Source organism: Eretmochelys imbricata, chromosome 7, assembly GCF_965152235.1.
Source record: "Eretmochelys imbricata isolate rEreImb1 chromosome 7, rEreImb1.hap1, whole genome shotgun sequence".
NCBI lineage: Eukaryota > Metazoa > Chordata > Testudines > Cheloniidae > Eretmochelys > Eretmochelys imbricata.
Genome location: NC_135578.1, coordinates 97,806,817 through 97,878,905, shown reverse-complemented (window position 1 = coordinate 97,878,905; position 72,089 = coordinate 97,806,817). Strand labels below are relative to the sequence as shown.

The following is a 72,089-nucleotide window of genomic DNA, read 5'->3' as shown; positions in this document are numbered from 1 at the left end:
AGTGCTATATTGATTGGTTCTACTGGGTAACCTGCACAAACCATTGTGAGACAGAGAACTGAGTAGTAGCAGCTTGGGAGTACTCCTCTCTCACCTGCGTGTTCTGTAGGTTTTGGAGCTGCATGAGAAGGAGCACAGAAGCCATGTAAGGAATACACAGTAAGACTTTCTCTCCAATTATTCCTGGATACAGCACACTTTTGAAATGCCTACATGGTTTATTGTTTTTATTGTTATGCATTGTTCCATAGTCCACAAGACAGTGCTAAGACTCAGGGGTTCTCAAACTTCGTTGCACCACAACTCCCTTCTGACAACAAAAATTACTACACAAGCCCAGAAGGGGGGCTGAAGGCTGAGCCTGCCTGAGCCCCACTACCCCGGACTGTGGCGGGGGGGGGGAGCCCAAGCCCTACCGCCCAAGGTGTGGGGGGCCAAAGTCCAAGCACAAGGCTTCAGTCCCAGGCGGTGGGGCTTAGGCTTCAGCTTCAGCTCTGGCCCCGGGCCCCAGCAAGTCTACCGCTGGCCTTAGCTACCCCATTAAAATGGAGACCTGACCCACAGTTTGAGAACCGCTGTGCTATGGTCTACAAAACACTGAAGAAGTTTTAGGTCAAATTCTACTCTGTGTCACAGGAGTAAATCCAGAGTAACTCCATTGTCTTCAGCGGATTTGCTGATCCATTGAATATACAGCAGTGTAACTGAGAGAGGTGTCACTGTCCCAAAGAATTTGCAGTCTAAGACCTGGATTCTGCAAATGCTTATACACATGAATAGCTATGCTCATGCGTAAACCTAATGAGCCTGTGTTAGCCCTGAACTACCGGTTATCAGACATAGGGAGTGACTGGGATAGGGAAAGCAAGAGTTACAGTCAGGATCTGTGGATGCATTCCAGGGGTGTGTTGTTTTTGTTTTGTAGGAGATAGACCTCAATATTGATGCAAACATTGTTGTTCAAAGAATTTATTCTAATTTTAAGTTATTACAAAATTGCCTGCATCTTTACTGAATTTTAGGAGATACAATTATTTCCATACACCTGATGCTTGGAGAATATGATAACTCATGTGTTTAAAGGGTATTTGTTTTTGTCTGTTTTTTGTTAAAAGAAAATAAATGTTCATTCTAATTAAGAAAATTCCTAGGAAATCCTTGCTTTCTGTCAACCAATAACAGGTACCCAAAGTATCAGAGAAGATGACACCGCCTTAGCTGTAAAACCATATTTATTACCTCCAAGTGTGTTTACACTGATTCTAGGGAAACAGCTTTATACTATCTATTTTGCTTTAACATTCTGTATTATTTTCTTTTATGCTATGTTATGGAAGTTGTATATAATTGTTATTGTGATTCATTCTTTGTACAAAATATTGATAGATGTCTTTAATTGCAAGTTGTAAATATACTGCAAATGGTAGGTTGTAGATTTGTTTGCCTTTTGACCAAATGGTTTCCAATCAACAAGAATGTCTTCTCAAAGAACAGGATACTCCCCTCTTTGTACAAGACACCTGTTTTGGTTAGTTTTGTTTTACAGAAAATTATATATCTGAGAGCTCAGTTCTTGCTTTCACTCTCTTACTATTTCATGCTGTGGGGGAAAATGTCATTTTGGGGTTCAATCCATGTCTCATTTACTTGCCATTTTTCTCTTTCTCTCTCTGCTGCTTTTTAGGCAACCGGGACTTCAAATGTTCTTTGAATTGATTCCATGATTCCCAACCCTTTCTCTACCTCAGTGACCCTCACTTTCTTCTCAAAAACATGTTTAGAATGAAACTGTGATCATATTGCGAAAGCTGCTTCATTTTTTCCCCAACAACTTTGTTAGTTCTTTCTCCTGGAAGATTTAAGACTTTCTGCCACCTTCATCTAGCACGTTTTCAACAACCATTTTAATCTTACACTTCATTGCAAGACTAATGGGTGCTTTCAGTCTTACAAAGAAAAGCAAACCTTCTAGGCAAGAAGTAAGCAATGCTTGTAAGTTTGTTCAGTACCATTCAGAACTCTGGGGAACAATAAACCCTCATTAAAATTATATTATGGGCTCACTCCTGCTCTCAAGAAATCAGCTATACATATACACATATGATTCCAGCTCATACACACAGAGAGATTCAAAGAAAGCTATCAGCCTGTCATGCCAGAATTTCAACTCACAGGGGGTCTGATCTGACTCTTATTTAAGATAATGGGATTCTTTAAATGGAGCAGGATCAGATCCCGTATGTGTAAGATCTGTCAGCATATTTATAGAGGTTTTTCTTTCCGCAGAGTGAAATAGACATTGCTATTGTTACAAATTAGGACCTCAGTCCTACACTCTTTACTCAGCCAAAACATCCATGGATTTTCTAATGGGAGTTTTACTTGAACAAGGTATTCCAGGTTGGGTTCCAACCACTATTTTAATTGCTTTGATGCTTCCAGGAAAACAATTCAATCTCTTACCTGGAGTAAGATTATCCATGTTGTTGGAGGTGAGAGGGAGATTGTTTTTGTTTTTTCTTTAATTTTGATTTGGAACATGGCATTCTTCGCTCTTTGTACTCCTACCCCAGAAGTAGTGCTGTGCCATGGCAGTGCCATCTTTCAAATCAGATCATTGTCCTGAGGAATATGGTTATTAAAGATCTCATGGCACATTTTTATAAGAGTAGGAGGAAATGAGTTTAGAAGTGTTACTCCGGATTGACACTCATGCATCTGAGAGCAGAATTTGGCCCATTAACCTTGCCATATTCCAGCTTGATAAGCAAAACATAATTATCAAAATTCCTGCTGCAGTTTCAAATGGCAAAACAATATTCTGTGCTTCCTGCCCTAAACCAGCCCTGTCAACATTTGAGAGCGTTACTTGGAGAGTGGGGATGTGATTTTTTTTTTAATATATTGAGATATATTGGACTTAGACAGCAATTGGGAGGGATAGAGTAGAAAAATGTCAGATTCTGCTACAGTAACGGTACCACCTAAATAAAGCAGTTGACACACACTTTAAACTGTTCTGTAGTACTGCTGTTTGCTTCTAGCCACAAGTTCCACTTACAGGTGACTTCTACCACTAACAGGTGACTGCATTTCACTAGCAGGTGAAGTGATGCCTATGTACATGTAAAGCACTTTGGGATCAATAGTGTCATATAAAATCATAGTGACTCCCTCTGTGGTCTTGAGCAACTGTTAGACCCTGATTCTTATTAACGTCTTGTTTTAGACCAGTGTAGCTCTATTGACATCTGTGGAGTTACTCCTGATTTACCCCAGTATAAGTGAGAAGACAATCCAGCCCTCAATCTTTTGCCTCTGTTTTCTCACTTGTCAAACAGAGGATAGTGAGCTTGATTCTCCACTGTATACAGCTTGTGTGGTCATTTACACATGTGCAAAGTTGATGTGAAATGTGTCAATGCATTCTAATTTCTCTTTGGTTTTTGCAGCTTTGTGGCCACATATTGCTCACAGATCATATATGCAAATATGTCAATTAACTTCAGTGAGACCCGTGACATGAACCATGATCATATAGATCTTTGTTATCTTCATAGTGGAACAATATTCAGTCTTTGTTTCTATTTCTAAAAACTGCAGAAAGGTGCCTTTCCGATGTGCTGGACACTCATGCATAATACTAAAATTTACAACTAGTATAATAATGTAAATGAAACAGCTCAATTGTCCCTCAACTTAAATACCATAAATAACCATCATAGTACCAAAGGATAATAAATATATGAAAATGAGTATTATAGTGATTATAATAATCAGAATGGAAGTATGCCTAAAAGCTGCTTAGAATTCTGAGGTGACCTGCCTTCTGGTAGTCTGGTCTCCAGGAAAACTGGAATATACCTTGTTTTTGAAATATAGGAGTTTAAAAACCAGTTGGGAGGAGGGACTCAGGTCACCTTGAAGACAACTCTGAATATACTGCTCAGAGATGGGTGAGCTGTGCAGGCTTGGTGACTGAATGAAAAGTAGTAGGTTCTTGAAACCACTCTGAATTTCTTTCCTCCTCTCTGGTTTTATACAATTTATAAATACAATGAATGGAAAACAATATTAAAGAAAAAGTGGTATTTTTCTTTAAAAAAAAATGTTGATACCAGAAGCCTGTGGTACGTGTCTTGTTTATTTGTGAAACCGTGGGAATACAGTGTAAATAATACTCTAAAACTGAGAGTGATCTTCTGAAGTAAGAAAGAGGAAAGATGTATGAAGCTGCTTCTCTTTCTGGGTGAAGTGGAAAAAACCCTCAAAAACATAGGAATTACCATACTGGGTCATACTTGAGCTCCATCTAGTCTGGCGTCCTGTCTCGGATAGTGGCCAGTACCAGATGCCTCAGAGGAAGGTTTAAGAAGTGTGGGATAATTTGCTCAGCCCGCCCCACCCCCACATACACATTGACTCAACCTGGTCTCTAAGAGTTAGAGATTCGCTTAAGTCTAACTATATATTGTGTGAAAAAATATTCCTTTTAGTAGTTTTGAGGTAAGCATATTTTAATTTCATTGCATGTTCCCTTGTGTTTTTGTTATGAAACATGATCAGAAGTTCCCAATCTACCTTCTCCATAAAATGTCACTGATGGCATAAAATATTAGCAGATGTTAAAAGAACTTATAAGAGCCTTGCACATTAATGGGAGAGGAAATGATAAACTAACAGCATTTTTGTTTGAAATTCTGATTTTTGGTAGTGCTGTATGTTTAAAGTTGGCACTTTGAGATAAACACCTTCCATCTCTGCAAAACTGTATTTTCAGAATAGCACGTATGAGAGCCCAACAGAATAGAAATTATTTTTCAAGAGGAGGAGGTACAGCATTTCATAGGACTCTGTAACTGGGTCCTGGGGTGGCATGCACTCATCCATTATAGTCCTTTGGCCCTTAAAAGTGGGGTGGCTGGAAGTTGTGGTCTTTGGATAGGGCATATGATGGTGAGGGGTCACCTGACCAAGTGACATGTGACTGCCTGCAGGAGACTCTGTAAAAGAAGGTTTCTAGTTTAGACTTGGGAATATGAGGGCTGGGGAATGGTTGTGTGGGAAAGTTTTTTATAAGGTTATAGCAGAAGGCTTAGGGGACAAGCACAAAGAGTTACTTCGCTGGAAGTGTGTGTCCTTTTCCTTCCCAGCTTGCAAACAGTGCACTCCCTTACTTAATGTTTTATGATATTTTAAGACTCTTGCATCTTCTGTTTATTAATAAAACTGGCCCTGAGGAAAGGAGTGTGTAAATGAACTTGAGAGTCTGCACTTTACTTTGACTACCCCAGCTGGTGATTCTGCCTAGTGGTTTACAGGCGTAGCCACCCTGTAAAGTGAAGTGAAGTCTGTGTCACATACCAGCTTTCCATCTGTTTCATACCATCTAGGCTGTGTCTTGTCAAAACTCGTGGTGACACTGTATAGTCAAAGAGATGACTTCTCTAAGAGGCATGCCACATGTAACAAAATGCTGTGATCCCTACATCCAAATTCTGCAATATAAACTGGGCCATATAATCCCTGTGTATAATTCCACTGATTTAAACTAGGGAAGATTTTGTCTAATTACTCACGAAGGGCCTAGGCCTGCGAACTGCTGTTAATGAACCCTGCCCTCTCTACACTATTGCTTACACCATTTTTACCATTGATGGAGCTACACCAGTTGTTAATTACACATTTGACTTTTACTAGTATTGTACCTTGAAAAATAAATCTACCATCATGTTTAATTTAACCATCATGTTTAATTTTACCAGTTCTATAGTTTCCTGTACTGTGCAAGATTAGCTCACCCCTTTAACTTCTTGTTCTTTTCACCAGCCTTTTGCTCTCTTGTTTTTTCTTTTGTTTACATGTCTGTCAACTTTTTTTCTGCTTATAATTATCTATTTATATAGCTTGTTATCCAAATGTCTCATTAGGAAAGTGAAGACATATGTTATCAGTCTTTAGTCAGACTTATTCTTAAATCCTGCTCATTCATTTCATTCCTTTATTCATTTATATGGAAATCTGTATAAAGCTGGTTGGAGGTAGAGGAGTTTGATTTTTTTAGCTTAATTTAACTAACTTTGCTTTGGAAATTGGAGAAAAACAATCTTGCCCTATTTGTCCTAAACAAAGAGTTAATTTATTTTTCATAGGAAAGTAAAATTTCCTGGTGACCTAAGCCCTGTAAAACTAGACAGCTAGGCTGGGGCGTGGGAAAGGGAAGATTCTCTTTGAAGTTTGGCTGCCATTGCTTCTCAGATAGTTGGATAAATACCATTGGCCAGAAGATACAGTAGAGATCTATGAGAGGAATCTACTTTATGCAGATCTCTCCTGTCTTGTTTGTTGTGTCATCTGTCTCAGTCAACCACAATGTGCAGATGTGTCAGATATCTCTGCAGACATTATCTACAGCAGTGAAGAAAATGTAAGGAACACTTCCGACCGCTCTGAGGCACCCCAGAGAGACTCCTATAAGTCTGGTATAAGGAAAACTCTCACTGTTTTGAATGAAACCCCTCAAAACTAAAGTTTGATTCAGTCAAGACAGTTGAGTGCTGGAATCTCAGACCTGCACCCCTGTTCCACCAAGTACTGACTTACTGATGCACTTGGGGGTTCAGTGCTTGAAGTCAGTGATTGAGGCAGGAGGCACTTAGAGCCAGGAGCTCCCTGTTGCCTCTGTCAAAGCCTTTGACTCTGGACAGCTCTATGTTGAGGCTTCCAGTTTTACACCTCACACATTCATGTGCTAGAAGCAGAGAACAGGACAGTGATTCTAGGTATGCATATATGCTTAATAATCTGGCCTGATCTTCTACAGGACTGAGAGTCTGGCCTCAGCTCATTACTCAGAACCTCCTTCTGACAGCTTAGCTCCTGAGAAGATAGACATCTGTAGACACGGTGTCTCCAAACTTGTGGTTATATTCCAGCATCTAAGAACCATTTAGAAGGATTTATAATTCCAGGACCATTTTCTTGGCCTACAAAAGCTGCTTGATTACCTCCTTCACCTGTGAGTGTAATTTAAAGATTAACTCAATCCTGGTATGTTTGACAGTTATTTTGAGATATTATAAACTGGATTACTGTCTATTCAGCCTTTTTTTCAGGTTCCTTTGGGGCTTGAGGTTTTCAATACACCCACACACACACCCATTAAAATAGCCTTGTGTCAAGTGATGATAACATGGTCTTGACAAAGCTGATGAAATCTCTCTTTATACTATTAATTTCCTATAAGCTTAAGTTTCTTACTTGATAGCTCATTTTCCAAGTGGTTGTGACTTCAGCCCATAAAGTAAGTGAGCTTCAAGGCCTGGTAACTTGTTCAATTTAAATTCGATTTTATGAGGGTAAGGTGGTCTTCTAGATTCATCCGAAATTCCTCTTCAGTGTGGTGTGGCAGTTCTATCCTAATGATCATATTATCCTATTCTTCCCATATTTCCTATCCATTCTTCTTGTCCTTATCCGGGAGGCCCATCTTCATACGTCCAATGTCAAAATATCCTTGAAGTTTAGTTGGAAGCAAATTTAAGTCCTTAAAAATCCACCTAACTTCTTGCTTTTTTGACACCAGTTCTTTGGGCTATGCTGTACTAAGATCATGTCTAAATGGATGTCTGATTGCATTTTACATATGCCATGTCAAAGCTCACTTGATTATAGACAAGACTGTCATCACAGGCTGCTTCAGGGATATTTTCATCAAAGACATCTTCAAATAAACTGCATACTCTTCTCTCTACACGTTACCAAAACTCAATTGCTTGGATTTAGATTCCAGGAAGGAATCGCATGATTGGACTTTCCATGCTTGAGAACTTTTTTTTCCAAGTAGGAGAAGACAAACCCTCCTGGGTTATCCCTCTGGAGTATCTCTTATCTTCAGGTGGGCAATTTTTTTACGTGGAATTTTCCCTATTTGCTATCTCTTTCTGCAGACCTGAAAATTATTATTATTGTTTTTATGGTAGCATTTGCAATGTACTTGGTGCTTTCCAGACATTCAAAATGTCATGCTCCCTGGCTCAGGAACTTCACAGTCTAAGGATAGACAGGTAGACAGATAGATAAGGTGGGTGAGGTGATATCTTTTATTGGATCAACTTCTGTTGGTGAGAGACAAGCTTTCAAGCTTACACAGAGCTCTTCTTCAGGTCTGGGAAACATACTCAGAGTGTCAGAACTAAATACAAGGTGGAAGAGACTGTTTAACGTAAATAGTTAACTCACATTTCAAGGAACCATTCAAGGTGAAGTGGCCCATTACTACCCCTCCAGTCATAGAGGAGAAAGGGCAGATGGGGGCAGGGCATTGTTAGTGGGTTATTGATTGTTGTAATAGGTCATAAATCCAGTGTCTCTATTCAGTCCATGTTTTTAGTGTCTAGTAAAGTTAGGAATTTAAGTTCCCAGGCTCATCTTTTGAAGGTGTTGTGCAGGTTTCCTTTGAGGATGAGGACTGATAGGTCAGATATAGAATGCTTGTTTTGTGAAAAGTGTTCACCCACAGGTGATGGAATGTTTTTGTCTTTTATCATTTTCCCGTGTGAGTTCATTCAAGAGCATAGTGATTGTCTAGTTTCACCCACATAGTTGCTATTGGGGTATTTAGTGCACTGGATGAAGTATACCACATGTTGTGATAGACATGTTTAGGACCCATGGATTTTGAAAGGTGCGTTGTGAAGGGTGCTGATCACTGTAGCAGTGGAGATATGTCTGCAGGTTTTGCATTTGTTCTGGCAGCATCTGGTGCCACTTTGAGTTGGTGTGCTCTGGTCAATGGGGAGCTAGCTTCTGATGATGAGCTTGGAGAGATTAGGGGGCTGTTTTGAAAGCCAGAGAGGGTGTTCAAGAAAGATTTCTTTCAGGATGGGGTCTCCATCAAGTAAGGGTTGTAGTTGTTTGATGCCCCATAAGGGTTCCAGTGTGGGGTGGTAAGTTAACAAATTCTTTACAGAAAAGGTAAAATTTAAAAGAAGGTCAGCCACCGGCAGAGTGCAGTGACCAGCCGGATGTAGGAAGAGTTGTGGAGGGAAATATTAGACACACTTCATGCCTTTGCTGCTAAAGCCTGAAACATTGATTTGCTGAAAATAAAATCCAACTAGGAAGGGATATGTTTATTGCTTTTTCCTCTATTTTCCCTTCTTCCTTCCTCTCATTTACATAATAACCATCTAAATACTCATTATGTAAAAGAAACGATATTGTGACATCATGTCCATGTTTCACAGAGGATTTATGTCACTGAAAAGACCCAACTGGGTAATTAGAATATGGATTTGAACAATCAGCATGGAAAGTCATGTTGCTATAATAATTTAGAGTTATTAAAGGTTGTGGTTAAGTTAATTCAGAAAGCATTCAGGATTCATTTGATGTTCTTGAAATGCATATTGTTTTTATTAAAGCGGTCCTGTCAAGTAGTTTAGACTCCAAAACTATTTTCAGGGGAAGGGGGTTATTTTTTAACTCAATGTTAATAGAAATATGTTTAATGTTTTTTAAATTTAAATTAAAACAGCTGTTTGGGTACCTTACCATTTCTCTGTATGTAGTTCCTCTTGCATATGTCTTTATTCTCCTGCCTTCTTGTTTTATAAATTGTGTTTATCATTATAATTTAGTCATACAACTTGCTTAAAAATGGATATTAAGTGAAAAAGATTTTAAAATACTGCTAATCAGACCTACGATGTGTCTTACAATTAGCAATAACAGCCTAATTAGTACTATGTGTTTATATTTTTGAAGTAGAGAGGTCTTCAAACTGCTGGGCATTTGTTCTTCACCCTACTTAACCAAGATAAGGAGATTTTGTAGAGGCTTTCATCCCTGTAAGGCAATGAAAGTGAGAATTTGGGCCTATTTAGTCAGGGTTTGCACCCACTCCTCCCCTTTCACTGGATTTTTTTAACTCCCTATCATCTACACACACATTATGCCCACCCATGTGACTACAAGGGAAAGAGGTTTCCCTTCATAAGTTGAAGTTAGGAGTTTAGGGTCACGTTGAAAGCCATCTCCTCTCCGCAGAGACATCAGGCTTGACTTCTAACATGTCCTCAGCACTGATGCAAAGATAAAAAGTTTTGTAGTTTTTCCAAATCTATGTCTCTAACATATCACAAATAGCTATTAATCCTCTCAACCATACTTCTGGCACCAAATTAATAGTTCTTGAGAAATGAAGACATTAAAACTGCAACACTAAGGAAAAAATGAAGATTAAGGATATTACTTTAAGTAAAGATTTTTCTTTTCAATTTGATATTAGTATTCCGTGCTGAAGTGCTACTGTCCATTAACATTCCACTGAAATCGAAACATACCAAATTTCCAAAAATAGGACCTACTTGGTACAGATCATTCAGAAGGACAGCCAGTGTATTCTATCTGTGTGACAGGGATTTCCCTACATGTCCCCTGAATTTCCCCAACACTCCCCTCTCCCCCAGTTTTGTGAACTAATTATATGCAGTGTTGCCAATTTAGTGATTGTTTGGAAATCAGAATTGAAACTGAAACATTAATACACACTTTAAAAGCATATAAAGTGTATGATAAAATATGTGTATCTGAAAAAAGTATAATAGATTTGAAAAGTATAAACATAGACTAGCTTCCTTATACAGCTTATACAATGTCAGTGCATTCATTTCAGTGATGTTGGCCAACCTAATAATTTCAAATTATAATTTGTAAGCAAAGTCTAAATGAGCTCTCTCTGACAGCTAGTGATGAGCTAGGGGTGGGGGGGGATAGGCTTCAGGACCAGATTGTATTTACATTCACACCGAATCTACCTAAGTATCCAGCAAACAGAGCTGTGTTGCACAAATGATAGATTTTGGCTGGAGCTGGGTTACAAATCACTTGAATGCAGGGAGGGTAATGAAATGTTGTTATTCTTATTGTATGAGTAAAGGGCAGTAGAACTGTACTTAGCCTGTGCTGATTGAGAGCATCAAGAGAGAGGCTTGGGACAAGTGTTTTGCTTGATGGTCTGCCTGAGTCACAAGTGCTATTTGACTTGCCCCTCTCCACTGATTAAAGACAAGCTGATTAGGCTCCATAGATCAGGGGTGGGCAAACTACAGCCTGGAGGCTTCATCCAGCCCTTCAGACATTTTAATCTGGCCCTCAAGTTCCTGCCAGGGAGTGGGGTCGGGGGCTTGCTCTGCACAGCTCCCAGAAGCTCTGGCACATCCCCCTTCCAGCTCCTATGCATAGGGACAGCCGGGGGTGCTGCACGCTGCCCCCGCCACAAGCGCTGCCCTCACAGCTCCCATTGGCCAGCAAACGGGGCCAATGGGAAGTGCAGGGATGGTGCCTGCAGACGGGGCAGTGCACAGAGCCTCCTAGCTGCGCCTCCATGTAGGAGCCAGAGAAGGGACTTACCTCAAGCAGCTTCTGGGAGCTGCTTGAAGTAAGTGCCGCCCAGAGCCTGCACCCCTGACCCCCTCCCAACCCTCTGCCCTAGCCCTGATCCCTCTCCCACCCTCTGAACCCCTCAGTCCCACCCTCCTCCATCCCAGAGCCCTCACCCCACACCTGCATCCCAACCCCCTGCCCCAGCCCAGAGCCCCCTCCACATCCTGAACTCCAAATTTCTGGCCTCACCTCAGAGCCCGTACCCCCAGCCAGAGCCCTGACTCCCTCCCTCACCCCAACCCCCAATTTTGTGAGCATTCATGGCTCACCATACAATTTCCATACCCATATGTGGCCCTTGGGCCAAAAAGTTTGCCCACCCCTGCCATAGGTAGTCTTTTGTTTTGTTAGGTGACCACTACAGTTGAAATCACTGATAATCAGGTCTAAGTGCTTAGGCCTGCTGTGGGACAGTGTTTCTATGGAAGAGATGGCCCAGTCTGCACTAGCAGCAAGGTTCCCCCACTGAGAGCTCAGCTGAAATCATTGAGAGCTGGATGGAACCTCAAGAGACCAACTTGCAGAGGTCACAGTGGCAGCAGAAGGTGACGGTGCAGAGCCTTGGCAACAGAGCGATGAAGTGAATGGTGGCACAAAGAACGACAGTGGCCAGAACAAACAGTGAGCAGCTGGAGGAATGAGCAAGGTGCCTTCTTGCCCCACACCTGGGAGGTGAACTCATGTGAAAGCACCTCTAAACTCTGAGTCTCCACTGACCAAAGACAACACCGGTGAGTGTTAATGAGGCTGTAAAGAGTGCTGGAGACACAACACAGTTCATATGAACAAACATGGCTGTGGTATCATACTTCCTATTTAAGCAAGAGATACCACACACTACAAACTGGAGGCCAATGTTAAGTGCATTGTCACTTGTTCATCCCGAAGTTGAACACTGGTTCCGAACAAGACCAGCAAATGCTCACTATCTTCTGCAAGAAACTCAGCTGACTGGCTAGAAGCACGTGGTGCAACAGTGAAAGACTCAATACTTGAAAAAGTGAAGTACTCTTTGACCACATTTAAAAAACTTGCATACATGGCTGATGAATGCACCGATGCAAATGGGCATCAAGTATTAAGTCTTTATGTACTGTGACAAAGCTCTGTCCTTATCTTCGTGGGTCCTGCGTTTTCTGGTGGATTTCACTAGCCTCAGAGGCTCACTGTGACCCTCCACATAGCCCCTCTCTCTCTCTCTCTCTAGAGGCAAGGGTCACAACTTACTGAGCCATTTTCATCATAAGCCAGCAAGGGAGGTGAGGAGAAGCAACCCTCCCTTGCACAGTCTCTGTTGTCTCCCAGTCTCAGTGATTAATCAGGGAGAGAAGGGGAAGGGAAGGGAGGAGGGAGCCCAGGCCTTCCCTCTACTCCACGCTCCAGCCCAGGGACCCTAATATTAGCAGCTATGGTAGCTGACTTTTTGGAAATAGTACAATTCCCTGGGCCACTTCCCCACAGCAGCCCCCACTCAATAGCTCCTTCACTGTTACCTCAGGGCCTCCTTCCTTGTGCCTGATATGGATTTGTACTGCTTAGTTCCTCCAACCACACAGCTTACTCCTATAGATCCTAACACACACCTACCTGACTAACTGGGAGGCTTTTAACTAGTTTCAGCCAGCCCATGATTGGCTTCAGGTGTCCCAATCAACCTAGCTGTCTTCCCTGCCTTCTGGAAAGATCTTAATTGGCCCCAGGTGTCTTAATTGGGTGGGGAAATTGGAATCATGTTTGGCTAAGGGCAGGAATGGGAACAGGGACACAGGTGTAAGGCTCTGTGGTGTCAGAGCTGGGAAGGGGGACACTAAGGAAGGAAACTGGAATCATGCTTGCTGGAAGTTCACCCCAATAAACATTGAATTGTTTGCACCTTTGGACTTTGGGTATTGTTGCTCTCTGTTCATGTGAGAAGGACCAGGGAAGTAAGTGGGTGAAGGACCACTTGGGTCATTAAACAATGCCATCCAGGCATCTACTACAACAGTAGTAGATCTTTGATCCAAATGTAGCTTCTATTGCTGGACAATCAGAGAGCTATCCATTGAAAAAGTACTGGAAGAAGCAAAGACTTCAGTCCAGAAGTTGACTAATGAAGGCATTTATACCGAATCCTTTAGTGAAGAGGACAAGAAGTGTTTGTTAAGACAAAAAGAGTACACAGAATTGATTCTTAAAAATCTACAACAGCAACTTCTAGATACTACTCAACCTCTACGTAGCTTTTACAGATCCCTGTCCAATAAAATACCGACAGCTGAGCGGAGTGAGGCACTACCAGAAATGGGGCTGCAATGTACTCAGGACAGAAGAGAGAATTTGAACACAGAGTGGAATATCATACGACAAATGAATGAAGATTTTACTTCAACTTCTTTTTTATCACCACTAGTGGCTCGAACCGATCTTTGTGTTATGTTTCCTGGGATGAAAGAAGTAGGAATTCATCTCTTGCTACTCCCAGTCACAACAGCTAAAGTTGAGCATTCTTTTTCATCATTGAATAGAATTTTGTGTCCTGAAAGAAGTCACCTTCTGCCTGATCATGTGAATGAACTAATGAGCATATCAGTTGAAGGAATGGAAGTACTGGACACAAGAGAAGTCACCAAAGATGAACACATTGCATTCAAGAAGTTCATTAACAGAGTTGTGCAAAATTATAACAAGAAACCAAGAAAGATGTAGATGTAGTGCTTCACAGAAGGCTTGAGTAGCTAACTTTAATTTGTGTGATGATTTTAAAACCTGAGTCAAATCTAATAAAATAGTCATGAAATATTTTTCAGTTTTTACTGTGGTGCCATACAGTCCACTGTCACCCTCACAGTTTCACCCCTCATCATCCCTAACTTCCCTCCCGCCCGTAAATTCAAACACCCCCCTCCCCTAATTTCAATTCCTGGGAAAAACAGTGTCTGTGTATACCCGGAAACTTCAGTGCAATCAAATGGATAAAGAACTGATAATGCTTTGTGGAAAACTTTATAGAACATTCACTCTAGAAATAATTATTCCTGTGCACAATACATTTTCTGTCTTTCCTGTTTTTTATTACTGAAGATATCTGTAAGAAAACAGGACCCTTCTAAGAGCTCATCTACTCCTGCTGCTTATTCAGCATCTGAAGTCACAATTTTCTTTGAGTCATCACAATAATTTCCACAGCAACCAGTTGTGAACTTACAGACAGAGAAGTTTGACTTCAGTTGAGGAAAAAAATAGCAGTGATTCTAGCTCCTCTGAGGCAAAACTGCTATTAGAATGCAGAGGTCCTTGTGACTAAGAAAGGGAAAAGAGCACAGAACATGTGATGTGCAAGTGTAAGCAGATTTTTTTTTTACAGCTAAGTATATTAGCTTTCCCAACTTCATCATGAGGATGGGCAAATAAGTTTTATGCATGAGCTAGTAAACTATCAAAAACAGAGGTATATCTGCCTGATTATATGCATGTGCCACTTCCACTGGAGGCAATAGCAACTGCATCTGTATATATGAGGGAAGAATTCTGTCCCTAAGGCATAAATGAAGATAATAGCTTCCTTTGCAAAGTAAATATCAGATAAAATTATCCACAGTCCACTTTCCACAAAGTTATAATTCACACAAATGTGTGAGCTTTATGGTGACCCTATTCCACTGTGAAGAGCATGGGATAAAAATGCAGGTAAACAGTGGTCCGTTTTACAACTATGACTTCAGTGGGCTTTAATTCAGGCCCCAAATATCATGAATATTTTCAGACCAGTTTTTCATTTAGTTACCATGGCAGTCAAATGACTTCCAAGTCAATGTAAGTTCACAAGGTATGAGTAAACTGCTAATTCACTGCAACAAGCACTGTTGAAACAAAAACCCACTCTGTGTCATTATTCCTGGCATATTAGGAAAGATAATTTTTCCACAGATGTTCCAGAAGTGTCCAACATTTGTTTTTCTTTTTTGTCTCTCTACACTATTTTTTTTTCTTTCATACAGCTTTACATTTTTTTCTTTCTCTTCCCAATCCCCAAAGGTACTATATTTGCTTTCTGTTTTATATAAACTCTGCAAGGAAAGTCATAGCTTCTGCATTGTCTCTGTTCACAGTGGTGCCAGTAGAAGATATTGAAACACACACAACCATAGACATGGAGGGATGGAAGGAACTTCATGAGGTCATTTAGTCCAATCCCTTGCACTGAGGCAAAATTAAGTACACTCTAGATGACTAACCCTAACCCAAAGTGGGTTGTGAGCCCATTTTAATGGGGTTGCCAGGGCTGGCTTAGACTTGCTGGGTTCTGTGGCCAAAGCCCAAGCCCTACCACCCAGGGGTCAAGCTGCACCACCCAGGGCCAAAGCCAAAGCCCAAGGACATCAGCCCTGGATGATGGGGCTCAGGTGCCTGGGGCTGAAGCCCTTTGGCTTCGGTTTTGGCCCTGGAGCAGTGAGGCTTGGGCTTGGGCTTTGGCCCCCCCACCTGGGATGGTAGGGCTCTGGCAGACTTGGTCTCCCTTCCTGGGGTCGTGTAGTAATTTTTGCAGTCAGAAGGGAGTCATGGTGCAATGAAGTTTTAGAACCCCTGCTCTAGACCATCATAGACACGTAGCCCAAAGATGAATATTATTTGAAGATCTGAGTCAAGACCATTCAGCCATTTCTTAATTTAATATGTACATTTTTCCACTGGAAAATAGTTTCTTACAAATAACTCAAAGCAACTGAACTTTAAAACTTTTCACTTGTCTGCAATAAGGATTAGTCACTGCATATGTCGGATAAATAATAAGACCAGACATTATTATTAATTATATTAAAAATATTTGGGGAATGGCAAACGTATTAGGAAACATTGCTACATTTTACTTTGTGAAACGCTTTATGGCAGCATGGTGTTAGACAGTTCTGCTACCCCAGAGTGTTGCTGCTATGAGTCTAAGCACAGAAGAGGAATCCCTTCCATATAATTTTTCTCAATCCACACTGCAGCCTCCTCTTCCCAGTGGGCAAGTGGTTGCTCAACTTGCTTAATTCCTGGAGTCATCTTTGGAGACAGCTTAAAATGTAACCGTGCTGCAATTTGCCAAAAATGCAGCCACCCCCCTTCTTTAATCAAACCTAGTGTTTAGGGATATTGCGGGGGGGAGAAATAAATTCAAAATTCTTCATACTTTTTTAATATTCTGAGCAACACACACATAAAGTTGTTTAATTGTCTTGGAATCAAAGGTATGTATGCCATGGTTTTCTGAACATTTTTATTTTATTATTTGTTCTTCATTTGACTTTGATGTAGGTGACCATGAAATTCCAGACAAGGCAAAAATCTGCAAAAAATAACTGAGCAGAAGCCAAAATGGGTTGTAAAATCATAAACGTATGAAAGAATGGCTTGTAGGGGAAGGAAAACAAAATAAAATATGCATGGTACTGTTTCCACTTTTTGACTCAAGCTCTATAATAAAAAGGCCTGTGAATTCTAGATCTCTTAATTTAAGTGTAAATTCTTGATGCTGATATGAGGTATTGTACCCCAAGTGAGTGTATAATATAGATTACAAAGATTGTGCATCAGAAAGTTTTGCAAATAATTTGGCTTATGTACTATTACAAAATGTAAAAAGATAAACGTATTTTTGAAAGAAATATCTTCTGAAGAAATATTTTCTTTTTCTTGAGCCAGTTTGATACAGTGTTTGTCAGCAAAAAAAAATCATATGCATAATATTGTCAATTTCATTGTCCAGCTTTCAAAATTCTTCATACTTTCTGTACAGGTGGTACATATGAAATTATTGGGCAGGTTACAGGGCTCTAATATGTCTGGTTGCATTTCTAGAATTAAATTAGGTTTGTTATGTTGGGGCTTTTTTGCCTATTTATGGCCCCATGACAGATTTCTATCAATCCCTACAAATCCTCTTTAAAGTATATCTTTTATTTCAGATTGACACAATCCCTCACTAAATCTCCAGTGGAGTTATTCACTACAGTGTGATAGAAGAACTATAGGATATTGCTATCTAAACAAGGGCCTAATTGTAGCATAAAAGCAGGGAGCTAGAAAAAATTGTGTGTAGTTTTATATACAATATATCATGGTGAAATGACACTTCATTTTTGTGAGTTTAACTTTCCCACAGAGAGAAAACAATGACTAACATTAAGCCATTCCAAACTAATAAAAAATGTGCAAGATCTGACTTGCCTATCTGGAAAACTCTACCACCACTATGGGTCTAATCCTGAAAACATTTAAGTACATGCTTATCTTAATCATGCAAGTAGTTTCACTTAGATCAACAAAACTAAATATGAAGTAAAATGTTTGCAGGACTGGGACCCAGATCATTATTCTATAGCCTGGTGTGTGAAACTTTTCATGTAATGACTAATTGCATACAAATACTGATTTTTCTTTTAATAATTATTTACAAGTTTATCAAGGATAAAAACAAATCATTTTCATCAGTGACAGTGACTTATTTCATGGTGAAATTGTTAACTATATGCTCCAAAAATCCCAGTTAAAACATTCATTGGGAGTCTTCTGATCTGACTCTTGCACCTTGAAGGCTGAGTGGGATTAAAGAGGGGAAAGAGAGGTTAGAGAAGGAGAAGCTGGAAGTAGAACTGAGAGAGAGGACATGGGAGAGGAGAAGAAATAGAGGGGGAAGAACTAAAACAAACAATAGGAAGTTCTTCACACAATGCAGTCAACCTGTGGAACTCATTGCTAGGGGATGTTGTGAAGTCCAGAAGTATAACTGGGTTCAAAAAAGAATTAGATAAGTTAATGAAGAATAGCTCCAACAATTGCTATTCATCATGATGGTCAAGAATGCAACCCTATGCTCTGGGTGTCCCTAAATCTCTGACTGCCAAAAGCTGGGACTGGATGACAGCGGATGGATCATTCATTAATTGCCCTGTTCTGTTCATTCCCTCTGAAGCATCTGGCACTGGTCGCTGTCAGAAGACAGGATGCTGGGCTAGATTAACTATTGGTCTGATCCAGTATAGCTGTGCTTATAAGGCTGAAATTTGTAGGGCTCCGGGAGGGGAAGATGAAAGGTCTGTGGGGCAAAGACTGGGGGGTGGCTGTGGAGGGTCTGTATGGGGGGGAAGGGAGAATTAAAAGTCTGCAGAAAGGATTGGGGGTGGCTGTGCAGGGTCTGGGTGGGGGAGAGGGTTTGTGGGCACAGGGAAGGTTGGGGTGGCTGTGTGGGATCTGTAAAGGGGGGATTTGTGGGGCACAGGGAGAGTTGGAGTGGCTGGGTGGGGTCTGGGTGCAGATGGGATTTGTGGTATGTGGAGAGGATGGGGGCTGTGTGGAGTTTGGGCAGGGGAGAGGAGGGGTTTGTGGGATGCGAGGGGAGGGGTTGGCGGTGGCTGTGTGGGATTTGTGAGAGTGCAGTGAAGAAGGGGGCTGTGTGGGGTCTGGGTGGAGGGGGAATTTGTGGGATGCAGAGAGGATGGGGGCTATATGGGGTCTGAGGGGAGGGGGTATTTGTGGGGCACAGGGAGGGTTGGGGTGGATGTGTAGGACGCAGAGAGGATGGCGGATTTGTGGGGCACAGGGAAGGTTGGGGTGGCTGTGTGGGATGCAGAGGCGATGGGGGCTGTGTGGGGTGTGAGCAGGGGAGGTGGTTTGTGGGGCATGCGGGGCAGGGGTTTGGGGGGCACAGGGAGGGTTGGCGGTGGCTGTGTGGGATCTGTGAAGGGGGATATGTGAGAGTGCAGGGAGGAAGGGGGCTGTGTGGGGTCTGGGTGGAGGGGGGATTTGTGGGGCACAGGGAGGGTTGGGGTGGCTGTGTGGGATGCAGAGACGATGGGGGCTGTGTGGGGTGTGGGCAGAGGAGGTGGTTTGTGGGGCCCCGGGGCGGAGGTTTGGGGGTCACAGGGAGGTTTGGCGGTGGCTGTGTGGGATCTGTGAAGGGGGATTTGTGAGGGTGCGGGGAGGAAGGGGGCTGTGTGGGGTCTGGGTGGAGGGGGGATTTGTGGGATGCAGAGACGATGGGGGCTGTGTGGGGTTTGAGGGGAGGGGGTATTTGTGGGGCACAGAGAGGGTTGGGATGGCTGTGCGGGCTCTGGATAGGGAGGGTTGGGGTGCGGTGCGAGTCTCCATGGTGCGAGGGCCTCCGCCGGCCTGAGCCCAGCTCCGGGGCCCTGGGCCCGTGGTAGCCGCTTCCCCGCCGCTTGGCTGTTGCTATGGAGACTGCGGCGGCCGCCCGGGCCTGTTTGTTGCGCTTTGGTCCCGGCACAAAGAAGGAGCGGGGGAGCCGGCACCTCTCGCAGCCGCGGGGCGGCGGCAGGTAAGAGCTCCCCGGGATGGAATCGGGGGCGGGGACGCTCGGGGGAGAAGGGGACAGGAAGATGCCCTGCGGGGTGAGGGGAGCTGGCTGGAGCCTACTGGTGGGGAATCTGCCCCACTCCTCCGATGGGGAGCCTGCAGGCCCGTTTGGTGGTTTGCATCCCTGTTGCAGTCATGCCGGTAAGGTGTCTTCCTCCCCTGCCCTCCCCTCCATACTTCTCCCCATCCCCGGATCTTCTACAGGGCGAACAAATTCTCCTGGGGTGCTGTGCTGTCTGCCCCCCTCTCGCCCCCCAACCCCCCAAAAAAGTCAGGCCAACGAAACATCCCAGAGGAATTTGTTTGGCGCGTTCTGCTTCCCAAGGTGATGCTATTGATAGGGCGACATTTGTGTCCCTAGGCCAGCGGGGCCGCCCTGCAGCGGGTAATTTAAAAGCTGGGAACCCAGAGAGCAAACCAGTCCTTATGGGGCAAATCCTGGCCCTGAATTGAAGGGGAGACTTCTTACTGGGTGGGGCTGAGTTCAGGGTCACAGTTTAGCAAATGAAGTCTTAAAACCGCAGAGGTCATATTGTCCTGGTGTTGGTCAGCTTAACCTGCCACTGTACAGTATTAGGGTTTTTGTGAATTTAAAAGCCAGTACGGCTTATAACTCTCTGGGCCTGAATCTCTTCTGGTCTCACTTTACACCAGTTTTACAGCTGTGTACTTCTGCTGACTCCAGTGGAGTTAGTCCTGATTTTTACCAGTGCGAGAGGAGAGTAAGTTCATCTGTGTTTCTGTGCCTGTATTTGGAGTAAGGAAACAAATAAGGGCTCTGTATGAGGCTTTTTTTAAAATGATCTATTAAATCTCATAGCAAAATCCTTCATTACAAGAAACGGAAACTTTCAGATGAATCTATGAGTGTAGCTTGTGGCATTTCTAGGTAAGGGGCACAATATTTGTTATCTTGCCCTTTTCATATTTTTTTTTTCCTAAGGAGCAGAAGTTGGAAAAAAATTACACAGTTCAGATACGTAGGCCTCAGTCCTTAAAATATGTACATGCTGAGCTAATTTCCTTTCAATGGGACTACTCACATCAATAAAGTTAAACACATATGTGTTTTGCAGGATCTGGTTTTTGGTTTGTATTGTTATAACTGCCAGTTAGTATTGCATTACAACTACATACAAGCAACTTTGCAATGGCAATAACAATGAATAAACAAAAAAAACGAACAAGCAAACAAAATAAGAAATGGGAGATGATGTAATATTGCCACAGACATTTGAGGAAGAGGAAGAGGTACAAGGAAAAGCTTTGCGAATTGAAGCTTTTTTTTTTCTTTAAATCAAAACACTCAACTTTGAGGATACATAATGTTGTAAACAAATGTCCTAAATGATAAATTGTTTACAATTATAAAAATCCCAGGAATTTATCTATAAATATTTAAAACCTGTTTTAGGCAAACAAAATGATTTAAATTAACCCAATTGAATTGTATAATGTAACTGTGGCTTCAGAAAAAAAAATACAGAAACAATTTTATCACAAAAATTGTGTTAGAATTATTTTATGAGAACACCTTTATTATTATCAACATGTAATGTCAGGCTCTACAAAGGACTGTGTATACACAGAGTTAAGTTGTATCCCTTCGTTGGACTTTTAGTATAGGGTCAACCCAGCTCTCATTGTCCTAGGTACTTATTTGGCTGCCATCACCATAGTATATGAGCACTTCCCAGTCATTTAATGCATTATTATCATCCCCACCCTGACACAGACCCTGTGAGGTAGGGAAGTATTATTATCCCTATTTTACAGATGTGGAACTAAGGCACAGACTTAGGAGCAGTTTTTCAAAGGTGTTTACATGTCTAAAGATACAGATAGGCGTTAATGGGATTTTCAAAAGGAGGGACCTAACCTGGCTAGGCACTTTTGAAATTCCCAGTAGGTGTCTATCTGCCTCTTTTGGTGGCTGAACACCTTTGAAAATTTGCCCAAGTGACTTGCCAAGGTCACAGAGGACTTCTGTGACAGACTAGAGAATTGTACCTTAGTCTACTAAGTCTCACGCTAGCATTCTAGTCACTGAATCATGTTTCTCCGATTAAAATAAACAGGTTTGGGTCAGGCTTTGTATATACACAGATATTTAAAGAAGTTTAAGAGAAATACTTAAGATGTTCCTCCAGTTAGACACAAGATGTTGGAAACAATTTTATATAACATCACATTGCACTTATATAATACTTTTCATTCATGGACCTCAAAGATCTGTACAAAGATGAGTGAGCATTATTGTTCCCAATTTACAGATGAGGTAATTTAATCAGAAAAGTCTACTGAGTTCTGGGTCTACTTTAAGATGGACTAGAAAGTACTCTGCACCACCTGAAAGAGAAAAATAGGTGCACTTTAGGCATTTAGGGATTTTGAGCACCCTATAATGCTTATGGCTTTGTGATAGTTAGAACTAGTAAGAAAGGGAGAAGTGGGTGTTGGCAGAGAGAGGAAGGAAAGTTGGAGGGGACAGAGGGCACCGGGAAACTGCTACTATATGCTTCCTAATGTCCAAGTACCATCCCTGAAAACACGGTACTGTACTCAGATTTGAAATGTGTTTTGAGAAGGCATTGGAGGAGATGGAGATCAAGTGGCGCATGGGAAATGTGAACCCATTCAAAATATAAGGAAGGGTATGGGAGAAGGATATAAGGGTGCAGTTATGAGAGTGGCATGAACCCAATGTTTTTTTCCTTTGTTACCTTTAAATGTATGTAAAAATATAGAATAATTTCATTATTTTCTGATCTTCTAAATTATCACATAGCACTAGTGAGGATGTGGGGAATAAGTATCACAAAAAAAGAAACCTGCCTTATGTGTGTTCTTTTTTATTATTATTTTTTTTTTGTTCTCAGCTTATTACTTACCTTCAGATGATCAGTTTGCATGTGGGATCAGTATTTTAGGTTTGCTAACAAATGGATGAAAGCTTTTCTGAAGAATCTTGTGGTGGTGGTGATTACTTAGAGAATGACTATCAGAAAAAGAGAAACCTATCTGGTTCCAGTTCATCAAAATATATTAGGAAGGCAGTTGAAGATACACTGTCTACTCCTTCAAATACTCTGGATTTGAGTAGGAAAAAACTTCAGCATCTTACTGAGGAAATATACAAATTACCCAACCTTAAAGTGAGTAGATTGCTGTGAGTAACTCTGTTAATTACACACTTGACTTAAATTTTGTAGGCACCAATTAAGGGCCCAGTACTGCTCTCATTAAAGTACTGGAAAATCTACAGATTCTTAGCTATGATTTTTCCCCCCTGCTTTCTAAAAACTAGTACTAAATTCAATAAATGATTTATTTATGTAATTTATATAACTGATTGTACCAATCATCTCCTTCATGGTTTTATGAGAATGTAATTTTTAGAATAGTTTATAGTTCAGTTTACTGGGATTTTCACAGTAATGTTCTTCATGCCAAGGGAACAGGCATTCTACTTTAATTCTGGTTTTAAAATATATTTATTTTTTCTACATTAGCATTTGCATCTGGAAGGAAATGCTTTAGCCATAATTCCTAAGGATTTATTTCAGCAGCTGCCAAATCTTGTTTGGCTGGATCTCCGGCATAACAAAATTAAAACTCTTCCCCCTGGAATTGGATGTCACAAGTAAGGCATTTCTTGTATTGATAATATAACAAAAAATTATTCTTCCTCTATTTGTCTCTAATGTAACTTTCTTATTCTCAGACTCTTGAGCAGGTTAGTTCTATATTGACGTCAGAACTGAAGAACAGTAAGCGAGAATTATATTTAATAATGCTCAACTAAATGAGCAAGTACGACTAACTAGTACAGTAGATTAGTGCACAAACCCTTTTACCTGCAGAGGCATATGGCCTGATTCCCCTTTCATTTCAATTTTACACCATTTTAATTCCATCGGTTTACACTGCTGTGAGGAGGAGGAAATTGAGAGATACATCAAGCCCATAGTTTCAAATCCTAACTTGGGTCATGTGAAAATGGATTAGCAACCAAATAAACTAAGTAAATCATGGTGAGACATAAGAGTACTGTGGAGCGGGGACACAAAAATAAACCTGGCAGCTAGATATTGAAATGAATGATGATTACAGTGGCAGGAAGTCATGAGTGCAGTGAGAAGACCATTGTAGTAGTTCCATGTATGAGATAAGTAGTGTAACACCTTGTCACTTGCTGAGGTATTAGTGGTGGAAAAGGCCAAAGACCATAGTTTTGGCAATATTAAACCAATGAAATTGGCATGAACTAAAAACTAAATTTATCTTTGTATTAAAAGAAATATTGGGCTAAATTTGCTTATTATGGTCAAAAAGGAATCTTAGCTTCCACACTGTAGTTACTGGGGAAGAGGCAACTTCTGAAAATAGTGAGATACTGGAGAATTTTCCAAAGGGAAAATACAGTTTCATGACTTTTTTATTTAAACAAGATGCTCAATGATATTTTAACATAATTTATTCTTTGTGATTTGTATAGCATTATGTCATCAATTTATGATCAAAAAAATGAGTAGATGACTCTGAAAATTGTCAAGTTTTGTACCTTTTTAAAATTATAACTTTTTTTAAAAAAGAAGACAGGATTAATAGTATTTTCTGTCATGTAATTTTGCCATGCATCAGTGTACACATCTCTATTTGAGTCTTGAGATTAGTAAACTCTGTATGTGCATTTATCTTCATATAAGTAATATGCCACTCACTAGTGCTAACTTTTTTTGAAAACTCCCAGCATAAAACATTCAGTGATATTACATTAGTAGAGTTTCATTTAATCCTTTAAACAATAATCACATATTATAGTAGAATTTGTTGTAATTATTGTTGCTGATTGGTGCCAGAGTACACCAAACCCTTAGGGTGTCAGTAGTGTGCCAGATGTACCACGACATGGAGGCAAGCACCGTAAGGGCTTCAGCAGCTAGTCCTGGCAGGTCACAATAACCACTGAGACAAATGGTTAAGGGAAAGGTTATTTTACTGGAAACTTGCAAAGATTCCAATTTCCCATTACATTTTCTCTGTGATTTACAAAGATGGCTTTACAGTTTGTTTTCACAATTTTTGCTGCTTGCTTTTTTCCCCTCCCCTCATTTTTCAAGAATATCAGGCTTTCATTTACTACTTTTGTTGGAGGATTATTTATTGGAGGTTATTTGGATGACATGAATAGTGAAGTCACATGAGACTGTAATCTTATCTGTTGCTCCGTATGCCCCAGTTGAGAGGAGAGTGTATGCTGAGTGGATCCAGTAAGTGAAACTCTGTTTTAGGGAAGAGTAGCTGCAGGAAAGGCCAGTGCAGGAGCAGGAAAGATTTTATCCCTCACTAACACTTTGGGCTTCCCATGCTCGCAGTCTATTTATTCAGGGCTATGTGCAGTACCTAGTGTTTGAGATTAAGAAATAATAAAGCACTCTAGAAAGAATAAATGCAATGAAAAAGCTGCATACTGTAGCTTTTAGATTATCATACTGAATGACTTAAAAAAACTGGTAAAATTTAAAGTAAGTATGACAGTTTCTCATATTACTTTGTATGTTGCACATGTCAGTGAGGCAGATCAATCACTGAAAGATAATGGTTTAGAGGGAGATAATATTGCATGTATGAACAATAAAGTGGAGGATTAAAAATTATGATTTCAATTTATAAATATTAACACCAAGCAGTTCATTTACTACCATTTCACTAAAAATCTGTGTGACCAAAACCAATTTTAGATTTAGTTTTTAGTTTTCACAGTGTAAAACCTAATAAATTCATCAACACTTTAAGGATGTATTCAGCCCTTCCATTGGGTCCAGGATCTTCTCAACTTGCAAAATCTGGCCTTATGGTGTGAGGGAAGCTCAATTTTTTTTCACCTCACAAGGAGCAGAGAACCTCAGAAATCAATTAAACAAAGTATGGACCAAAAGTGATACTAATTATCCTTGTGACCAAGTGTCACAAAACCAGGCCTTATGGCAGCCCTTTTAATTTCAAAGAGAATTTTGTCTCTAACCTGTTCTATATGATAACATTGAAGAATTTACACACATAAAAAAATTAAGCTTCTAGTTTAAGCTAACAAGCATGGAAGTGCATACCAGAATCAAACAGATGTTACATATGGATGGATTCAGGGTGCACTCTTTCATGTGCCAGCTATGGACTGGTAACAGACCTTCCATCCTAGGGAGATATATAAAGATGTGTTCTCTTTAAGATACTTTAATGCAAGGCGAGGTATAGCTGTTGTTTTCTCAGGTGAGGTATGTTACACGTAGCACCACTTAATGCTGAATGGTATAATACACTTAGTGGCTGAACAATATAATACAGTTTAGCATTTCATTACACACCCTATTGTCTTTTGTTGTAAGAGGTTTGATTTTTTGTTTTTGTTTAATTGATTTCATTATATTTCCTGGATTAAGTTGTAACATTGACCTTTTAATGCTGTTTTAAGAAATTATTTTTATTTTCAAAAGTGGGAGCATCTTGCATGGTTAAACTGAGACTGAGTCAAATACTGCCAGTGATTCTGGATGCTGAATGACAAGCTTATCGTTTTCCATATTTGATAGGAAATATGGAAAACAACTATATCCATGTAATTGTATTCTGTTCTAATCATTTTAATGGATTCAGACATATTAACAAAGTCTGAGGCAGGATCCAAAGCATACTGATGCCAATAGGAGTCTTTCCATTGTCTTTTGTGGGTTTTGGATTAGGCCCTGAATGAATAATCATAGGGAATCATGGATGTGTTAGGAGTACAGTACGTGATTGTCTTTAACTGAATTGAATATTCTGATTCAACAAAATAATATGTAAAAGGGTATGATATGTAAAAGTTTTAATTTAATTTATTTTTCTTTCAAATTAATTGGCTGTGAAAAATGCATATGATAAATTAAAACTTTTTTTTAAAGAGATAAACAAAGGTGGTGTTGAAACCACCAAACTTTGTTTTGTCGTATCTTAACAATATAATTTAGTTTTATCATTTCCAGTCATCAAACTTCAAAATAAATTACTTCCATGCTTCAGAATCTGTTTTTATCAAATTTCTGCTGTCAATTTTGTAATGGAAAACCCATTGAAAATAGAGTACTGATAATCCCTTGTCTATTAGAAAAAAAGTAGTCTAAGAAACTATTAGTTTTGTTTGTCTGTAATATCTATGTTAAAAGAATGTTATTAAGGTTACAAACTCAAGCAATCAGAAGTTAGGAAATGCCAGAATTAAGGTTACCTGTACATGTCTGTTTAAATTTTGGCAAAGTTATAACCATTTGAAAACCACATCTTATAATGGAAGTGTCCGAACACCTTAATAGTAGGTGGCGCTACCAATAATAATCAGTTTTTTAAAAAAAAGCAGGAAACATCATAAAATATTGAAATGGTATGCAACAATAGCTTCCATTTGAAAGCAGACTTCAGGCCATCAGACCTTGAACCACTGAGATACACAAGCCATAGTTGATGGTAGCTGTGGAGAAGCAACCCATTTCCTTCAGATATCATTAGTATGGTAGGAAATAAAGGCATATGTTTTTGTGTTTTAACAATGCACTTTAATTTTGCTTTTACAATTGTTACTATTTTTGTTTTATTACAAAGGCAATTGAAAACGTTACTTTTAGAAAAAAATCCTATAAAAAGGCTGCCAGTGGAGCTTGGTAAGTACGTAATTTTTTCCCCCAGAAGTCCTAGCAGACTTAGACTTTTTCCATTTAATGCTCTAGTCAAGATTAAAACTGTATAGCAAAGTATCTAAATATAACCAAAGAAAGCTTCTAGTTTTATAGCGAATATTTGTTGCACAGCAATTTAATGATGACAAACATTTTCAAAAGTGACCTCTAAAATTGTACCCACAAGATTGCATGTGCAAAGATCCTGTACGAACTGAGTAATTATATATCTACCTAACTTGCATCATCAGAAAAAGGGAGGAAATGACCTGGAATGCTTTTAGAAGAACAGTAGGACTGAAAAATCTTAACAGAATGAGAGAGTTTGAAATTTAAGGAAATGTATTCTTTGAAGGCTACATTTATTACATATGAAATATTTCTGTATATATGGATTCAGTAATTTACCATAGCTTAACATACAGAAACCAAAAACAGTAAACCATGTAAAATATCTATTATATGCATGACAATGTATCGGCTTCCACTGTCTAGTTAGTGTGATTTGTATGAAATAGTATTTCTTTGGTGGGAATATTTTGGCTATGCAGGTAATAGTAAACCCAATATTCATATTGCACCTCAAGTATTCCACTTCCATTAGTACTTGCTTAGCAGCCATGTTGAAATGTCATTTTAAGATATGTTGTCTCTTGAAAATGTTAGTTTAAATGATATTTCTACATCAGCAAATCATCACTTTTGTAGATGACATGCAATTTGTATAACTACTGTATCCAAGAACGAAGTTCAGGAAATAGTGATCCGTGCAGTGATTAGTGGCTCACTTGTCTACTTCCTCCAACCCTTCTGACCCACCCCAGTACCTGTGGGTAAGATGTACATTTTTAACAGAGTAATTAACCATTGGAACAAAACTGTGGTGGATTTTTTGTCTCTGTGATGTGTTGGACCCCGTTTTGGGATGCTGCCTGATGTTCTGGGATTTCACTGAGCCTCTCCTGGTCCACCAGCCTGGGTTCCCACTCTCTGTTTTGCTGAATTAGGCTCTCCGGCCTCTTGCAGCGCGCACGCGCATACGCACACACAGGTGGGGCCACACACACCTGCAGCCATAGACTGCAGGGGCTCTGTGTGAGAGGACTCCCCCAGCACTCACATGCACACCCCTTTTGGGAGATAAACCCAAAATAATACTGTCTTGCACTGTATAGAAAGATCTGCACACCTAGGCTGATTAGGGAAGCAGCTACAGCTGTGGCCAGCTCAATCAGGGCCCAGCTGGCTCTTATAAGAGGGTTGGAGGCCAGGAGCTGAAGGAGTCTTACTCTAGCCCTGGAGTGGGAAAGGCTAGCTGCCTAGGAGCAAGGTACCTGAAGCAGAGCAGTGCTGGGGAAGGGCAAAGGGGAGCTGAGGAGCTCCAGCCTGGTAAATCCTTAGGCTGCAGGCCTTGGTGAAGGCCTACGAAGAGGTATTGGGGCTGCAGAGGTGTAGCCTGGAATAGGCAAAGGCAGCAGGTCCTATCCCCTTGCCAATGATGAGGGGCCATTATAGACTGCAGTCTGCCCCAGTGAGCTGGGGCTAGATGATGACTGGCAGTAGCCACTGAGGCAAGGTGGGTTAGAGGGTTGGAGATTCCTCTGGAGGGGAGACCCATAGTAAGGGGGTACTGCTGGGGGCAGAACCCTGCAATAAAGGGGCACCGCAGTCCAGGAGAGACAAGGGGGCCAGCGGCAGGCGTAGCACCAGCCAGGAGGAGGCTCTCTGTATGCTGGAGAGCTAATTCCCAAGACAACCAGCAGGAGGTGCCATGCTGGTGAGTCTCGACCTTACTACAAACGGGCATACATAGGTTACTGGTCCTGTAAAGTCTACATGATACTAGAAACCGTGCTTTGTTGACAGTAAACCTGGCCATGTGCCTTCGTTACTGAAACTGAGTCTTGGGTCTTTTGGGCAGTTCGATTGAAGCTTGTTGTCCGGGCTATGTGGAGCCAGTGCAGTACACAGAGGGAACACACACACAGCCAACATCTGACGACACCATGGTTTGGACACAGTGGTTTGGCAGGGGCAGCAGAGTGTGAGCGTAAGTTGCTGGCTGACCACTGCCAGGCTGGGGCCTTGCTACAAGAGTTGAGAGGGTGCTAGGTCTACAGGGGAAGTGTCCCAGGGAAAATAGGCAGCAGGTTGGAGGAGTGCGGTACGTGGCTGCCGGCTATAGGGTCCCTGGGTCAGGACCCAGAGTAGTAGGCAGGCCTGGGTCCCCCCCGCTTGCACCCCACTTGCCAATGAAGAGAGTGGCCAGTATCCAGACTGCAGTTTGTCCTTGCCAGAAGAGGGCGCTGCAGGCCAGGGATCGACGTAGGTCCAAAGAGTGGAGACAGCAGTGAGGGCAGATGTGATAGCACTAGCTGAAGGTGGACTGGAAGGGCCGAGAGCTAATTCCCAGGATGGCCAGCAGGAGGCACCATTGTGGTGAGTCCTGCTTTGTCACAGGGCACATTACAACAATTTGTAACACACCCTGCTGCTTACTAAATCTCCACTGAACTATGACTGCAGAGGTGTTAATTGCCCACTTCATTTTAAGTGGTCTCCTATAACATGTGTGAACCATGCTTAACAATCAGTCCCATCTTGTATTTAGCTTGGACACTCTGGTTACCTTCCCCAGACCTGAAGATGAGCTCGGTGAAGCTTGAAAGCTTGTCCTTTCCATCAGTCAAAGAAAGTCCAATAAAGGATACTACCTCACCCACCTTGTCTCGCTCATATTCTGGGACCAATACAGCTACAACAACACTGCAGACATATATAAAATGTTTTGTATTATCTAAATCTCAGTATTACTTATCAATGCAGTATTAAAGGCAGTCAGTATGGTTGCTTAGGGGTTTGGGAATGCTTGTTTGTTAGAGAAACAGAAATGCAGATATTTCAGCTGTTTGGGGTATATTTTTTCACAAAGCCGACAGCACAACACAGTGTTTATAGTCTCTGTGCACTAAATGTTTTATACACTTTTGTTAATTATATCTCACACTTATGACATATCACTGAACATTTGTATTTTAATTTACGTTACAGTATACTAATTTGTAGTATCCATTGTAATACTACAATACTAAAGACTTGCGTTTTATTAGGTGGCAGGCAACTCTAGTATAAAAATAGTTTTTGATAAACCTGTGTATTATAAAATTCTAATTTCCTACTAGTACTGAATATTATGATGTCTTTGACAACTACAAATATTTTATGATGGAAATATTCCTTGACAAATATGAATATGGATTGATTCTGCCTCGATAATGTTGTCTATCTTATGCATTGATGACAACAGACACCAGATACCATCTGGTGAAAACTGTACTTGGGGATAGTGCATTAAATCTTTGTTTTGTTTTTCCTGCTGCTAAATGGGTATCACTAGTCATTTTATACAGTCTGTTTCAAGCTAGAATGGACAGAATACTTATTTAACTGTAGATTTAGGCTGATGTAAACAGTATGTCTTCTCAAAATCATTAGAATGCAGCAGGTAAATAAGGATACAGTGAACAACTAAGTTTTGGATGATATTTACGTATCAGCAGGAGACAGTTATGTGCCAATTTCTCTTACTTTAAAAATGTGTCAAAAAAGCGAGTGTTGGGAATCATTAGGAAATGGATAGATAAGACAGAAAATATCATTGCCTCTATATAAATTCATGGTATGCCCACACCTTGAATACTGTGTGTGGTTCTGGGTACCCCATCTCTAAAAAGATATTAGAATTGGAAAAGGCACAAAGAAGGACAACAAAAATGATTAGGGGGTATGGAACAGCTTCCTATGAGGAGAGATTAAAAAGATTGGGACTGTTCAGTTTAGAAAAGAGATAATGAAGGGGGGATATGATGGAGGTTTATAAAATCATGAATGGTGTGGAGAAAGTGAATAAGGAAGTGTTATTTACCCCTTCACATAACACAATAACCAGGGATTACCCAATGAAATTAATAGATAGATTTAAAACATAAGGAAGTACTTCACACAACACACAGTTAACCTGTGGAACTAATTGCCAGGGGGTGCTGTGAAGGCTAAAAGTACAACTGGGTTAAAAAAAGAAAGGTCCATCAATGACTATTAGTCAAGATGGTCAGGGAGGCACCCCCATGCTCTGGGTGTCCATTAACCTCTGACTGCCAGTAGCTGGGACTGGACGATAGGGTAATTATCAAGTGATCCATCCCATTTTGTTCATCCCCTCAAAAGCAGGATACTGGGCTAGACCGACCATTGGTCTGATCAGTAGGACCATTCTTATGCTCTTATTATCCTCTAGATGCTTACAAATTGACTGATTAATAATTTGTTCCAGTATCATTCCAGGTATCAAAGTTAGGCGGACTGGTCTGTAATTCTCTGAATCCTCTTTGTTCCCCCTTTTAAAGACAGGCATTATGTTTGCCCTTTTCCAGTCCTCTGTGACCTTACCTGTCTTCCACAAGTTCTGAAAGATAATTCTAACAGTTCTGAGATTGCTTCAGCTAGTTCCTTAAGTTCCCTAGGATAAATTTTGTCAACCCCTGCTAACTGCAAGATATCTAATTTATCTAAATATTCTTTTACCTGTTCTTTCCCTATTTTAGCTTGCATTTCTTTCCCCTTATTGTTTAATATTATTTGTTTTGAGTATTTGGTCACCATTAACCTTTTTAGTGAAGACTGAAGCAAAATGAGCATTAAACACCGCTGCCTTCTTGATGTCAGTTATTAGCTCGCGTTCTCCGCTAAGTAAAAGATATATACTTTCCTGCATCTTTCTCCTGTTCCCAATGTATTTAAAGAACCTCTTTTTATTGCCTTTTATGTTCCTTGCTAGGTGTAACTCTTTTGGTGCCTTAAATTCTGATTTTGTCCCTATATGCTTGTGCGATTCTTTTGTACTCCTCTTTAGCAATTTGTCCATGTTTCCAAATTTTGTAGGATTCCTTTAATGACTGAAAAATCAAAAAGAGCTCCTAATACAGCCATATTGGCCTCTTACTATTCTTCCTATTGTTTCTTCACATCAGGCTCATTTGCAGTTTTGCCTTTGATATTATCTCCTTGAGAAATTGACAGCTTTCTTGAGCTCCTTTTTCCCTTTGATTTTCTTCCCATGGGACCTAGTTCTGAGTTTATTGACATTTGCTTTTTTGAAGTCCATTGTCCTTTCTGCTGCTCTTACTCCTTTATTTCCTTAGAAACATGAAATCTCATTTCATGATCACTTTCATTGACATTGCTTTCCACCTTCATATTCACTATCGATTCCTCCCTCTTGATCAGAATCAAGTCTAAAATGGCTGTCCCCGGGTTACTTCCTCCACCTTCTGAAACAAAAAGCTGTCCCCAATACATTTCAAGGACTTGTTGGAAATTGTGTTTTGCCATATTACTTTTCCAAGAAATGTCGGGGTAATTAATCTACCATTACTACAGGTCCTGATGGTCTGTAGTAGACCTCTTATCATGAAATCACCCCTATTTTTCACCCCTTTTATCTTTATCCAGAGACTCAACGGTTGTGTCTCTCACCTCCTCCTGGACCTCAGAACAAGTGTATATACTGATGCATTATGCAACACCTCTTCCCTTTTTACACTGTCTATCCTTCCTGAACAAGTTATATCCAATTAAGTCATTTAGCTGATATGTGTAACCCAGTATTGAGGTGTGGCTGCAGCCTTCTCCCTTTTCCTCCTCAAGGGTATGGATCCTGGGTTCGCCTGTGAGAGTGCCTCAGGCCTCCACCCTAGGAAACCCCTCCTATTGCAGAGAACAGCCTGTGATTTGGGAAAATAATCACCCAATCTCACACAAAGCCGTGTCAACCAGAGCACAGTAAAATAAAATAGCTATTACAATTCCCAGAGTAATAAAACCATAACCTGGGTTTTAGTAAGTATGGAGAACTCAGGACAGGGAAAAATGGAAAAGCAGATTAGGAGAATAAAAGACAAAAACAATACATAGTCTGTAGTTCTTGCAACACTTACAAACCCACCCTGTGCTCCCTTTCAGCACCTCCTCAGACAAATAATGAATTTAGGCTCAGTCTTTGATCGGTGGGTAACACTGAAATTGGTGGCTGTCTTAAAACACAATATCAAATAAATACAGGGGTTTTCTGACAAGGTCTCCACACCAACGATTGGAAGATCATCTTTGCAGCTCTCTGGTCTGGATTCAAATGTGTGGTTAGGCTGGCTCTTGGTAGCCTGACTGTGGCTCTCTCCTCAGTCTCCTAGGTTTCTGGTCTTGGCAGAGATGACACTGTCCAATGTCCCAGAAATCCTCAAAGGGCTCAGTTTTCACTGGGGTAGGAATGTCCTGCCTGGCTGTGCTCACTCCAAACACAATGAAAACTCAAAGTAAAACCAAACAGTTTGTCTCAGAGTTCTGGTTTATGATTGCTTCTGGTAGTGTTGCAAGCTAGTTCTATCTGTGAAATCGAGTCCTGAACCTCTCTAGTTGTTGTTTCTGTAGTCATGGGGGAGTCCCCTAGAAATTTAGAGATGGTGCTCCGGAAATACCACACTGAAGGGGTTACATGTACTAATACTTCCAGTTCTTAGTGTTTATTCCCCATAGCCCTTGAATTGGTGTATAGACATTTCCAGTGGTGAGTGGATTCACCCACTCATTTCCCTCTTTTATGACCCTATTGTAATTAGTATGTAAAGCACTTGCTGATTAAATTCCACCTCCATAGAAAACACAGCTGCCAAAATAATTTTTCTTGCCTACCACTTGGCTCAAGTCATTTCTCTTTTCAGATCCCTTTACTGACTACCCATCATCTTTCTTATTAATTTCGCTCCTGAACCTCACCTTCATGGCCATGTATAACTTTACTCTACACTTGTATCTTTAGTCTTGTTTCCAGCTACTTTCCCTCAAAGCCCCTTTGCAGTTCCTAAGCCTGACATTTTTCTGTTCACTGAGGGCCCAATACTGTTAATCTTTCTCAGTTTGAGTGGCATTTTATTTGGCCAGTAGTGCTGTTGAGTTCAGTGGACCTGCTCTCAAAGTAAAGTACTTCAACACCAAGAAGGGTGGCTGAATTGCTTGCTTAGGTTTGAAGAGGGTGGAAGAAGAAAACTTTCTTCATGCCAGCCAATGTGCTTGGAACAACCTCTATGTGCCAACTGATTACACGCTCTCTCCATTCAAATCTTACCTCAGAACTTTACTCCTTTCAGGAGACTTATCAATTCTAATCTTACATTGGTTGCAAGTTGAATATCTCACTGGTTACTGTTTTTTTTTTTTTTTTTAATAAAATGTGAGGAAACAAATTCTGCCTCTCACGCAATACAGGTAAATCTATGTCAAGGTATGTTTTTCCACCTTCTCTTGTGTCCACTGTTTTATCTTCATGTTATTGTCTTATCTCTGGCATAGGTTTAAAGGTTAGTATCCATGTCTCTCTATTTTTGTGTGTCATGCGCACCTATGATATCTGAAATAAATAATAATGGCTGTAAGATGTTACTTTAGTGTATATTTTAATACAGAAAACTTGATGTAAGTAGGTTCAGTTCTGTTGATGTCAGCGGGGTTGGACCCACTTACGCCTGGTCTGAATTTGGTTCATTTTGTTTAAAACTTTAAGAAACCTTGGTAGTTGACAGAGTACAGACATAAGCCCATGACTGATCATCAAAAGACTAGATATCTGACAAATAGCCTAACGGCTAAGACATTCTTTTAGTTGAAAATAAATACTATATCTTGGTCCTCTTCTGGATGCAGTGGGGCCAAAATAACAGTGGAACCAAGACAAATTTATTCTGCAGGGGAGGGACCAGAATCCTGGGAGCCTGCACAGAGCCCGAGTATTTCCTGTGTACCAAAGGCCCTGGCTCTGTCAGGGTTCTCCTTGGGTTGGAAGATTCATCACTGCTTGTTTCCACAGGCTCATGCCCGCAGCAGAGAACACAAGCATCCTATAGTCTACTCCATCCTGAGTTGAGGAATCCTTCCTTCCACACCACACCCTGTGCTCATGGAGAATCCCAGTGCTTAGCCCAGTTTCTCATCTTATTTTGCATTTTTCTTTTTCCTGTTTGTGAGCCATTAATATTGCTGTATTGCCATTTCTAGGGGAGTGATATCAGTACAATTGTTAATCATGCTACAAAGTTTGTTTTGCAACATTCCTTTCAACTTTAATTACTAATAATTTGGAATCAAATAATTGTGCTATAAATAATGGTTGTCATTCCTGCAAGTAAGGTTTGGCTGAAAACATTTTTAAAGTACAAATATACTGCTTAATAGAGTAAAGCATAAAATAAGCTCACACAGAATATTAAGTACTATGCCTTTACAAATCAAGACAAAATAAATTGATGTTCAGTCAAGCTGTGAATGAAGTTTTTAAAGTGCCATTCTGTCAAGGTAGCATGAAAAATCTGTTTTCAGTGACTAGACTCAAGATCTCATTCTTCACATTGTGCTTCCAAATATTAACTATTAACCTAAAATCAATCAATCATGCCATGCCAAAATATTTGTCATCACAGGTAAAATTTTTTAGAAATTGAATAAACTTGTTTTATAAAATAGGTTTTAACTCTGAGGTTTGTTTTTAATCCATAAAAAATATAAATTCCATTATTAATGGCCTGGCTTAGAATATGATTTCATTCTGCAGGTCCAATTAATAGGGAAATATTTGTTCTGATCACTTTTATTTTTACTAATTTAGGCCTTGTTGTGGAGTGGGGATAGAGGTAGGTCAAAGATCCCTGCAGCCTACATTGCACATTTGGCAGCTGTCCCCAGCTCAACCACAGCATTAAGGATACTTGTCAGGAAGCAGGGTAGTGCACATCTGATAACATACGATGCACTGCTAATTGCAGCTCTAACACAGTGGCTGTTTCCATCGCTGGCTGTCGTGTGCTGCCTGCACTGTTGCTTAAAAGCAAGGTAGAAGGCTGAGGCATGCAAGCAGGATGCGTACATTTACTGGACCCTTTCAGGAGGGAAAGCTGTATGTGGCATCTATCTCCTGTCATTGGGGAGGGAAACGTCAATCTCCTTTTGCAAGAGTAGTGCCAAGCATTTTAGGAGTGATAGGGTGGTAAATGGAAAGCAGTGGAGAGACAAAGATTGGGAGAGAAGGAATGCAGAGCAAAGTACCAAAAAAGGGTTGATGGATGAAATTAGATGAATGGGGGACAAGGAATAAAAAAAAAGAAAAAAAGTGGTAGTGCTCTGCCCACAATCCAAAGTCTATTCACTTATTACACAAAAATGAGAATCAAGATATTAAGCACTAGAATAGAAAATGGGAAGACATGGTAAAGGGAGGGAGCAACAAAGGCAAAAATAGAGAGTACATTTTTTTTCATCTTATATAACTGTTGGTGCCAAAATGTCAAAAAACAAAAATAAATTTTGTTGTCAGGAATCAAGTAACATAAGTGTGTGAGGATGATCTGATAAATCTGTTTTATTTGCAAGATGAGCATAAGAGCTGTGTTCCTAAATATGGGAGAGGGCATAGAACTACCTTGATAGGGAAAAATAGTTTTGGTTAGGAATAAAATATTTTTATATATCATTGCATTAGTGATGCTGTCTTTTTGCATGTTTATATCTGTGTAAGTGTGTCTGATGGGAACAGTACAAGTGTGTTTGAAGTTTTGTATCTTTGGTATATCTTTGCCTCATTTAGTTCAAATCTGATCTTGGTGTGGCATGGTAGTCCCTGATAAAAAGGCTGTGTTCTAGAGACACCTAATTTGTTTTCATGTGGGAGGCAGAACGTTTGATGTACCTGAGCCTCAGTTAGTCTACATTCATTGGTGAATATCAAAAAGCTCAGAAATGAGATGTCTGCCTTTAAGAACTACATATGTAATATTAGATATTTTAGAGTATATAAAATAAATTTAGTCATTTTCTACTTCTGCAACCAGCAGACTGGAAATCAGACTCGTCCCAATTATTTTAAGGCAATACACAATATCAATAGATGTATTAAGGATGAGTTCCATAGAAATAGCGATAAAAAATTGTAATGGAAAATAAATGTCTACAACTTAGTTATATTTGAGTCCTGAATCTGCAGATAACTTCCTTCCAAAATTTTTACAGATTAAACTATTTTTGCAGGTAACTTAACTTCACTGACAGCATTGAATCTAAGGCATTGCCCTCTGGAGTTTCCACCTAAAGATGTTGTACAGAGAGGACTGCAGTCCATTCTGTGCTTTCTCCGGAATGTTGGTAATAGAAAACTTGTCAATTTAGAGCCAGATACTCAAGGTATGTAGGACAATTTATGAATATTTATTAAAATTGTAATTAGCTGTTTTTCAAAAAAAGTGACTAAAACAATGCATTCCCTGTATAGCTTTGTGTCAGTAGTACCATCAACTCTTGAATAAAAAAAGTTGAACAAGTCCTGATATATAAATAGAAACAGAAATGTATTATGATGTTTTTAAAACATATTTTAGGGTCTTGACGTTGCAAAAAAGGATCTCTACTTTTATGTGGTAAGAGAGAAATCCAGGGAAGGGACTTAAAGATGTCTGATGTGGCTGGAGCAACAGGAGTGGAAGATGTCTTCAAAAAAGGCAGCTCTGATAATAGAGGAGACATGAGAACAGGGACGGCTGGACACATGCATTAATCAACATGAAAAATGACTAACATATACAAGATTTTTTAGCAAGGGGGGTAGAAAGAAAAAGCCAGATTGTGATGATATTTAAAGAGTAGTAGTAACAGGTCTTGGTGAGAAACTAACTATCAGGACAGAGATTATACTAAGGTTGAGACCCTCAGAGATGGTAAGGATAGTAGAGTTTCCAAGAGACAGAGGAGAGGAAATATAGGACTAATCATAACAAATCCCACACGTGTTTTACGGTCCTCTTTCTGATAGTGGCCAGGTATGTCAGAGAATGGTCTGAGAAATCCCATAATCAAGTATGGAATAACTTGCTCATAGGACAGATTTCTTTAACCCCAGGCAATTAGTGGTTAGCATATGTCCTAAAGCATAAAGGATTATATTGCTTATAAATATTTATCCTATTAATGTAACTGGATGTTCCTATCAGGAGAAATAAAAAGTTGAATTTTAGAACTGTTGAGTTCAGAATGGTGATTGAACATCCAAAAATATGTCTGAGCTGCATTAAGAGATGCAGAATAGACATAGGGAGAGGGATCAGGGATAATGAGGTAGATTTGGGAATCATTCACATAGGTGACAGTTGAAACTGTGGTAATAGATGAAGTCAGCAAGAGTAAGGAGACAAAGGGACAGAAATCTGAAAGACACCAAGGGGAGCAGAGAGTGTGAAGAATCACTGAAGGAGATATTGCCATGTTTGTTTTAGTGACCACAAGTGTTCAGGATCTATGTTTTACATCTCAGGTGGTAGACTATATCTCTAGCAGCACTGTGCTCCATATCAATTTGCTGTGGAGCTGCTTCAGCACTGATCAGGAAAGAAAATATCATTACTGAATTGCCAGCACCACTTTCTGCATGCAATACCTCTGCGTAACCCTGCTGAGAATGGTCAAAAAGGAAATCTGTTTGCAACTGGATTATAGAATAGCTAATCTAAGTGTATTCAAGAATCCATACAGTGTTTGTATAAATTCCTATAACAAATATAAACTATTTTTTCAAAAATCATTGTAGATCTATTTGAAGCAAACTTTTCTGAAGATTTCATTACATTAAAAGACCAAAATAAACTAGTGTTCTTTCAAGTAAAGGGATTATATTGTTTTATATGATACTGTGCATACTTATTTAAACCTTTGGACTAAATTCTTTCCACATTAATGTACATTTTAGTGTAAAATACACAAAATGCATTTACTTATGTTTTTATGTTATCAACACTAAGAATTTTAGGTTAGGTATCAGTATCATGCTGTTCTGTAACACCTAGCTAATTTACTAGCAACAGGTAGTTACTTTTGTGCTGACTGTAGACAGATGCAAATACCTTATTAGAGAGACTAAGTAACATAGTGGATTAGTGAATTAAACTGACTTGTCTGGAGGGCTGAGTTCTCAAATCTTGGATTAGGCTTTGAGTCAGTGAGTTTTGGTAGCCTCGTCCTATTTATCTACATCACGAACCCAATCCACAATCTGGCACATTTTTTAGTATCTACTCAAGACAGGATTATACTAGAACAAAAGAGTTATTGTAGGTCAAGGATGAGATTAATTCAAAAATCTGTTTGAAGAAGTGAGCCCAGCACCTGCCTGCACAATGTGCTCCTTATGCCTGCCTCAAAGTTACTCTGTTCTGATCATTTTTGAAAATTAACAGTCTTCTAGAAAATGCATGTCTTCTATATTACCCCCCCCCCATACTATTTGCCATATGTCAGTATTCTAGATTGCAAATAGAGAAGACCATTTAGGATGCAAGATTGCTCCTTATAATATATTCTCTAGTCTTTTGTCTAGTCTAGTCTTAGTTTAGACTTTAATATAGTAGACTATGCACATACTTTCAAGTTCTATATTTCACAGAATTGCCTTCTATGCTACAAGAAGAAGCAAAGGCCATTGTTAAAGAGTACAAGAGAGAGTCAAAGAGATACCCAGCTCTTAGGAAAGCATTCACTGGTCCATGGAGACAGATGAGCTTCATTAGTGAGTTTAGCAGAATGTTTGTTAGAGGAAGATAACTTTTTATGTTTTATAGGAACATACTAACAATTGCATACATTTGTATACATACATTGTAGTGTCCACAGAACGTGTAATCTCAAAATGTATTAGAGTCTTGCTATTAAAGTTTAATAATGTAGCATATCAAATTTCATATTTAAATTTCTGAAATCAAATTGAAAAAATAGTTTGTATAGATTACATTTGTGCTTAATATACCTGTGATCTATGGCTATCTTGTAAATGGGTGTGTACTTAGCATTTCCATCAACAGCATGATCCTTTGTAGAGCTGAAATGGGGGAAGGAAGTTTGGGTGCAGGAAAGAAAAAACAAATAAATACTTACCCTTAATTTTGAACCAGAATTTATGTCCCATGTAAGATATTCAAAAAATGATGCCTGTTATAGATTTTGGAAGTAATTGGGTAATAAGTCCTTTCCATTTCTGAAATATATTAGAAAGCCGTTGTTTAAATGGAATTGGGCTTTTTACAGTTTTCAATGGACCTTATAATAAGAAATAAATTTGATCATGAAAAATAGAAGCAAAACAATCTGTTCAAGAAGATAGAACAATTCTTTCTAATAATGAACTCTTATTTATTCTGAAAAGTACATTTGCCTTTGAGAATTATTTGCATTATCTTGAATAAGAAGTTTAAAATAGCCATGGAATCATCTTTTCTGTTAAGTAGAAGGAATAAAACTCCTAAATCCTTGATAATATGTCCCGTAGAGAGGACTATTTGGTAAATCTTATTCAGCATCTGTTAAAATTCAATTTTTGATATCACTACTAAGAATTAAATAAAGGACTGATCTTTTGTTTGTAAAAAGTCCATATTCTGTAGATAGACTCTTTTGGCTTTACTCTGTGCAGAAGAACTTGTAATGTTTCTGATAATCACTTTTGCATAATCAGCTATAACAAATAGTGAGAATAAAATCAATGAATTATCAGATTTTATCTAAAAATCATTCCATGAGGTAATTTTGATACATATCTAGTAACAAGTAAATGTTTAGTTTAGAAATCACCACAATTGTTTCCAACAATCATTTGATTGTGTGGTGTTTGTTGCAATATGGACTAGTATACTTATTTTTTCCTGAGATCCCTGTAAATATTTGTTATACGTTAAAATGTAAGTCAAATAAATTATATTTTTAAAATGCTATAGTGTCTCTTTTCTTGTCTAATTTCTTTCTTTGGTACATACATGATTTTGAAAATCTTATCGATTGTTTTTCTGCCACTATATAACTACATAAAAAGGTAGCCTTGCATGCTATTTATTTTCTATTTCATTCAAAGACAGTATATTTTAACTACAAAATAATTATAAAATGTATATGGGAACAGCTTAATAACTCAAGCTACTGCAATATCATACTATTCTACTTTAGATACTGTTATAATTAAGGAAAAATACTCCCAATAGACTTTCATTTTCAGAATTTGTGGGCATGCCACATTTGGGAACCTTCTGTAATATTCAAGAGTTTTCTGCTCCCTCCCACATAGCCCATCTGTTCATGCTGGATGAACAGTATGTAAGAGGTAGTATATATACACTTCATGCAGCAAATATAATAGAATGTGCTATGGGAGAACGCATTTCCTCTAAAACTTGAGGAGAAGAGAGAGATGAAATATAGCTGTTTAGTTCTCTGGGATTCAAGGAACCTCCAACTCTGCAGCTACTGCCAAACCAAACCTTAATGCATCTTAGTCCTGACATGTAAATATAAAAGATATTCAAGTTGTGTGTGTGTGTATATAGACAAATGTACATAATAGAATAATTTGAGACAGGGTTTTTTTTTTACTGGGATACCACAGAGATTTGAAACCCAGGCCTTCAGAGATTAGACTTCATGCATAACTTTTTTTTCCTTAATGTTATATTTCATAAAGATTTCAAGTTCATGTTGGCTATGTTAAAAGGTTTTTCCCAACTGGACTAACAGATTTGCACCTCGGCATTTATTCCATGCTATGTATCTTAGTGCTTAGCATTTTTACTTTCTTCTGATATTTCTCTGGTACAAATATCTTACTTGCTGGTCATCATGCATAGAGTGTACATGCATTCATTTACTCTTTATTCATACATAGTTTATGTAGTATATATTTACACTAGCCAAAAAACTACGTTAAGAAAATATAAATACTGCATGGTTAACCACTAAGAAAGTGACAAATGCATTGCTTAAGTTAAGAGATGGGCCCACGACTGCACCCTAATGGCTAGAAGTCTTTGGCACCAGTTCCAGGGGCAAATTTCAGAATCCTGTGGCATAGTCTGAGAACATCCATACACCAACCTCACAATATTTAAGGTGAGGTATGGTTATTAGCTCAGATGTCCCAGCTGGTCTCAACTACAGCAAACTACGAGCAAAGGTGTCTTAGGCTCTGATTTAGCAGAACCCTTATTCATATGTTTAAATTCTATTGTCATCAGTGGGATTTAAACATGTGCTTAAAGTTAACCATGCACTTAAATGCTTTGCTGATTAGGGTGAAGTCACTTGCATTGAAGTTAAGCACATGCTTCCGTGCCTGGTTCATTGGGCCTTAGACAGCAAGTCAGATACAGCTTTATAGACCAAAAATTTACTTTTGAATTGTACCCAGAAGTGAATGGGAAGTGAGGTGCTGCTATTGGTAAACATGTTCCTATAGGTTGACTTCACTTAGCAGTTGAGCAGCTACATATACTACCTACACAGTACAGAGAATGCACCATGGTGAAAAGTTTAGATTTATTATTTTAGAGTTACTCTTTAGTGGCAGAGTGAAGAGACAATCTCAAAATAACAGACCTCATGTTTTTGTCATGTGTTAACTTTACCGTTATAGAAAAATGTTTCCATTCATTTTAATGCATTGTCTACTGCTCCTTGTTCAGATGGTTGTAGTTTACTAATGAAGGGGAAAAGCCAGAGTATGAGAACAACAAGCTACTCTTTCACATGTATAGACACATTCCTAAGGAGAAAAAAATAGAAATTTGCCAACAAAATCTAGTAACTTCATTGGTCTGATAGATGAGTATATAGTAATCTCCTTTTTACTCCAATAGAAATGCCACCTGTTGAAAAGTTAAATTTAACTGAGTTGATGAAATCCAGTTTGGATTCGTCAGATGAGTGGCCAAATGAAGAAGAAATGCTACGATTTCAGAAGCTGAGGGAGGAAATGGTAAAAGATGAAAAGGAAGAATTTCTTGCTAACCAGGATTTAAATCCTAAAGCCACTATGCAGGAGTTTGCTGAGTTCAGAAAAAACGGCAGAAAGAAAGAGAGGCTCTACCACAAGTCAGCAACTCTTTCCAGGTAAAAGAAAGTATTATATATATTTTAATTTCATATAATGATAAACAGCATGGAATGCGATGTGTTGGGCAGGTGATGAATAACCAAACGTCTAAGTGGAAAGATTTAAAAGCATTTTAACATACAGCCTGATTAAAAACACTCCATCTGTGCCCAGATGATGCGTTAGTGATGCTTAGAAAAAAGAAAACAAAAAGGCCCTAAATAACTACATTCTTTCTAAAACTAGGAAACAGCAAGCGCTATCAACTTTGTAAACATGAGAAAGGAAAGATGACTAGTTGAAACTGCCATCCCCATGCAGATATAAAACTTTATCAATTCATATTTTAATAATTACACTTTTGGAAATGCTTTTGGAACATGCTTGACTGAAAGTAGTAAAATCTGTTAATGCACACTAGAGACTAGAAGACCCATTGCACTTTTAGCAGATAAGGCTATTGCATGATACAATGTAATTAGTTCATGTATTTTGCTAACTGATGCCTATGAAACTTCATAGTATGCTAGTAAATGAAAAATAGGGTGGTATTTTTGTAAAAGTAATGAACTTTAGGTAATAATCCCTCACTAGAGGACCTATTATTGATTCTATGCTGAAAAGGGGAAATATACTTGTTCACATTATTAAGTGTGTGGATTAGCAAATTTCTCCAGTATATCATAGAATCATAGAATATCAGGGTTGGAAGGGACCCCTGAAGGTCTAGTCCAACCCCCTGCTCGAAGCAGGACCAATTCCCAGTTAAATAATCCCAGCCAGGGCTTTGTCAAGCCTGACCTTAAAAACCTCTAAGGAAGGAGATTCTACCACCTCCCTAGGTAACGCATTCCAGTGTTTCACCACCCTCTTAGTGAAAGTTTTTCCTAATATCCAATCTAAACCTCCCCCACTGCAACTTGAGACCATTACTCCTCGTTCTGTCATCTGCTACTATTGAGAACAGTCTAGAGCCATCCTCTTTGGAACCCCCTTTCAGGTAGTTGAAAGCAGCTATCAAATCCCCCCTCATTCTTCTCTTCTGCAGACTAAACAATCCCAGCTCCCTCAGCCTCTCCTCATAAGTCATGTGTTCTAGACCCCTAATAATTTTTGTTGCCCTTCGCTGGACTCTCTCCAATTTATCCACATCCTTCTTGTAGTGTGGGGCCCAAAACTGGACACAGTACTCCAGATGAGGCCTCACCAATGTCGAATAGAGGGGAACGATCACCGTCCCTCGATCTGCTCGCTATGTCCCTACTTATACATCCCAAAATGCCATTGGCCTTCTTGGCAACAAGGGCACACTGCTGACTCATATTCAGCTTCTCATCCACCGTCACCCCTAGGTCCTTTTCCGCAGAACTGCTGCCTAGCCATTCGGTCCCTAGGCTGTAGCGGTGCATTGGATTCTTCCATCCTAAGTGCAGGACTCTGCACTTATCCTTATTGAACCTCATCAGATTTCTTTTGGCCCAATCCTCCAATTTGTCTAGGTCCTTCTGTATCCTATCCCTCCCCTCCAGCGTATCTACCACTCCTCCCAGTTTAGTATCATCCGCAAATTTGCTGAGAGTGCAATCCACACCATCCTCCAGATCATTTATGAAGATATTGAACAAAACCGGCCCCAGGACCGACCCTTGGGGCACTCCACTTGATACCGGCTGCCAACTAGACATAGAGCCATTGATCACTACCCGTTGAGCCCGACAAGCTAGCCAGCTTTCTACCCACCTTGTAGTGCATTCATCCAGCCCATACTTCCTTAACTTGCTGACAAGAATACTGTGGGAGACCGTGTCAAAAGCTTTGCTAAAGTCAAGAAATATTTTTATATATAAAAAAAATTAATAAAAAATATATATAAAAAAATATATTTTCTCTTGAGTCACTATAGTGTTTTGTCAAAGTACAATATTATGGAACTGCAAATATATACTTTAAGTCTAAGAATTAGTAATAGTGAACATTCTTTGAAATTCAAAGTTTTGTTGAAATTAAAAATGAAATCAGGAACATTTTTTACTAAAGTTTTACCGTTATTCCCCGCCACCTGTTTTTGAGCAAACACAGAGCTGGGTTATTTTTAATTTAGTCTTTGAATGAAATTTCACATTTCAAAGAAAAATGGGGAGAAATTTTCACAACATTTTTTGTGAAAGTTTTCCTTCCCCGCAGCACTTTTATGATTAAACAAACTTTTGCCCCCTTTAGGCTGTGAAGATGCAATGTATATACTCTGCCTATGTAGAAACTAGACACCTGCGGCTGGCACGTGCCAGCCGACTCAGCAGTTGGGGCTGTTTCATTGCTGTGTACACTTCCAGGCTTGGGCTGGAGTCTAGGCTTTGGGACCTTCCCACCTTGCAGGGTCCTACCGTCCAGGCTTCAGCCCAAGCCTGGAAGTCTACACAGCAATGAAACAGCTTCACAGCCTGAGCCCCGCAAGCCCGAGTCTGCTGGCACGGGCCAGCTGCGGGTGTCTAGTTGCTGTGTAGACATACCCTTAATCAGTGGTTTTCAGCCAGGGGTACATGTACCCATGGGGGTACACAGAAGTCTTCCAGAGGGTACATCAACTCATTTAGCTATTTGACTAGTTTTACAACAGGCTACATAAAAAGCACTCGCAAAGTCAGTACAAACTAAAATTTCATACGACAATGACTTATACTGCTCTATATACTACACACTGAAATGTAAGTACAGTATTTATATTCCAATTGATTTATAATTATATGGTAAACATAAGAAAGTAAGCACTTTCAGTAATAATGTGCTATAACACTTCTGTATTTTTATGTCTGATTTTGTAAGCAAGTAGTTTAAGTGAGGTGAAACTTGGGGGTATGCAAGACAAATAAGACTCCTGAAAGGGGTACAGTAGTCTGGAAAGGTGGAGAGCCATTGCCCTAAATCCCTGATTTAGCAAGCTATTGAAACCATTTGGACTACTCATATGCTTAGACAGACACTTTGTTGAATCAGGGCCTAAATGTTGTTGGAATGTCAATGATCTATTGTGCCTATTAAAAAAGTTTAGAAGGAAAAAAGCCTTGATTTCTGTGTTTTCTTATTCTCTGTTTGGCCAAGGATCAAACCCACACAAATCTGCCTTGTGAATTTAGTTATCCCTAAGGGCCTTAGGAGTGTATGACACAAGTAACCGCCCAGGACGCCATGGTCAGTAGGGGTGAGTGCCGGCGAGCCAGCCTGGCAGAGAGGCGCAAGCCTCATTGTTCGCCTCTGCAGGCTCAGCGGGCCAGTCCCTGGGTCCCCCTTTTCCATGGGCCCGGTGGTCATGGGATGTATTGCTGGGCCAGCAGTTGCCACTTTCCAGCTGCCCAACTCTGAAGGCAGTGTTGCTGCCAGCAGCACGGACAGAGGTGGCAATACGCCATACCGTGCCACCCTTACTTTTGCACTGCTGCTAGTCGCAGTGCTGTCTTCAGAGGTGGGTGCCCGGCCAGCAGCCACCACTGTCTGGCCATCTAGCAGGCACTTAATTTGTGCCAGTGCCTCCTGGTGCTGAACCCTGGCATCTCTTTCATTACAAATTAAGCACATGGAGGAGCCCACAGGTGCCAGGGGCAATGAGGGTATCTGCCCAGGGAGCCTGCAAGGTGCCATTTTCCCTAAGGCCGGGCCTCGCTATCATTAATATTTTCACCTGCTTGCCCTTTCATGCAATATTTAATTAACTGTATCAAACTGCCTATTTTAAAAAGGAAGAAGTTCTCACAGAAGAGTACATTTTCTGAGTTTCAATCATATGATAAGATGATTCAAGCAAAACGAGCTGAAGAGTTCAGATTGGCTGTGCAAAAGGAACTGAAAGAGACGCAGGCTTTAATTGAACAGCACAGAAAGTAAGTTTTATGGTTATGTTGCTTAATGACAATGCTGTCTTTTTTAAGTCGTTGTTCAGCCGTTCTTAACACATTGTAACTTTTTTCCCCTTCACAAATCACCCATGTTACCATTTGTAAGGAAAGAAAATCATTACAAATGATCTGGATTACGAATAGAAATGTAAGGGGTACTTTCCTTCACAAAGCACAGTGCTCCTAGGGGACAGGAGTGTGAACTATTGAATTTCTCATTGATTTCACTGGGGAAATGTGAATTCCTGTTCCCATCTAGTGGGGAAAATGTTCCCTTTCACTATTCCTTACTTCATATGATAGAAGTATTTAAATAACATTTTTTAATCTTTACTGATGGCAGAGTACTCAGATGCGGATTAGGGGTTAGCCCCTTTCCACCCCTTCTGCCTGAAGTCCCTCCCCCCTTGTATTCCCCCCCCCCCCGCATTCCTGCCAGGGAAATGGGGTCAGGGTGCAGGGACTTGCTCCGCCCAGTGCTTCTGCTGAGGAGCTAGGTCAGGATGCAGGGGCTTTGTAGCCTATAGGGCTAGCCTGTTTGCTTGCCTATGTTTTATTATAGGTTTATAATAGAGTATATGTTGGCTGTAATGCAAGGGAACTACAGGCCACATCCTGTATGTTGAGCTAAGGCAAGGTTAGCACATATGTTTGAGAACTTTCACCTTATTATCTTCCGATCAGATTAATTAGCAAGTCTATAACCCATACTATCCAAATTAATATTAACCTCTGTGACAAAGCTCTAACCTTGTCTCAGTGGGTCCCACGCTTCCTGGTGGATTTCACTAACCTCAGAGGCTCACTGTGACCCTCCACATAGCCTCTCTCTCTCTCAGAGGCAAGGCTCACAGCCTTACTGAGCCATTTTCATCATAAACCAGCAAGGGAGGTGAGGAGAAGTTATCCTCTCTCACACAGTCTCTGTTGGGGAGCAGGGAGCCCAGACCCACGCTCTACTCCACTGTCCAGCCCAGGGACCCTGATAGTAGCAGCTCTTGGTAGCTGATTTTTTTGGAAACAGGATGAGTACAATTTCCTGGGACACTTCTCCACAGTAGCCCCCGCTTCCTCAATACCTTCATCACCCTTACCTCAGGGCCTCCTTTCTTGTGCCTGATAAGGTTTGTATTGCTCCATTTCTCCAGCAGCATAGCTCTCTTCTACAGCTCCTGACACACACACGTACCCTGAGTAAGTGGGAGGCTTTTAACTACTTTCAGCCAGCCCCTGATTTGCTTCTGTCAAGGTTCCTTCCCCACTCTGAACTCTAGGGTACAGATGTGGGGACCTGCATAAAAGACCCCCTAAGCTTAGTCTTACCATCTTAGGTTAAAAACTTCCCTAAGGTATAAACTTTGCCTTGTCCTTGAACCCTATGCTGCTACCACCAAGTGTGTTAAACAAAGAACAGGGAAAGAGCCCACTTGGAGACGTCTTTCCCCAAAATATCCCCCCAAACCCTACACCCCCTTTCCTGGAGAAGGCTTGATAAAAACCCTCACCAATTTGTACAGGTGAACACAGACCCAAACCCTTGGATCTTAAGAACAATGAAAAATCAATCAGGTTCTTAAAAGAACAATTTTAATTAAAGAAAAGGTAAAAGAATCACCTCTGTAAAATCAGGATGGTAAATACCTTACAGGGTAATCAAATTAAAAACACAGAGAATCCCTCTAGGCAAAACCTTAAGTTACAAAAAGACACAGAAACAGGAATATACATTCCATTAAGCACAGCATATTTTACCAGCCATTAAACAAAAGGAAATCTAACGCATTTCTAGCTAGATTACTTACTAACTTTAAAGAAGTTTCTGAGACTGCATTCCTGATCTGTTCCCGGCAAAAACATCACACAGACAGACAGACCCTTTGTTTCCCCCCACCCCTGATTTGAAAGTATCTTGTCTCCTCATTGGTCATTTTGGTCAGGTGCCAGTGAGGTTATCTTAGCTTCTTAACCCTTTACAGGTGACAAGGTTTTGCCTCTGCCCAGGAGGGATTTTTTAACACTGTTTACAGAAAGGTGGTTACCCTTCCCTTTATTTTTATGACAGCTTCAGGTGTCCCAATCATCCTAGCTGTTTCCACTGCTTTCTGGAAGAATCTTAATTGGCCCCAGGTGTCTTGATTAACCTGAAGCAACTGCCATTTGGTTACCATGGTAACAGGGATTTGTTTAGCCTGGGGCTAACATACCTGTTTCTCACTACTTTCCTATAGCCATCTGGCCTTGCCCCATCACACCTCCTAAAATCAGACAACTGCTTCCCCGCCTTGCCTGGTGCTCCTGCCGGGGCCCCGTTGGTTCAGTGGATAATCTGCCACTGAATCTACTAGAGACATTATTATGTGTCATAAAACATGCTGACATTTTTCAGTATAAAGAGTATGTACATTTAACAAATTTTGTTCTAAGAATTGTAAATTGTTTAACATTCTGCCTTTTGTTCTACCAGGTGCATGTATTTTGAATCATATTCAGAAGCCAACACACTAGCCATGGAACTTATCCCAAAAGGAAGCAGATAGATTGTTAGGTCTATTTTATAACGTTGTCTTAAATTTTCCAACATATGTCATAATGTAGTTCATGCTTTTGCGAAATGGGGCAAATGCAGTCCTGTCTCTGCAGAGGTGTGCCTGGCAGCACAAGATCTTGCACATCTTGCAGTTAGCAGGATTTGGAGGAGTGCACAGAAGGTATACTTCCATATGTTGCAGAGCCCAGCTTCTTTAGGGTTGCCTTCACATCAATGCAAAGAGAGGGGGACTGGGCAGAGTAAGGATGGGAGCAGAGGCTCTGCCACTGTGTGGATCCTCTGGTTGCCACCTTTCCTTCCTGCCTGTATAGGGATGTTGAGGTTGTGGAGGACTACTTCAACCATTGTGCACCCTTCCCTTCCTAGGGGACCTAGCCTAGATACTTATTTGGGCCAATGGCAGTAAAATAATCTCTTCAGTTCTTTGAATAATTAATTGACCTTAATTCTTGTTTTGCCCTTTGTAGATATTAATCCCCTAGTTCTTGTTTCTCCCTTAATTAACTTACCTCCATGGTCGGACCAGGGGCTTATCTATATTGGGGTTTTTGCAGTGGTCTAACAATGATGGAGATGCACCAATGCATATCACTAGCATAGCATTGGTGTGCACTGCTGTAAAAAATGACTTGCTGTGTGACGATGTTAATCATGTATATGTACATGAATCTTATATAAAACTAGGGAGTTACTACAGTCGTTATGCTTGAAGCCCACAAATCCCTCCCATAGTGAAGCATTAACAAATTAAGTACCTGAAAGGATGATAATTTAAAAAAAAAATCCAAACAAAAATTGTGGAACTAATATAACGCCTGCTAAACTTCTCCACTAATTCACACAGCTTTTCATTATAGCTCTTCTCTCTTTGATCACTTTTGAGCTTTTCAGGTCAAAAACTGTGGTTCAGATTCCAAGAAACCCAGTTCAGACTGATGTGGCTGGTATGCATTATGCCACCAGCACAAGCATAAAACCGGCACATCTAATCCCAGGAAGATCAACTCAGTGCAAGGGGGATTCTCTCTTAGCATTGTCACTTCTCCACATCCCTGTATTTGGTGTAGCAAGGAAAAGACTAGAGGAAATATACCTGGCTAGGACACCTCAACACCATGATAATCTCCAGCTGCAATTTCAGCCTCTTGGAGCCATTAGCAGCCAATGTAGATCAGAATAGTCCTTAGGCTGCTCTATCTGTGCACAGAACTTAGAAGAATTTAGGAGAAGAGACAGAGGGAATTATGTTTATATAGTTTTTAAAAGGATACACTCAGCAGACTTCATCACAGTTGATAAATATCTTCAAGGAGATAGAGTAAATGAAGGAAGAGGATTATTGTATTTATAGTATCAGGCAATGGTAGGACAAGGAGATATAACCTGAAACTAGGCTAGGAAGGAAAAACTTAGGTTAGAAACTAGGGAAAAGATCTTAACAGAGCAGTTGAGCAGTTGAATGGATTAGCAACATAGGCAACTGAAATACCATCTCTGCAGATATTCAAGATCAAATAAAATAAAATATTAGTGAGAATTATTTAGTGAGAATCCCTACAAAATATTGGAGGGAGGAAGGTTAGATTAAATGACCTAAGTGATCTTTTTCTGGTCTGTCTACTTCTGTATATACAGGCACCTCCATCCATACTCAGTACTCTGACCTAGCCAGATTAGCCATGTAGAGATGAAAGGTTTGTAGCCAGTTAACAAGCATTTGAGTAATCAGTCCTGTAGCCATTTCAATTTTTGTGTAAATTCTTTTGCTGCTATATTTTTTCTTTCTGCACTTTAATGCAGTGGTGTTCCTTCAAGTGCTGATCTTCCATTTGAATGTTAGTGCTTCACAAAGATGTCCCTAGTACGTGCATTTTGTGCCACATATCTGGCACATTATTCCACTGTAAAATGGTTGACTGGGTAAAAAAAGGAATAACATTCACTTTTTAAAATATGGTTTTAAAAGTTTAATAGAAATTAAATTTTTTCAGAGATAAAGAAGTGCTTCAGGAATGGAGACAGCGTGCCAAGATGATGAAGGAGAAGAAAGAAGTATTGTTCAATTATTCACCTACAAGAGCAGACATGGTATGTAATAGAGAATAGCAAGACAGCATTGGATCAGGTAAATAATCCATTGACAAGATGCTTTGAACCTTTTTCTCTGTGAACTGTATATTTAGGATAAAGGCTTCTAGTGATGATAATACAGTTAAATAGAAAAATTAATACTTAAAATGTTATCACTTTGAGAAGCTACGTGGACCTACAACCCCCACATGAAATATCTATATTGAGCATGGATCCCGTGTGAATTGATGTGGACCAATGTGCAACGGAGGAGTTGCGAGACCCTGCAAACAGTTATTCAGTATCTGTAGTAGTTCCAATATCAGGCTATTGGAGATGTTAAAACAGAAGTACTTATATTTAAATATTGGGTTTTTTTTAATTATTGAACGCCTCCAATTGGTGATATTGCCTCTGCCAGACTGAAATTGATGTGGGCTGGATCTTATGGTTACTACAGGAGTCTATAAACTCTGGCACTCTAAAAGGAGGCATCTTTTTTTTAAAAAAAAGACTCAAATGTGTAAGAAAAATTGGGTTTGTGCCCATATTTGCTTTTTCTGAAGTATAAAGAAGGTCTGAAAAGTGTTTCCCAATGACACAAATAAAAAAACTAAAATTCTTGTTGTTTCTTTATAATTGAAATTCTGGCCTTGTTTAAGTATGACATTGCAAGAGAGTAGATATTGAAAGCTGAACAATCATACCTCTCAAATGCTCCCGTGTGGAACTCATTGTGACCATGACACAAAATAAGGGACATAAAAAAAGTATCCATTCAGAAAACTTCAAATGCTATGGGATTCATTCTGTTAGTGTAAATAACTCTTTCTTTAATCTCAGTTTCATGATTCTTTATTTTTGATGGAAAAAAAATTTCAACATCAAAAATCAGGGGACAACAAACTTGTGTGGAACACAGATAAGTTTTGAATTAAAACAAATGACAACTCTCAAAATGAGGTACAATTAAAAGGGAAGGAATTTAGTCAGGTTGTTTCATATGTTTTTGCTTTATTGACACCTGTCTAGCAATGTCTAATAAACATCTGGTTAAAAGGACATCTTCATTAAAGAATAAACACACTCACTCCTTCCGAAAACATATGAGAGCTCACAATACACATCTCTGATACACCCATGAAAGCGCAGGCTTTGCTTTGCTGATATTTCTAAAATAATGTGAAAGTTTAAAAAAACCCAAACAATGTCTATTTAGGCCTTCATTGTAAGTCGTACAGAAGCAAATGAGGGCACAAGTTACTTTTTAAAACAATACTTTGTAAGTCAGGTAGTTACTAATGTCAAAGTCAGATTCAGGATTCACATAATTTGTCAGACCACTCTGTTTATTAGCAAAGCGCTTTGCCAATGCACCCAGATATGTGAGCCCCTCTCTGAGGCGCAAGCTAACTTATTTATACAGATAAGCCAAAGCCAATTTAACATAAGAGACAAAAGAAAGCAGAAACTGACAAATATACATACATATCTTATTTGCATACTAACCTTTACCAATCTCCTAGCTCAGTAGGAGCTCTAAGTTAATTAGTTTGAGGACCCATTGTCTCACACTCCTTAATGTTTCTTTTCCTGACAACTATATTTCAACAAACCCTTCAAGTAGCATTTCTTTAATAAATTATAATTTCAATATAATTCATTCTACTTTCACACTAAAATGATGGTACCACAGGATGGGAGTCAGGACCCCTGGAGCAAAATCCACTGTTTTTCAGTGGTGCTCAGATTTCACCCCAGGGTTCAATTCTTAGTTCTGCCAATAACTTGCTTTGTAATCATGAACAAGTCACTTCATTTCTCTGTGCCTCTGTTTCATCTTCCATCCTTGGTCATGTCTATTTAGATTGTAAGCTCTTGGGGGCAAAGACTGTCCTTTACTATGTGTTTGTACAGTGCTTAACACAAGAAGGCCCCAACCTCAAGGCACTAAAATAATAAATAAATAATAAAATAATTACAATTAGTAATTGTTTAATATATAGTGTATATGTTGGGGGTGAGAGGAGTATTTGAAACATTATTCTCTATTCTGTATGTCTTTAAATTATTCACTTGTTCAGACTGATACTTCTGAAAATAAGCCAATTTATGATGTTAAATGTGTCAGTGATTCCAGGAATGTCTGCTATCATTAAACTGATAATATAGTGTGATGTTCTTCATCAAACAAAATAATACATGGACAACATTGAAATTGGTCAATATCCCCTGCCTCTGCGCTCTGCTGATTGCAGTTTAACTTGTGAGGAAGAGTATTACCGTCTGAGAGGCTGAACAGACCCTTATTAATAGCTTTTGGTTTCAGAAATGGAAAGTAAAAGTAACACTTGAAATATATAAAGGAACTTTAAGCAATTTTACAAATAAGTGAAAATTCCTGGCTCCGTGACTGGTTGAAAACAATGATGTGACAAAGCTGATACTTGTGAAAGTAGGTAAGGTCAAATTCTTCTGCCAATTTAAAAAAAACACAACTCCAGCTCCAAAACTGCTCACATTGCGGCAGTAGATTTACAGCATGACTCCCATTCCATAGGTGAGACTGGGAGCACAGCAAACACAACTGCTTGCCACAAAAGACTTACTTGCAGGCTGGAAATCAATACCAAGGATCAAATCCTGGCCCTATTGAAGACTATGGATAAACTCCCCCTGACTTCAGTGGGGCCAGGATTTCATACCAAGGCTATAGGGTTTTCAACAGCAAGAGTAATTCCAAAGGGGCAGCATTAGCATGAGAAGAATGAGTCAGAAGGAATTTCTCTTGCTGCTGAGAGTAATGGGTATTAAAATTGTAAAGTGCATACACACTTGTTATTTAGCAATATATTTTTTCCTAATTAAAAAATGATAAGGGATATCTGGATTTCACCCATGTTGTTTATATTATCCCTCTGAGAGTAAATGCAGCATGCTTTCTCTGTGTAGGGATGTCTGTTTTAGTTAACCTGACTGGGGTATTTTTTAGAATGTGTAGCTTTGATTAAAATAGTTGAGAATTAGGTGGATCATGTGTGATGCGAGTAAATCTGACAATGTGATCTGTAGCTCACGAAAGCTTATGCTCAAATAAATTTGTTAGTCTCTAAGGTGCCACAAGTACTCCTTTTCTTTTTGCGAATACAGACTAACACGGCTGCTACTCTGAAACCTGTCAATGTGATAATAGTACAGTATCTATACTTGCCAAGGAGGGCCCCCTGTTTTTCTTGCCCATGTTCCCAAATTTTATGAATACAGAAGAGAGAATGTGTTCAGTCTGAGAGCACAGTTCTTGAATTCCACATTTTTCTGTCATTTGTAAGTAAATACTATATTTAATACTGTACATTTTAAATCCTCTGTTTAGGCATTGTTGAATATATATATGAAGCACAAGAGGGCACTGTAATACCATATATGTATTCCATAGTGGTGAGGCTGCTAAACTCTCTTGTTACTGAGTGATAGAGTAAACAGGTTATATTAGCAATATTTAGCAAAATTCAAAGCGTATAAAAGGCTGGATGGAGAACCTTTTCATACTCATTTTTAGATTGTTTGTCTTTTACTTTGTCACATATGCAGTGTATGTCCTTATTCTATCCTATCCTGGTTTTGCAGGTAGGGTGGAAAGAGGTTTCACATTTCTTGCATATTGCAGAGAATATTACTTGCTAAGTAATGAACAAATAAAGATTTAATAATTGCGATCTGCCCAAATTAAAGTGAAGTCCTCAAATAGTCACATAGCCATTTCCTGCTACGTTGACCATTTTTTAAGATTATTTCATGTGTTTATTTATCAGCCTGTGCATGTACATATTTGTCTGTGGTCAGTTTGGATGAGCTATTACCAGCAGGAGAGTGAGTTTGTGTGTGTATGGGGGTGGGTTTTTGGAGGGGGGTGAGGGAGTGAGAGAACCTGGATTTGTGCAGGAAATGGCCTAACTTGATTATCATGCACATTGTGTAAAGAGTTGTCACTTTGGATGGGCTATCACCAGCAGGAGAGTGAATTTGTGTGGGGGGGTGGAGGGTGAGAAAACCTGGATTTGTGCTGGAAATGGCCTAACCTGACGATTACTTTAGATAAGCTATTACCAGCAGGACAGTGGGGTGGGAGGAGGTATTGTTTCATATTCTCTGTGTATATATAAAGTCTGCTGCAGTTTCCATGGTATGCATCTGATGAAGTGAGCTGTAGCTCACGAAAGCTCATGCTCAAATAAATTGGTTAGTCTCTAAGGTGCCACAAGTACTCCTTTTCTTTTTGCGAATACAGACTAACACGGCTGTTACTCTGAAACCTGATATTTGTCTGTGGAAGTCTGTGAAATACGTTTCCATTATACCTTAATGACCTGTTCAACAGAAAGCTGGTGATTGTGTAGAAACTGTTTTTTACCAAACATGCTAAGGCCTTTTGGCGAGAGCCACAAGAGAGTGCAGACTCTCTAATGAAACTTTTTGTCTCCCCTTATGAACCAGTGAATGCTGTTATACATGCCATGAGGACCGATTTAAGTGACCATGGGCATTTATTAACTTTCAAATTATTCTAGCTAAAGACTAATTTAGTTGAGGTTCATCCCTTTTCACATAAGAAAACACTTGGATTAACCAAAACCTGCAGACTTTGTAAAATTTAGCAATAAGAAAAAGCATACAGTGTTGTTAATGTAAAGTATTTGCCCTACATCCTAAATATATAACTTAAGTGATGTTTGCTTGCTAAGGAAGTTTAACAGGATCCGTAAGCATGAGCTTTTGCAAGGACCACAGGACAAGTCTTGTCAAGGGGGTCAGTCAGGATCAGCAAAAACTGACAAATTGTCAGGTGATTAGCAAATGCATAATAATCTGTTAACAGACAATTGACGAACAGAAAGTAAGCCAAAGTCACCAAATAAACTGATCAGAATAAATAACTTGACCATCTCTAGTTCTCAACATGTGAAATATTTTTGTGTCTTTTTAAACGCTGAGCTTTGCTGGAAAGTCATAAGCTTCATGAGCATAATGCCAGCAAAGCATTTAAGTATGGCTGGCTGGAAAACAAAAATTTCTTTTCACAAAAGATTTAAGATTACAAAATTTGTTGCAATTCTGATGTGGAACGAAAATGAGATTTTAATTTTTTTTCCAGAGAGAAAGAGACAGACACCAATCTCTGCTCTTTATGATTTGGAGGAGGGACTTGAACCTGGGCCTTCCACATCCCTATTGAGTGCCATGACTGCCAAGCTGTTGGCTATCTTGGATGGGTCAGGGATGTGTGTATATGTGTGTCTCACCCTCACCAGACATTCCATCCTGGAACTGAGAAATCTTCTTAAAAACCAATCATTTTCATTTTGATTAAATGTCATTTGTCAATTAAACTTTTTTCAGCGAAAAATGACAATTTTTTGACCAGCTCTACTTGTAATTTCCATGAGTCCCCTGGATTGGGTTTATGGAGCTTTTAACTTTTAGTGAATCTGAAAATGGGACCACGGCAGTAACAAGCTCTACCGGTTATGCTGGTGAAATTTATAACTTCTTTGAGGTCTCAGATACAATTCTGCTGCTGGGAACTAAGTGCAGCGGTAAACTCTTTAATGTAGCCGCTCTAAGCCGGTGGGAGAAAGCTTATTCCCATCATCTTAACTACCCCACAAGCAGCAGTAGCTATGTCAGCAGGCACGTATGTCGGTGTAACTTCTTTTGTCGCTGGGGGTGGGGAGGTTTATTCACACCACTGAATGACCTAAATTATGCCAACATAAGCTGTAGTGTAGCCATAGCCTACATTTTTGAAGCTTTCTGATTGTTGTAAATTCTACTAGTACAGTCATGGGTGCTTGTAACTCTTATGCGCTCTCTCTCTTGCATACACGTATGGCATTCTTATGAGCACTACTAACTGAATACAAGTTGTACTGAAGTTACAAGCAAAAATTTATTTCACTCTTCATGACTAATATGAGCATAAGCAAATATTTTTTTAACTTTAATAAAAATTAAAAATATACTCAAATAGAAAACTTGAAGCTAGAATTAAAGTTGAAAATATATAAACTATTCAGCCCTTTAAAATAACATTAATGAAATGTTATAGATTTTTAAATCAATAACAAATACTAAAAACACCATACTCTAGGCGTTCTGAACTGTTTTTTACTAAGCTGATTTTAAAACCTGCTGGACTGCACTGTGGCTCCAAATGGTTTTAATTATGGTTAGAATGTTTTAAGAAATTTCCCCATCATAAAACAGTGCATATAGTCCAGAATTGCATAACCCATCCCACTAGGGGCTAGGAAATCCCCCAAAATTCATTTTAATATATTGAAAATTCACTGCCTATGTGATTCACGGTCTTTCCAAGAGTTTAAAAAATCCAAACCATCTAATGCATTCTAAAAAATCCAACTTTAGTCTGTCTGCTCTCAAGCTCAGCGAAATTTTTTGTCTGAATGTTTTTCAGCAAAAAATGCAGATTCAGCAATTCAAGTTGCTTTCACCAAATTGTTTCAGTCAGGGGGAAAAAACAAAACAGAAAAAATCAAAACATTTTGACAAATTTTAAATAAACCATTTTGATTTTTCATTTTGAAGTGACTTCGTTTTGAAATTTCCTGTAATTTTACTTAAAAGATCTGAAGTTTAGAAGTGGTCAAATTCAAATGTTTTGATTTTGTTAAAACATTTTGTTTGAGCCAAACCAAAAACAAATTTGAATTTTTGATTTGCTGAAAATTGTGAAAAATGTTGGTTGCAACTTTTTTTCAGAATTGCCAGTAAACCAAGCAATCGGTTATTCACACAGCTCTAGTCCACTGTACATCTAATGACTGGAGTATCAATATATATGTAGGTTTACTTCTACCTGGGAAAGGGAAGGGGAGCGGGAGTCAGCAAGCACAGAGACCTTGCTTAGCAGCATCTTTGCACCACTACCAATGCAACCGCCAGATTCCTTCTGCCTCTCTCATCCCTCAGGTCAGTTACCATTTCATGTGAAAAAACCGTAAGGGGTTTGAGATGCATTCCATGCACCTCCTGCTCATCTGCATAGTTGGGCTGGGTTCTGTATCTTGCATTAGCAGCAGGTATTTGGCCATCAGCAATCAACTGTGTACTGTCTCCTCACAGATTTCGGCGCTCTTTACATCACAAGGGTTGATTCCCAGGGACATCAGGATCTACCCTGACATACTAGATATATAGCAGAGAGCCTCCTTTCATCAATATAGACTGAAAGAATGGGGGAAGAGGGGGGAAGAGCTATATCATCAGACACTCAGTAGCCTGCTGTTGGACAGACTTAACTTTCCTCTGCTCATTGGCAAAGGTCTCCTGGCTCAGGTTATAGTGTGGGTGGGGATACAGTGGCAGAGTTAAAGTTGATACTTCCAGCTTTTAAAGTTTGGACTTTCTAATGGCTTTTATCTGTAAATGCTATGGCTTAACTAAATGCAACAAAAATGTAAAAGTGCAAGATGCAGAACCCAACCCTTAATTTTAGAGAAAGAAAAATCTATGCTTGAGCTATATTAAATTTCAAGTATGGTGCCATGATTTTAGCCACAGTAAGCTTAGTGAAATGGATGAGCAGAATCATGTAGCTGCAGTGGACCTTTTCTGGAAATGTAGTATTAAAGGATGGCTTACTAGTTTTCTAAATTTATATTTCTAATCTAGCCAAGTCAAAACCTACATGTATAACATAAAAACAGATGTGTTTATATTATGTGTATAAAATGTTTATCAGCCTTTCACTTTTACAACAAAAAGATTGTTTAACATTTCCCACTTTGTTTTTCTGTTATTAAAGCACTTAGTCCTTGTCAGAATGCCTATTATTAAAATAGATAAGCTGTTTTCTTTGGAAAATGCAAAAGAACCTTTTAAAATTGGAGCCATTTTCTATTCCTGTGTTGCAATGAGCTCAGACCAAGTTGATTACACAACACATTTTTATGAAAATAAAGAAACTGCCTGGATGATCTGAGAGGCCTTCATCAGCCGATATATTTGCAATAAATCTGGTTTTATCTCAGACCTTCACTCTGAATGTCACTGATTTTGTTCTTTAAGGCAATTACTTACAAGTTGATGGAGATTTATTTTATATTATCTGTTTGCTTTATAAGGGGCAAGGACTTTTTAAAGAGTGTAAGCTAATGTCATATTTGAAGGTTATTCTCTAAGTCACTGTGTCATCCAATGAAGTCAGCTGTAGCTCACGAAAGCTTATACTCAAATAAATTTGTTAGTCTCTAAGGTGCCACAAGTACTCCTTTTCTTTTTGTGTCATACAGATATTCATAGATATGAGTAAAGGCTCTCTAGCTAGTCCAAAATAGCATCTAGATGCTGACCCAAGAACTTTCTGTGTGCCTCTGAAGCTGTACTCCCTCTAGTGGTTACTTCTCCCTTGGAAGATTTTGTAATGCCAGTTTTTACATTATGCAACCACCAAAACCAGCCCTTTCCTATATTCCAGTCGGGATAATACAAATAACTTTGGAAGACTCACTGACCATGCTTCGTGCATTCCCTGGTACCCTAATGCAGGGGCAAATTCTTTCCTAGCTCAATGAGTAATACAGTCAGTTGAGGCAGGGAGAGTGGAGGTTGGCGTGCTCCCATAGACATCAGGAAGGAAGTCAATGATCAGAGGCATATCCAGATTTTAGTGGGGGAGACAGCATTTCCAATGCAACTCTCTCGATTTCCACATAACAGTAACCAAGTACTCTCCCTGTCACCTCCCATGTCATGTTTTAACTGCAGTTATTTGGCTGCAGAAGGTCCCACAAGCTGTGTGGCCCCAGCAGACAGAAGGCTGGACCAAAGACAAAGAGCTGCAGTGCAAGGGAGGTTGGAAGCTCATTTATATGAGCTCTGCTCTCTACAACACCTTGGGGCAAATTTTTTTTCTTACTTTTTTTGAGCGGGCAGAACTTTTGCCTTCTACACTTTCTGTGCAACCAACAAACACTCTCTTTGGGCAACTTGAATATTCCACAAGTAAAAAGAAAAGGAGTACTTGTGGCACCTTAGAGACTAACCAATTTATTTGAGCATAAGCTTTCGTGAGCTACAGCTCACTTCATCGGATGCAATCGGATTGGTTAGTCTCTAAGGTGCCACAAGTACTCCTTTTCTTTTTGCAAATACAGACTAACACGGCTGTTACTCTGAAACATTCCAGAAGTAGTGTGTATTTTTCTCTGGAGAGGATTTTACATGAGGAACATGTACTAACATTACTACCTATCTGGGTTAAATGTTATAGGAGATGTAAATTCTTAACAGTTTCCCAGCGTTGGTACCATATTTTTTCCTTTTTTTTTTTTTTTAAACAGACTTGCTCTCTCTAACATCATATACAAAAAATCATTAGGATCAGTGTACTAGTTACAAGCATTTAGGGCTAGATTTACAAGGGGGCCTTACTTGTTGCCACACACTCAGTGTTGCAACACATAACTTTTGGGTGTCCCGTCACCTAGTGAAATTCAAAACTCTTGAGTTAGGTGCCAGGTTCCCTATACAATGCATGGGGAGACTTAGGTCTCTAAAAAGGGGAATCACAGAAGGCAGCATGCTGAGTTAGGAGCCACCTACAATACACAGTAGGAAATTCCAAGGAGGAGGGTGTGGCCTAAGCCCTACCCTTCAAAAGGGAGCTGGGTCCCTAATTTCAGGGTAGAGGGAGGCACCTATCTCTGTTTGGGATTCACAGATGTGAACCATGTTCTAGCATTAGGGCTGAAGTGACTTAGGTGCCCTTCTCAAAAAAATCTAACCACTGGGCTATGAAGCCATTCTTACTTTCTCTCTGTCCCAATGACTATTTTAAGTATTTTATAGAAAGTAGAAGAGCTTCAGCAGGAGAGATTGAGAAAGACCCACCCTACACTAAGAAACCCAAGTTAATGGTATCTAGTTTGCATATTAATTCAAGCTCAGCAGTTTCTCATTGGAGTCTGTTTTTGAAGCTTTTCTGTTGCAAAATTGCCACCCTTAAATCTTTTACTGAGTGGCCAGAGAGGTTGAAGTGTTCTCCTACCGGTTTTTGAATGTTATGATTCCTGATGTCAGATTTGTGTCCATTTATTGTTTTGCGTAGAGACTGTACGTGTACATTGGCCAAACCGGACAGTCTCTATGCAAAAGAATAAATGGACTAGATACCATAATATGCAGACTAGATACCATTAACTTGGGTTTGAATAGAGACTGGGAGTGGCTGGATCATTACACATATTGAATCTATTTCCCTATGTTAAGTATCTTCATACCTTCTTGTCAACTCTCTAAATGGGCCATCTTGATTATCACTACAAAAGTTTTTTTCTCCTGCTGATAATAGCACATCTTAATTAGCCTCTTACAGTTTGTATGGCAACTTCTACCTTCTCTGTATGTATATATATCTTCTTACTATATGTTCCGTTCTGTGCATCCGATGAAGTGGGCTGTAGCCCACAAAAGCTTATGCTCTAATAAAATTGTTAGTCTCTAAGGTGCCACAAGTACTCCTGTTCTTTTTGCGGGTACAGACTAACACAGCTACTACTCTGAAACCCACCCTACAATATGCTCCTAAAGGCCTGGTATACACTGGGGGGGATCAATCTAAGTTACGCAACTTCAGCTACATGAATAACATAGCTGAAGTCGACATACTTAGATCTACTCACCGCGATGTCTTCACTGCGGTGAGTCAATGGCTGACTCTCTCCCGTCGACTCCGCCTGTGCCTCTCGCTCTGTTGAAGTACCGGAGTCGACGGGAGAGCACTCAACTGTTGATTTATTGTGTCTAGACTAGACGCGATAAATCGACCCCTGCTGGATCGATGGCTGCCCGTCGAGCCTGCGAGTAATGTAGACAAGCCAGTGGTTAGGGCACTTCTGTGGAAGTGGGAGATTCAAGTTCAAGTCCCTACTCTTAATCAGGCAAAGTGGGGATTTGAACTTGGGTCTCCCACATCCTGGGGAGAAATGCTCTGACTGGTGGATTGGAAGGGGCAGCACCACCACTTTGCTGTCTTTTGTGTGGGTAGGCATGCTAATGGATGAGGGCTATAGGTGAGCTGGGTGGGGGAAGCACCTACTTTGTGAATACCATTGGGGCTTAGGCACTGAGCAGCTTGGCAAAATCAGGATTTAAGCAGCTGTATGTATGCCCACCGGGGACTTTACCGGTAGAAACTTAGGTGCCTATGAATTTAGGCACTACAGTACATGGTTAGGAGGCAGCTGAGTTGTGGTTTTGTGAATCCTAGTGGTGTCTAAATGTTGGCAGGTAAGTGTGTAAATCCCCTTTGTGAATCTAGCCCTTGGGGTGAAATCTGGGTCCCGCTGAAGTCAAGAGGAGTTTGGCCCCATTGAAGTCAATGGCAAAAGTTGCTATTGACTTTAGTGGGACCAGAATTTCACCGTGAACCTCTAAAACAGTGATACTCAGACCTCAGTGGTTCAGGAGCCCAATTAGCAATCAACATTATCCAAAAGAGCCACAATAGTGTGAATTCATAGTTTCATTTACCATTTTTATATACATATATCTCTTTATATGTGTATATATTATTCTCACAGCCAAATGACTGACCAGGTATTATTTTATCAACTGCAGTTGGTTAGGAACATAGTAAAAGTATCCTGATTGGTTAATAACTAATTCACACAGTGTTTTAATATCATGTACTGCAAAGAACTGCGGGAGACACATTAAAGAGACACTTGCAGCTCTTGAGCCTCTGTCTGAGTATCACTTGTCTAAAATAGAGGAGAAGGGGTGCTTCCTTAGTAAAATATGGACACTCCAAATCATGATTTGAGGAATATGACTTTGTGTGAGACAGCTTGTACTACCACTGCTTGTTTTGTACCTGTTATGAAACCAAAGAGTACATGAATCTCCTATTCAGACAAGATACCACCTTCATAAATCTTAAATTCACATACATTTTTTCAAAAAGAAGCAATATTTGAAAAATGTTTGTATATCATCAGTGATGTTAAGAGAATAAGGGGTGAAATCCTGGCCTGACTGAAGGCAATGGGGGCTTTGCCTTTGACTGAAGTGGAGCCAGGATTTCACCCTAAAAGTTTGTTTCTCTCTTTATGAACAGATTACATTTAAAAAAATGTTCCGTTCATGATTTGCTTTACAAGGTTTATCTGTAGCCTGGATTATTTTAAGTGGGAAATTAATATTTATATTTAATACAGGTCAAATCTAAGGAAGAAATAATCTTACTTTCTTCTTTGAGTAATTGACCAGATGCACATTCCACTGATGGTGCACAGTCATCTTGTGCATTAGCAGTCAGAGTCTTTTTGGCAGGCAGTACCCCTAGTGTGTGCATGTGCTCTTCAGTCTTCTTGCTCCTCTGCAAGGGCATATAAGGACAAGGCACGCCCACTACCATTCAGTTCCTCTTCCTGCCTCATGGGTTAGAGATGGAGCCTATCCTCTCCTTATGGCTTTAGCTAATAGTTTTACAGTTAGTTTTATAGTATAGTTAGTCTTTTTAGTCGTTTAGTTGCCTGTCTAAATCTTCAGTTGTGAGAACTTGTCCATTCAGTATAGCATCATCTGGTTTGTCTGGGTTTAAACACTGCCTCTCGTGTAAGGGAGCATCCCAGAGGCGGACAGAAACTCAAAGTGCTTCTATTGTCTGGGAGAATAGCACATTCCCAGTAAAGGTGTGATCTGCAAGTCCTTCAGCTACTGAGCTAGAAAGGATAGAGCGTCCCACCTTCAGGTCTTCCTAATGACCAAGTCATTGAGCGCTGCTTCTGAACTGGGCTCACTAGACCCCCATGCACAGGGACCTCTTGAATCAGAGTGTGGGCTCTTTGCCTTTGAGAGCTCTGACTCAAATTGCAACTACAATGATGGCATCATCCCCAGATAGACCACAGGGAGCTAGAAGTCTGAGGGGCAGGTCACCTACCAAAGCATCCTCTAATAGGAAAACCTCCTTATAGCACTGAACGCAGATTTCGCTGTTCAGAATGGTTCCCACTGAAGCTCAGCCTTGAGCCTGTTCCAACCATACAGCATCAAAGCATTTGGTACTTGAAACTGGAACCTTAGGAAAAAGAATGGCACTAACCCCAACACAGTCTACCTCAATGGCCCCGCACCAACTCTTCTGGAACCAAGCCAGTCAGGACAGTGCACTGTCACTGTTGCAGAGATTCCTACACCACCTTGACAAAACCTGGTTCCCATGCAGCCATCCACACTGCCATGCTTGGCATCAGTGGACCTGCAGATTCACCAAGAATCACAATATTCCTTGTTGTTGACTTCTGCACTACAGTCAGCCCCGACTCTATCTAGTAGTGTGGCACCATTAGTCCCTAACACTCTGAAGGCCACAGCACCATCATGGATCTGAGCTATGCATTCTCCTCAGAATCATCTTCAGAACTGGGGGATGAGAAATTCCACCCCACAACATACTTACCCAGACTGTTGCCTTCTTATAGAGGATCCAGACACACCTCACAGGAAAGATATTGGGACCTACAGAATCCAGGCTCCACCAGGGTCTTACCCACCAATGCCCATGTGGCCTTGCTGGGGACCCTGGTCAGCTCAGAGCAACTTCAGCCCCAGAGAGCAACCATGCCACCAGAAAGCTGCCGCCTCCAGAGCACCACACATTGAGATGCCCCACCACCCTTTTCCAGTACCTACACAACCACAGTAGAGGAGGAGGTACTGGCCCCACAAATGAACAACTATAAGACCCATTAAAAGGATGGCCAAGATCCTCCAAATCCCTGTTGAGGCAGTGGAAGAACAGACATATAAACTGATAGACATATTTCAAGGCTCCACAGTAGGGAAGATGGCCCTCCCAGTTAATGAGGACATTATACATCCAGCCAGAATTTTGTGGCAGACACCTGCTTTGGCACCACCTACATCCCACAGATATCCAGACAAGAAATATCAAGTGCCTTCTAAGGGTGCAAAATTATTTTACACGCATCCTATCCCATCCTCCCTTGTAGTCACAGCAGAAAATGAAAAGGCAAAAACCATTCAGATCCACACCACAGGAAAAAGAGCCAACGAGCCCAGATTTATTTGGCTGGAAAGCCTACTCCTCAGCAAGCCTGCAATTCTGTGTAGCCAGTTATCAGGCCATATTAGCTGGATATGACTTTTGCATACATACGAGGCTGCTTCCCTTTGTCGACAACTTTTCCCACAACACTTATGAGGACTTTGTGTCACTAGTTAATGAGGGCCAACTCATAGCCAGAATGAGCCTCCAAGCAGCCCTGGTACAGCAGATATGGCTGCCAGATCAATGGAAATGGCTGCCATCACGCGTTTGGTCATTGTGTTTTTTTTCACACCTCTGAGCGACAAAAGTTTTGCTGACATAAGTACTAGTGTAAATATGGCCTTACTGTGTGCAGTAACTGTAGTTCTTTGAGATATGTTCTCCATATGCACATTCCGCAACCTGCCCTTCCATCCCCTCTTCCTTGGAGTCCTATTATAAGAGATGCTACAGTGAGAAGGAACTGAACGCCTTCAGAGAGGATAAAGAGTGTATGCACACCCTATAGGTGCTGCTAGCCAAAATAACTCAGATCTCTGGCACATAAGGCACCTGCGCACTAGCAGTGGAATTTGCATGTGGACAATACATCTCAAAGAACTCCAGTTACTATACATGGTAAGTAACTTCCCTATATTTTTAGAGACTGAAAGAGCTTTCTTTTATGGATATATGTATACTGTATACTCTACATGTAGAGGAAGATTTTCAGTGCACGCATGGGACTTGGTTGTATCATGAAATTGCTTTACAATGGGAGTTGGGTGCCTTTTGTGTCTTTGAAAATCTCCCTTGCAATTATTTAATTTCCTTATCATAGACAAAATAATCCATAAGAGATGTTGTTTAAACCAAACCTTTCTTCTCACAGTCTTGATTCTTGGTGCACTGAACACTGTAGATAATCCTCCTCTTGTAGTAATGGAATAATTTTCATAATAAATTAAAAGAGGAGTTAAAAATATGGAAAATGTCTCCACAATATCAAATCAATCCTAAAGATTGTTAGAGAAACCCTCCCTATCAAGCATATTGTTTGTAGGAAAGACTTTGTTGCATTTCTGGTGTCTCAAATAACCACCAGCCACTCAACAAAAAATGTTTACCCATTTTAAAAACATTTTGCAGTGGTGATCACTGGGCATGATTTTTAAAAAATAGCTTTCCACAGACGCTTAATCTCAGTACTGAAATAGTTTTTAATTGATGTTGCCTTTCCATGAAATGTGCCCGTCCCATATTATGTTGCACTTTTTTATAGATATCAAAAAGTGCACCATATGCTACTGATAACATCAATTATCACAACACGAGAGAAGGATGTGAAAACCTAAAGAAACGCATGCCTGAAAAAAGTGAACATGTGAGAAGAATGTTGAAAGTAAATTCTATAAGAAATGCTGAAGCTGCAAGGTTAGTAACAAATACCATAAACCTTAATATTTGTTCTTAGAAAACACTGTGGGGGGCATGCTTCTATTTTATGAGTGTGAAGATATAAATAGATTGCTTTGCTGTTCCACATAACAGAAACATCTTTCATCTTTATAGAACAAAATTAACTCGAGCTAGTAAAAAATAAAATCTAGTTCTTAACGGCTAAAATTGGTTCATGAAAAGAACAGTTATTCTCTCTTCAAGACTGGATCTGCATCTGAGCTGCATCCATTTCAGAATCCTTCATGTATGGTGCATCTGCAATAGCATGTGGTCATAATAATAATGATATTGTACTAAGGGCTTGTGTACACTTACAGTGCTGCAGCAGCACAAGTGCACTGGTGCAGTTGTGCTGCTCTAGCACTTAGTGAAGACACTACCTATACCAACGGGAGAGCTTCTCCAGTCACCGCAGGTACTCCACCTCCCCAAGATGCAGTAGCGAGGATCACTGGAGAAAGCCTCCTGTTAACATAGCACTGTCTACTCAGGGGGTTAGGTTGGTATAACTAGGTCATGGAAAATCCACACCCCTGAGCAACATAGTTATATCGACATAAGTTCCTAGTGTAGACCAAGCTTTATGAACCTATCTTTGTACATGTTAAGGCAATGAATGTGGGTCAGAGAACTGGGCAGGGATTGAATGAAAGTGGTCCTTGTCGTCTGTCATCTGGGCTGAAAGGATCCCAACTAATTGATAGCCAACTCTCAAAAGGTTAAACTGGGATAAAAGTTTGCATGCTTATCTGAATTACTTTGGTCTGGGAACCTGGGTGTTTCTTCTCAATTCCCTCCCTCACTACTGGAAGCCTTCAAGAAGATACAGTTTCTCCTGTTATTCACCACTCTACCCTGGGCATTCAGGCCTTTGTGTTCAGGCAGTTTATGCTGCCCTCTCTTGCAGCAGCATCGACTGAAATGGTAATTTACTCCCAAGAGGGGGTTGAGCCACATACACATATATTCTAATGCTCCTGTATAATAAAACAAAGAAACAATAAAACAATGAAACCAGTGTCATTTTAAAAGTGTGCTATGAAACTAAGCTCCTATAGCATTAAGGTCCTCAGAGTTCTAAAGCCTTCAGTTCTTTTATCTTTATTTAAAAGTTCTTCAAACTAATTTTAATTATATATAGTTACACACCAAAAACTGCATTGCAAAGTCAAGCACTCAAAAATTAGGAAATGGCAGAATTAATATTGCCCGCGCAACTTTAATTGTCCCTCTTATGCATATGCATTATGACAGCCTTCAACTACATAATCACACATTTTTTTTACCCCATGTAACCCCTCCCTCAGTTGGTGCACAGAATGGACAGTGCTCACTAAATGATCAGCTAATTAATAGTTTGTTTTATCCTCGTTGTTCAGAGCGTGGTCCCATGTCTTATCTACTGCACACTATTCAACCCTGCTCTGAAGATAGAATTATTGATTTCCTCATGGGCTGCTATTCGGTGCTCATCACTATAGTATTTCAGTGCTTCACAAACCCGTAATGAATTTGTTTTCTCAACACCATTGTGTGGTGAAGTGTTATTATTAGTTCCATTTAACAGATAGAAAACTGAGCCACAGAAAGATTAAAATCAAAATGCCCACTAATTTTGAGAGTCCAATCTGAGGCACCTACAGCCTGAATTTTCAGAGTACTTAGCATTTCATGGCACTTTACATGTTCAAAGCACAGCTCCTTATGACTTCAGTTGCAGCTGTCAGCGCTTACCCAATCAGACCCCAAGGCCTCAAGCTGGGCACCCAGAAAATGACAAACACAAAGTTATAGGCCAGCTTTAAAAAGTTTTGGTTTAAGTGACTTGACCAGCATTACATAGGAACTCTATGGCAGAGGCAAATTCATTTCTCTAGAGCAGCATTCAACTGCTTGAACTATAAAACCACCCTTTATATTCCTGCAGTCCCTTGCCTCATTCACTGCACACTTTCCAACTTCTGCAACAAAGGAGACAGGGCTTTTGCAGACAACAGCCTACATAACCCTGATTCATCCTGAGAGACCATCCATCCTGTGTGCTGAATGAGCTGGGGCCCTGTGGAATAAAATAGTATGTGATTACATAATTGAAGAGTATAACATAATGCAATCGCACAACTCCATATTAACCAATGCAAAGAGAACTGAACTTTTGTTTTTGTTCCCCTGGATTATGTTTAGATGCAGCAAAGGTTTAAAAAGTTTTCTGGTTCTTTTATATTAATTGAACCTTTGCACTTCCAATCTATTTTTATCCTGTTTATTCAGACCCTTCAGAGTAAAAGAATTGGAACAGCGCATCAAACAACATACACAAATGATGAAAGAAAAAAGAAAAAAGTCAAAAGGGACACCCCAAGAGGAAATGCAGAGAGCAAAACAAGACTTTGAAATTGTAAGTGTCATAGCTTCACTTTGACTTAATTCAGTCATTGGTTTAATTTGATTTTTCATTAATTTGATCAAATCCTCAGGCACCAAATGCTTTATATTAAAAATACTAATTTCACATTTGACTTTGGTCACTTTAATTAAGATTATTATTGCACAATTCAATGATTGTGTATAGAAAGTTGCAGTTTCATTAAGATTGATGCTAAAATCTTGAACAAGATAGAGGAAAGAGTCCAAGAAAGACATAATAGATGGTAAAAGGTGAATGCAACTACAAGTGATGTAGATATTTTAATATTATAAAAGCTCCCATGTGCTGTGCAAGTTGCTCTATGATTGTCATGTTTCAGAGTAACAGCCGTGTTAGTCTGTATTTGCAAAAAGAAAAGGAGTACTTGTGGCACCTCGATTGTCATGTAGCTATAAAGGTGAAATCCAAAACTTTCAGAAATGGGAACCTACAGTTAAAATATGGACTTAGAAGTCCATATTTAGACATCTAAATAAGTGGCCTGATTGGTTAGGTAATATCACATTTTAGCCAAAATCAGAATGAGATACTTCATGGTAAAATAGGCCTCTATTTTTCATTTAGACTATTGTATTTTTTAATTTGTTTTCTGTATTCAGTAAAATCCAGCAGTTCCAAATCAATTCTTTAACCAGTGACTGATTCTGCAACTGCAGGCTAGGCGAATCCAGATTGTCTGTTTGTTCATTTATGTGAGGGATTGCTATATGCTGATTTAAATCAAATAGTTCATTTTCCAAGTTTCTATATATATTTAGTTTAATTTTTATAGGTTTTTATAAGATTTTTTAAAAGACTATTTTGGAATAGACTGCCAAGGTCCCAATCCTGCAAAGATTTGCACATGTACTTCACTATAAACTTTATAGATTAAGTGAGTGCATAATTCTTTGCAAGATGAGAGTCTAAGGGCATGTCTACACTTACCTCCGGAGCGATCGATCCAGCAGGGGTTGATTTATCGCATCTCCCCTCCCACCCCCCAATGTAGACCAGACCTAAGAATTTGTGAAACCTACAGATGTATTACACTGGCATATTAAAACCATCCATTTCATTACACTTTACAAAATTCAAGATGTGCTTAACAGCAAAAGGGAAGAAAATGTTATCAAAAAGTGAAGTACTATCTTTAAAGAATGAAAAACTTTATGAAAATTTATAACATCTACCATGAATTTCCTTCAAAATTCAGGATTTACTACAATTTAAAGAATAATATATATGTAGGAATATGAATCCTGCTTTTTCTTATACTGGCAAAGGAGTAAATGTATGTATCAGTGTGAGGATTAAAATACCTAGAAATAACGTTTATTGTTAACAGGAATCATGCATATCATCATAGGCCTGATTCTCAGCCATAGCCTCTATTTGTGTGCATGCAAAATTGCCTATGCACATACTTGCACCCACACTTTGCAGGTGCAAAAACCTGTATGCGCTCGTTTGAACTTGTCTAATGCAAGCACATACTTAAATATTAGAATTCACATCTGCAAATCCATGTTTGACTTTTGTGGTTGCAAACTCTGAACACTGGCACACAAGCCATTTTTAAAGTGTATACACAGGTGTTCTACCTGCGAAGTGTAGGTGCATGGATGTGTGTATGCAGTTTTGCATGCACACAAATGGAAAATGTTTAGATACCCTGCTGAAGACCTGGCCCGATAAATCTATGCAGTTCCTTCTTTGGTTAAATATATAATATTATTCAGATAAATTAGACTTTTTAAAAACTTTTTCTGGTGATTTTATTTCATTTTTTATCATAGGCTGAAAAGCTTCAGGCTGAGCTAGCAAAAGTCAAACAAGAACTTCAGCAGGAGTATCGGTTTACTGCCTTCACAGGCGAGCCTGTTCCTGATTCACCGAGAATGCAGCCTCAGAATATCTTTTCTACCATGAAATTTTAATTGCCTGAAATTCTTTCAAGAACATTTGTCTTACAGTATCCATCTGTATTGGAAAGCTCCTTTTCAGTAGGCTTTAGAAGGGCTCCTTTTATTACCTATTTTTGTTGATTGTGTTTAACAAAGTTTTAAATTAGAATGATAATAAATCATTCTATCTTGCCCACTCAACTAACATAATTTCAGTAGATTTATAGTTACACGG

At 39.7% G+C, this 72,089-nt stretch overlaps 1 protein-coding gene across 1 annotated transcript; it reads left to right on the top strand.

Annotated features, from left to right (window-relative positions):
- The first annotated feature begins 22,727 nt into the window (after nt 1–22,727).
- LRRC27 (leucine rich repeat containing 27) lies at nt 22,728–71,887 on the top strand. Its single transcript, XM_077820959.1, has 10 exons — nt 22,728–22,940; nt 23,298–23,428; nt 27,424–27,482; nt 37,626–37,778; nt 43,259–43,511; nt 47,229–47,369; nt 51,924–52,020; nt 67,362–67,513; nt 69,812–69,938; nt 71,747–71,887. The coding sequence occupies exons 1-10, from the start codon at nt 22,728–22,730 to the stop codon at nt 71,885–71,887; spliced, it is 1,467 nt and encodes a 488-aa protein (XP_077677085.1).
- Nucleotides 71,888–72,089: the final 202 nt, after the last annotated feature.

Excerpts from the sequence above, each read along its gene's own strand:
- LRRC27 (XM_077820959.1), top strand. The coding sequence starts at position 22,728 with ATGGATGAAAGCTTTTCTGAAGAATCTTGTGGTGGTGGTGATTACTTA. Across the intron at positions 22,941-23,297 it reads ACAAATTACCCAACCTTAAA|CATTTGCATCTGGAAGGAAA; the intron begins GTGAGTAGATTG and ends TTTCTACATTAG. Across the intron at positions 43,512-47,228 it reads AAGTCAGCAACTCTTTCCAG|GAAGAAGTTCTCACAGAAGA; the intron begins GTAAAAGAAAGT and ends TATTTTAAAAAG.